We start from the raw sequence: 72089 nt of genomic DNA, 5'->3' as shown, positions 1-72089 counted from the left end.
TAAAGGGTGTAAGCGGCCAAACATTGGGAAGGATGGACATGTTTATGGACATTGTAATTCACCAGAATACTGCAGAAACATTAGTATCGAAGTAAAGAATCCTACAGAAGACTCATGGTTAGGTGGAAAAATTTGGGGAATTAGGTTTTGGGACACAGGGCCAGATAGGGGGAGTATGTTTAAAATAATAAAAGAAAGACTTCCTCATGATCCTTTGCCAATAGGACCAAACCTGGTCCTGAATCCACCCACTTTCTCTGAAGAAAAGGTTGCCCCCGTAATTGTCGTAACCCCTTCTCCAGACTTCCTTTCGGAAACAACTAATGACACTGTGACTGAATTCTCCTTATCCAGGGATCTAGAGTTGTCAGAATCCAAAGACCCCTTATGGAATCTAATGCAAGCCTCTTATCGTGCCCTTAATGAAAGCAAACCAAATTTAACTGAGGAATGCTGGTTATGTTATAATGTTAGACCACCATATTTTGAGGCAATTGGAAAACCAGGTAGGATTCGATGGTCTAATGGTTCAAACCCACGAGAATGCCCATGGGTTGACCAGAGGAACCATACGCAAGGAATTACTATTCAATTAGTAACAGGTCAAGGAAAATGTATAGGTACAGTTCCCGAAAAGTATCAGCCTTTGTGCAACTGAACAGTCACTAACACCAATATAGAGAAACACAAGAATCAAAATGACAAATGGGCTATCCCGACACCAGGAGCTAAATGGGTTTGTTCAGACATCGGAGTAACGCCTTGCCTATCCCTAAACGTGTTTAATCAATCTCAGTTTTGCGTACAGGTGATTATTGTTCCTCGTCTGATCTATCACACCTCTGAGGAGGTGTTACGCCACTTTGAAGGAGACCTGAATAGACAAAAACGAGAGCCAATTACAGTGGTAACCCTAGCTACACTGCTGATAGCGGGCGGAGTCGGAGCAGGTACAGGCATAGCCTCCCTAGTAAAAGGTCAGGAATTACAAAGTTTGCAGATGGCTGTAGATGAGGATTTAGCAAAAATAGAACAATCTATCCAAAATTTAGCCACTTCAGTAAAGTCTCTATCAGAAGTAGTGCTGCAAAATAGAAGAGGATTAGATCTATTGTTCTTAAAGGAAGGAGGGTTATGTGTAGCTCTCAATGAAGAATGTTGTTCTTTTGCTGACCATACAGGAGTAGTCCAGGACACCATGTCTGAACTCCGGAAAAGGTTAGATCAACGTAAGAAAGATCGTGAGGCGGGCAGGTCATGGTATGAAAACTGGTTTAATATCTCACCTTGGCTAACCACTTTGTTGTCTGCTTTAGCAGGACCACTTATTATGTTGATTCTGGGACTTATATTTGGGCCTTGTATATTACGCTATATTTTACACTTTATTAGAGAACGGTTTGACATAGCTAAACTGCTTATTGTAACTACGAGGTCTGGGGCAAAATATAAGAGTGTATCTATTAATGAGGATGAAGATTGTTGCGAATGCGTTATGCCACGTGAAAACTATGCCTATTGTAATTGTGAGGTATTACCTTGTGAGTGTTATGATAAATGTTGGGATTGTGGAAAAAGGTTTGTTCGCAGTGCCGAGAATGAAAGCAGCGTCTAATAAACAATAATAGGATAAAAAGAAAAAGGGGGGATTGTAAGAAACTATGGACTAGGGTATTGTTTATTAAGATTTATGTTAAGCCCAATGTAAAGATTAGGCAACAAAAGATAAGATAACCGCCAGGTGTCCAGGATGCCGCTTGTGAAAGATAAGATAACCGCCAGGTGTCCAGGATGCCGCTTGTGCATATGAATGAAGGGTCAACACCTCCACTACTTCATGAACACGAAAGTAAAAAAAGTATAAAAAGGGACTGTTTGAACTGCTCAGTACGGCAGTTGGCGAAGCGCAGACTCCCCTGCCGTCCAGCGCTGTCTTTGCTCATATTCTACTTGCTGTAATTAATAAAAAATTTTAATTGGATTATGATCCATTGTGGTCTCAATTTATAACAGAATGTATAATAAGTTTTTTATTGGACAATCAGCTTCAGATATAAGAAAAAAGTTACAGAAAATAGAAGAGGTAGGAGGAATGACTAAATGACAGAGAGAGAGACAGAGAGACAGAGACAGAGACAGAGAGACAGAGACAGACAGAGAGAGACACAGACAGACAGAGCCAGACAGCGAGACAGACAGCGAGACAGACAACGTGAGACAGACAGCGACAGCGCGACAGGGAGAGAGACAGAGACAGAGAGACAGACAGAGAGAGAGACTGACCAACCGGCCGAGAGACCGTTAGTTCTGACTCAGCGTAGGCGGAGCCAGGAGTGAAGGCGGATAAACCCTCAAAGGTACAAAAGTAGGCTCCAGGGATCATGGTGAACAGAGTGTGGCATGGAAGTTCGTGCAGGGAAGGCATGCAGGATGGGGGCTGTCCCCCTAATGGCTCAAAGAGGTGAGCTCCGGTAGTGGTCATTGCCACCCCAGAAGAAACCTAGCCATGGTTTCGACTCGGCCAAAAGCCAGCGCCAGAAAGCATGTGGTGACCCAGATGGAGCTCACATGTAAACATGCAGCTGCCCAGGTCACGGGCTGCTGGGAGTGCCTGAGCCTGTCACTGCTACTGGAGGACAGCAGAGATAACACCTGTGTGAGGTGGGACCAGGTAGATGATCAGCTCAGCCTGCTGGCAGAGCTCAAAGAGGAAGTGGAAAGGTTAAGGAGTATCAGAGAGTGTGAGAGGGAGATAGACTGGTGGAGCCACTCCCCCACAAGAAGCAGAGGCTCCCCTACGTACTACAACAGGCAAATGGAGGGGTCCTAAGTGACAGGGAGGAATGGAAACAGGTAAAAGAGGGAACTGGGGTTGTTTAGCCTGGAGAGGCTCAGGAGGGATCTTATTGCTCTCCAAGTTGCACCAGGGGAGGTTTAGATTGGATATTAGGAAAAATGTCTTCACTGAAAGGGTGGTCAAGCATTGGAACAGGCTGCCTGGGGAAGGTGGTGGAATCACCATCCCTAGAAGTGTTTAGAAAAACATGTAGATGTGTTGCTAAGGGACATGGTTTAGTGGTGGCCTTGGCAGTCCTGGGTTAACGGTTGGACTTGATGATCCTAAAAGTCTTTTCCAACCTAAATGATTCTATGATTCTAATAACAATGTATATTTTACAGTATTGGATTTGAAAAGATGCCTTCTTTTGCATACCCCTGGAGGAGGAGAGTCAAAACCTTTTTGCATTTGAGCGGGAAAACCCAGTGATGGGATGAAAAGTTCAACTCTGCTGCACTGTGTTACCCCAGGGATTCAAGAATAACTCTACTTTGGTAATGTATTGGCCAAAGAACTGGAAGATTGGCAAGGTAAGATTTCTTCAATTACCTTGCTTCATTATGTAGATGATATTCTACTGGGAGCCATGACAAAACAGGAATGTCAAGCAGCCACTATTAGCTTACTTAATTTCTTGGGACTTGCTGGGTACAGAGTATCACAGAAAAAAGCACAAATTGTTCAGCTAACTGTAGAATATCTGGGTTTTGAGACTTTGCAGAGTGAGATAAGATTGGGAGCAGAATGAAAAGAGGCAATATGCTGCATAGCCCCTCTGAAATCAAAGAAAGCATTAAGAGTTTTTTAGGAATGGCTGGGTGGTGATGCCTGTGGATGCCAAATTTCAGTTTAATTGCTAAACCATTATATGCTGCTATCAAAGGACCTGAAGAAATTCTTGAATGGACTCCTGAATGTCATAAAAGCTTTGACACTATAAAATTTGAACTTATGAGGGCCCCCACTCTGGGACTGCCGACTTGAGTAAGCCTTTCACTTTATATGTATATGAAAAACATGTGCCCATAGTAGTTCTAACTCAAACTCTTGGAGACTGGAAAAGGCCGGTGGCATACTTCTCTAAGCAACTAGATGAAGTGAGCAAGGGATGGCCAGCATGCCTCAGAACAGTGGCAGCAACAGTCTTATTAATTACAGAAGCTTGAAAATTGTCTTTGGGATAACCCATTATTGGTTTTGTGCCTCATGCCGTTTTGGCAGTATTGGAACAGAAGGGCCATCATTGGTTGTCCCCAGATTGATTCAATATCAGGCATCCTTGATTGAACAAGATGATGTCAATTTGAAGGTGACTTCCATCCTGAATCCTGCAACCCTACTCCCTGTTAATGAAAACAATGAATTGGAACATGACTGTGTACATGTCATAGAACAGGTGTACTCCAGGCGACCAGACCTGAAAGATATACCCTTAGAGGATCTGGACTGGGAGTTGTTCACTGATGTAAGCAGCTTTATGGACAACAGGTAGCAAAAAGCAGGATATGCTGTGGTAACTTTGAAAGATAAAATAGAAATTAAGCCGTTACCTGTCAATACATCAGCTCAGAACGCTGAAATTATTGCATTGACTTGAGCCATAGAACTGTCTGAAGATAAATGAGTAAATACTTATATGGATTCAAAATATGCATTTGGGGTAATGCATGCTCATGGGGCCATTTGGAAAGAACGAGGGCTTTTATTCTCACAAAGAACTGCTATCAAACATGGGAAAGAAATTTTAAGACCTGCATGCAGCTCAAAACCAAAAAGAAGTATCTGTGATTGATTGCAAGGCTCACTTGCAATCACTTCAAAGGAAAAACAGATGTAATTAAGGGGAATCAAAGAACAGATGAAGCTGCAAAAGAAATAACTCTATCAAATTCTATAATAAAAGCCTTGATTCCTATTGAGATTTTAGTATTAAGACAGCCTCCAAATTACTCTGAAAGGGATGATAAATTGGCAAAACTTCTGAATTGTACAAAAACTAAAAATGGATGGTAGACAATAGACACTATATAGATTATAGCTACTACTCCATTAATGAGGGAATTAATAAAGAAAACTCACCAGGAAACCCATATGGGAGCCAAAGCAATAGTGGCAAGCATAAGACGTTATGCTGTAGGGCTGAGAATGCATCAGTTTGCTAATATTATCATGAAACAATGCCTGATTTGTTGCAGAATAATCCAAAAATGCAGAAAAGACTCCCTCCAGTATAAGGGATGAAAATAAGTTGACCTCGTAGAGAAACAAGGCTGAATTGGCAGAACTGTTAGTGTACAGATAAGCTGCCAAATTTAGCGGTGAAACTGCAAGCATGTGAACAGCTCGTAATGAGCAGCTGCTTTGCTACACATAGACAAATTCCCAGGTGCTTTGCTGCACGTAGGCACATTCCAGGGCAGAACTTTGTGTCATGGTTTAACCCCAGCCAGCAACCAAGCAACACACATCCGCTTGCTCACTCCCCCCCACCCGGAGGGGTGGGGAGGAGAATCAGAAAGGAATGTGAAACTCGAGGGTTAAGATATGAACAATTTAATAATTTAAACAGAATAAAAAGGTAAGAACAACAATAATAACAATAACAGTAATAATAATAGTTATAATGGAAAGGTGGGGGAAAAGGATAAAATCCAAAGGAAAAGGGAGAAAGGAAAACAAGCGATGCACAGTACAACTGCTCACCACCTGCTGACCAATGCCCAGGAGTCCCTGAGCAACGATCACCCCAGCTAACTCCCCAAGTTTATATACCAAGCATGACATCCCATGGTATGGAATATCTCTTTGGCTGGTTCAGGTCAGCTGACCTTGCTGCATCCCTTCCCAGTCTCTTGTGCCCCTCCAGACTCTGGCTGGCAGGGCCCAAGGAACTGGAAAGTCCTTGACTTAGTATAAACATCACCCAGCAACAACTAAAAACATCAGTGTGTTATCAACACTGTTCTCACATCAGAGCCAAAACACAGCACTGTACTAACTACTAAGAAGAAAATTAATTCCATCCCAGCCGAAACCAGGACACTTGGGTAGATAAGCAACTGTATATAACCGGCACTTAAGTATGCAATAAAAGATCTCACTTCTTCACTGACTTGGGGTCCATGCCTTCATATGCCACAAATGGCACCCGAACAAGGTCTTGAGGGATAAAAACTACAACTCTGGTGGCATAGCCCAATTTATGACTGGGAAGATGATAGGATATTTATCCCTTAAATCCTTCCAGAGCCAAATGAAACGGTAAACTGTTTGCCAAACACCAGCTTATGTAATCATGTTCAATGGGAATTATCAAGTAATTAAGATCTTGGCCCATGAGCTGAACACACCGTGTACATCCTTTGGTGATGATTTCTGATACTAGTTCAATCTGAGTGCTTACTGTCCTCCGTGGTTGTACAGATAAAAATAACCACTCTAAGACATGTAGTGGATCCTGCCAGCACTCATTCCATTGGCCCAACAATCCCATGGGATGATAGTTAGCAATGACAACATATAAACTTATTGGAGTTTCTAAGTCTACATGGTGTACCCTTTTTTGTTGCAGACCATTGGCCACCCTCTCTAGGGCTAAGCTGGCTTCCTTAGTGATCGGGGAGACATTAAATCAGTGTCACCCTTCAACAGATCAAAGAGTTGTTTCAATTGGTCTGTTGTAAGGCCCAAGTATGGCCTTACCCAATTTATGGTCCCTAATAATTTTTGCAAATCATTTAGGGTTCTGACATTTATTCAGAGCTGGATAGACTGTGGCTCAAACGTTTGATCTAGCACTTTAACTCCCAAGTATTTCCACGGGGCTTGTTGTTGAATCTTTTCTGGTGCTATACATAGCCCAAAGGTGGCCAACGACTGCTACAAAAGTGGATACACTTGCTGAAGTTCAGCCTTATTTGCAGCTGATACAAGAATATCATCCATATAATGATAACAATACACTTGTGGAAATTGTTCCTGTACAGGTGACAAAGCCTTTGCTACGTACCATTGACATATAGTAGGACTGTGTTTCATACCCTGCAGCAACACCGTCCATTGGTATCGCTTACAAGGAGCCATATTGTTTCTGCTAGGTATTGAAAAAGCAAATTTACATTTATCAGCTTCATGTAAAGGAATACTGAAAAAAACAATCTTTTAAATCAATTGCCAAAATTTGCCTGATTTTTTTTTTATCACAAACACAGGGGTATTCCAAGGACTATGGGAAGGTTCTAGGTGTCCTTGTGCTAATTGATTTTTGACTAATTGTTGGAGGGCTACACATTTTTCCTCAGAAAGGGGCCACTGTTCCACCCAAACAGGGGTATCTGTCTTCCAAGTCAAAGGCAGAGTAGGTCTTTGTACGCCCTCCATCACAGCGGCCCCTATTAAAAATCCTTCTGGGTACCAATGAGGACTCCCCATTGTTCCAAAATGTCCTGTCACCACAAATTCATAGGGACATCAAGCAGGTAGGGATGGATTGTTGGTGTCTGGCCCTCAGGGTTTCAAACTTGCACCATATACCAACTTTGGACACTGTGTCACACCACCCACTCCCACCAATATGGAACCTGCCAAAGAGACAGGCCAAGAGCGAGGCCAGATGTGCACAGATATAATAGTTACATCTGCTCCCATGTCAATCATTCCAGTCACCCGTATTGCGGAAGGGGTCCCTTTGGCAAAGGTGATTTTACAGGTTAGAGTTGGTCAAGCATTTTGTACGTTCCGAGACCAGAAAATTTCTGGTGTTCCTGTTGAACCAAACCCTTCTTTGTCCCAGACTTTGTCATGGGCATAATTAACTTGTGCCCGGAAAAGAATTAATTGTGCGATCCAGCCACCTTCAGGAATTGACACGGGGGAGGAGTCCACACTATTGCTTGAATTTGACCCATATAATCAGCATGAATGACTCCTGGTATGACAAACAAACCTTGTAATGTTACACTAGACCAGGGGTCCTCAAACTACGGCCCACGGGCCGGATACGGCCCCCCCAGGGTCCTCAATTTACAGACCCCCCCGCCCCCCCCATCTCCTCTGCTGGGCAAGCTCAGTCGGCAGCCTCTGCACTGCGAGGTCCAGCCAACTCGGGTGAATCACCAGAGCCCCAGCGCGGCAAAGTCCCTTCAGTCCCTTCTGGCCACCCTGTCCGGACTGCGCGGCCGGGCTGAGGAGGGGGGCGGTGGCATCAGCGAGGGGGGCAGCTCCCCCGTCTCTCCCTCCCTCCAGCTCCCAGGCAGGACAAGCAAGCCAGCACCAGTGGGAAGCGCGCGCACCATCACGTCAAAAAAAAGAACAATTGACTTCGAGTGCGGGGTGTTCCAAGAAAGTGGACTTCTGATTATTTTTTCACGGAGTACAAAGAGCGAGCTGTTTGTCTGATATGCCAGAATTCAGTGTCTGTGTCAAAGGAATACAATTTGCGTCGACACTACGAAACTCAACATAAAGGTAAATATGATTCTTTGGTCGGACAAGTGAGAAAAGATAAAATATTAAGACTGAAACATGGATTGACAACTCAGCAAAATACGTTTGTGAAGCAAAGGCAGCTCAATATGTCATCACTTCGAGCAAGCTATCAAGTTGCCAAGCTCGTAGCGCGCACTGGCAGAGCATTCACAGAGGGAGAATTTGTTAAAGAATGCCTTCTTTCTGTGGCCAAAGAGATGTGTCCAGAGAAGGCGGATTTATTTAGTACAGTGAGGCTTTCAGGACCTGCAATTACACGAAGGACTGAAGAAATGGGGGAAAATTTGAATCTGCAGTTGCAAAACTCCTCAAAAAAACTTTGCTGTTTCTCATTGGCACTCGACGAAAGCAATGATGTTCGTGATTCTGCACAACTTCTAATTTTCATTCGTGGGACAAATGATCGTTTCGAAGTCACAGAGGAGCTTGCTGCACTGAAAAGCACCAAAGGAACAACTACAGGAGAGGATATCCATGAGAAAGTTTGCCAAACTATGAACGATTTGGAGCTGGACTGGGGTAAACTATTCAGTGTGACACCTGGTGGTGCTCCTAGCGTGGTGGGGTCCATGAAAGGAGTGGTTGCACACATTAACAAAGAGATGGACAAACGCAGCCATTCACATCCAATAGCCATACACCGCATCATCCACCAACAAGCCCTGTGTTGTAAATCACTGAAGCTGGACTCTGTCATGAAAATTGTGCTTTCTTGTGTTAACTGCATTAGAGCTCACGCACTAAACCACAGACAGTATCAGGAATTTCTGTCTGAGCTAAATGTTGCCTATGAAGATATTCTGTACCACACAGAAGTCTGTTGCAGAGTGGCTGTGTGATCACGGCCATGACTCCTTTAAAGATCTTTGTGAAACAAAGTTAGCGTAAGTTAGCTGAAGCAGGCCTTGCAGCTATGCTGAGGCATGCTGATAAGGAAGCTGAGAAAAACACTGACCTTGTGCCTAATGTTGTAAATAACTTTGAGGAATTCGCGTAGACAAGAGAGGAAAAAAAAATATGTAGCTAGCTATCCGCAGAAACCGCAAGTAGGAGGACGTATGAAAATGTAACCCTTTAGAGCTTAGCCAATCAGCAGATGACTAGTAGGCATAATTAACTGGAACTGTATATAAGACATAATCGCGCCGTAATAAATCGAAGCTTGCTTTATCACTCATATTGAGTCGGCCGCGTGCTTCCCCTCGCTCGTCAGAAGTCCATTGGCTGAGTCGAGGGAGAGTTTTGAAACGATTTTATGAGTTACTTCCACAGGTTTATGATTTTGTGCTTTCTAAAAACAAAGAAATACCAGAGCTCAAAGATGCAGAACGGAAATGGCACCTTGCGTTTCTGACAGATGTAACAGAGCTACTCAACAATTTCAGTGTCCAGCTTCAAGGAAAGGGGAAGCTCATCTGTGATATGTATTCACATGTGAAAGCATTTCAAGTCAAATTAGACCTGCTCATTAACCAAGTAAAGGAGGAAAACTTCTGCCATCTCCCCACAACTCAAAACCTGTCTGCAGAAAAACCAGCAGCTGCATTCCCAAACAAAACGTGTATGGATGTACTAGAAATGTTGCAAAAGGAGTTTCAAATTAGATTTAAAGAGCTTCATCTCCATGAACAGGACATGCAGCTTTTCTGGAACCCATTTTCTGTTGACATTGAAACTGTTGATCCGATTTACCAAATGGAATTGGCCGAGCTACAGACTTGTGACTCGCTGAAAGATGCATTCAAATCAAGCAGCCTTACTAATTTCTATGCGTCTCTCCCCTCAGAGACATCTCATAATCTCAGGAACCATGCACTCCAAATTGCAACCATCTTTGGCAGCACCTATGTCTGTGAGCAGACTTTTTCCCAAATGAAACATCTGAAATCTCCAGTCAGATCCAGACTAACTGATGAACACTTGCATCACTTGCTACGACTGGCAGTGACAAATATGGAACCTAACATTGACCATCTCATTAGCCAAAAGCAGGCCCATAGTTCACATTGAAATATTATTTGGTTTTGTTGCTTACAATTGTTCTTCATTATAAATATTGCATTCTTTTCCCTGTTTTTGTGCACTACTACAAATAAAATATGTGCAGTGTGCATAGGAATTTGTTCTTTTTTTTCCAAACTATAGTCCGGCCCCGACAATGTCTGAGGGACAGTGAACCGGCCCCCTGTTTAAAAAGTTTGGGGACTTCTGACCTGGACAATCCACAGTCATCCACGGATCCCGATGAAGTCCGATGAACATGACCCATGTGGCGGAGATTGGTACAGAGTGCACCATCAGCATATGCCAACTCATTGGCAGTAATGGGTTGGTCAGACACTGCACCACCAACAGTGGATGAAGTGCTTCATCATCTCTGAGACTATGACGACAGCATCTCTACCTCCATCATCTCAGCTGTAGAGAGACTGGTCCAGCAGTTTGACAAGAATATGTCCTGCTCTCCACCAATACAGACTCGCACCTCAGCTATCAACCATAGATGCCCTTCTATTTGTAGGGGAGAATATAGAAAATACACACTACAGGGTACTCTGTGGTTTTACCTGCGATACCACGGAGAGGACATGAAGAGGTGGGATAGAAAATCTACCTCAGCCCTGGAGGCACGAGTGCGTGAACTACAAGTAAACCCAATCGCAAATAAGGAGTCTTCCAGGAAGGTTGCTGCTCCAGTCTCCAGTGGGCAGTTTCCCAGACAGAGTGATAGGGCTGACTTTACTCTTGATCCTGTGAAAAGGAATTCTAACCCATTCTGGCAACACATAAGTGAACGGAACCACTCCACGCTACATCCGTTTTGCACCGCTTACTGTCCTAGTGGGGAGTCCCATGACCAGGATTAGAGGGACCCTGCCTCCAGCCAGGTGGAAGAAAGGGATAACAGGGTTTGCTGGACTGTGTGGATGCATTGGCCTGGCACATCAGACCCACAGGAATATAAAGCTCTAGTAGATACAGGTGCACAGTGTACTTTAATGCCATCAAGCTATGAGGGGGCAGAACCAATTAGTTTTTCTGGAGTGACAGGGGATTCCAGCAGCTAACTGTACTGGAGGCTGAAATAAGCTTGTCCGGGAATGAGTGGCAGAAACATCCCATTGTGACTGGCCCAGAGGCTTTGTGCATCCTTAGCAGAGACCTGGCTGTGTCCCCTCCCAATTCCTTGTGCCCCTCCAGCCTTCTTGCTGGCAGGGCCTAAGAAACTGAAAAGTCCTTGATTTAGTATAAACATTACCCAGCAACAACTAAAAACATCAGTGTCCTATCAACATTGTTCTCACATCATAGCCAAAACACAGCACTGCACCAGCTACTAAGAAAATTAACTCCATCCCAACCGAAACCAAGACAGGCAGCAAGCTGCACAAAGGTGGGAGAGGAAGGGGAGATTACCCAAGCACAAGATGTGCCATTCACCACCACTGCTGTATAACTACCTTTTAATAAATCCCAGCTGGTAGCTGCATTTAACATTGATGTTTTTGGCAGCTGCCATTTGCTGTTCCTTTCAGACTGTAGACACTGTCTGTCTTAATGAGCTGATTTTTTTTTTCTGAAGATAGATTTATGTTCTCAAATGCATTTAATAGAAATAAGCTCAATGGGCCAAACCTGGGGTAGGGAAACATGAGCTCGTTAGCGTGCCAGCGAGTTGGGAGAGCTTTGTGATGGCTCTGCATCCCAGCTGGGGCTGTGACCATGTATACTGCAGGCAAGGGGCAGCCACACGGGTAAGGCAGATCTGGGTGCTCCTGGAGCAAACACATCTCAACCTGCAGACTCAGATCTCCTTCACAATGCAAAGTGCAGAGGCTTATTCCTGTGGTGGCTAGATCCCCTGGCCACTCCAGAAATACTCGGGAGAAGCTGCCTTATTTATGGAGTCATGCATACCATATTTCAGATATTTCCTTCTGTGCATTCTCCCATCTGTAAAATTAACCCCAAGCTGGCTGTCCTGATGTCCAGACCACTTTAGCCCAGGTTCATGCACTGCTCAGGCTGGAGTGACTGACTCTTGCCCAGAGTTGCCCTTTGAGCAGCAAGCAGAGAAACCATGCACTATTACACCAGAAGTGCTGGTGCTGGGCCTGGAGGAGCACTGGATCTGCCATGCTGAGCAGTTCCCCAGCTGCCTCACACCCACAGGGCACCTGTGATCTCTATCCAGCTGACCATGTGCAAGGCGTGCATGCTAGCATTTGGTTTGCATGATGCAGTCACAAAGAGAGACTGGTGGAAATTGCTAATCTGGGCAAATTCCTCGACTTTTTAAGCAGGACTGTCTGGTCTCTGTCCTCCCTCACTGCAAACCCAACATGCTAGGTGTCCTCAGGGAGCTGCTGGCCTGGCTGCCATCACCAGCCTGCTGCTTGCCAGGGCAGGGTGATACTTTGCTGCTTTTATCTTCCATGAGAAGTAACTTAAGTGCTCTGGAGCGCAAGCAGATGCCGGGAGCTCCCCAACTCCATATGCCACCATCACAGTACATGACAGAGCACTTCACAGTACAGCCTCTTCATCACCTGAGCCTATGGCTGTATCCTTGGGCACTCTCCTTGCACCCTTCTTCCTTGCAAGCCTGCCTTTTTTAGCCTGAGCTTTGGTCTTTTTCACTGCCACAAGAGCAGCACAGCATGGTGTCAGCAGGCAGAGCTGGCAGGTGGTGGTTGCTGTGACCTGACTTGTGACCATGCTGGAGACCCCTTGCCAGCACCCTGCTGTCACAGGGAGCAACACACCCAGTACTCAGGCTGAGGGCGGTCAGGAGAGCATCTGCATCCTCCTATTCCTCCTATTCCTCCTCCATCCTACAGACCCCTCTGCAGAGCAACCCGAACACGTAATATCCTCCCAGTGCTTGCATCCAGGCCCTGCTGGGTGCCACGTCCCCCCAGCTGGGGCAGCACAGGATGGTTACTGCCCAGTAGGTGCTGCTGTAGAAGTCAGAGGTGTAAGAGGGCTTCCCCAGAGACTCGTGGGCTGTGGGGAAGTGTCCCTTCTTAAAATTACAGGTCTCAGTGGGAGGTTGAGAGAGAGAGGAGTGATACTGCTCTACCAGCAGCTGCCTCTCCTGGGAGGCAAATCTTCAGGCCCTGCCAGCAGGGGCTTGTGCCTGCCCAGCTGCCTACCTAACTCCTGCCCTTGGCAGCTGCCCGCTTTGCATCATTTACCTGGCATCACCTTCCTTGAAGCATCCACATGTCAGCACCCGGCTGAGATGTGACTGGTGGTGACACCCCCCCACACACACACACAGAGCTTTGCTGTGAAATGAAGAGGACCCACCGCTGACCTAGATAAAGCTCAGCTTTCACAACACAGTTCAGAGCTCAGCTATCAAACCCATGGTGATTTAATATCTAGGGATAAACTGAGCCTTTTTCTAGGATGAAGGGCAGCTCCTGTGGTTACTGGTGTTACTTCAGCAACCAGTTTCCCAAATGCCAATGAAGTTGGGCAAGAATAATGAAAATCAGGAACATATGGCAGAGGAGCAATTGCCTCTGGTTATTGCATCTTGGCTTTAGGAAGGAATCATTAAGATCCTGTCTGCCTTCACTGTTACCATCTGCTCTTGTTCACATCCCTCTGCTTGCCCTGTCCGTGTGCTCCCATAGGGAGTTCCCACTCTCCTTCCCATTTTATGGCTGGAGATGTCCTTTCCCTGACACATGTGGACCTGTGCAGTCCTCTATGGTGCATAATGGTAGGCACCAACAAGCAGGAGAGCTCCAGCATCCTTGGGTGAGTGTTGGGCAGAAATGCATTGACGTGGGAAGATTGTCCTTCACTTCCCCCTCAACCTGTTAGAGATCAAGCCAAGCACTTGCTACTCACACAGAGCTGGCAATGGGCATCCTCCTGCAGCCAAAAAAGCTCCTCCTGGAAGGAGACCCCATGCAGAGGAGCTGTGCAAGGAGATGTTCCCAGCTCTCCTGTTCATTTACCAGGGCCCAAGAGCTGGCTCTGGCATGGGTCCTGCTGTGATTGCTCAGGTGCAAAGCCCTGGCTCAGCCACAGAAGCTGCAGCCATCAGCCCTGAGCCAGTGGCCAGCATGAGAAGAGATGCTTCTCCTGGTGCCTGCTACTGCTCTGCCACCAGAGGCTTTTCTGGGGAGGGGGATGGAACATCCTCCCATCTACCCCCAAAACAGCAAATCGCATCCTCTTCCCCTTCCTTTGCAGGGTGTTTGGGGGGAGGGGGAGAACGGGAGGGCTGGGACCCTCCAGGACCCGGCTTGCGAGCTCTTTGCATGCTGGGTAGGGACAAGCCTGTGCCAGCCCCCCCCCCCCCGACTGGGAAGCTCGAGGCTATACCCCTGACAACCCCTCCCTCCCCCGAAGCATTGCTCAGCAGTTTTCTCCCTTGCCGAAAGCCTGGAGGCGATCCTGCACACATGTATACCACAGCTGTCTGAGTTATTTAAGGACACAAGGATTTTCTCGCTGCATTCCCAATGTCATGTGGCTCGCTAATGAAGGCCGACTTGGGGCTGCTGTGGCACCCACCATCCTGGCTGCTGCCAGGGGCTGGGGTACAATGGGGTGACACCCATGAAACTGGCTCTTGGCTTTGCAATGGGGACCGGCGATGGGGACCAGCCCCACCGGGACCTCGGCTTCCAGGAAAGCTCGGTGCTGTGACACGTCACTTTTTGGGGGCTGTTGGGGGGGGCGCGGGGCACCAGCTGTGCTATAGAGAACCCCCAGGACTGGATAGAGCTGCCAGGCTCTGGAGGGCGACAGTTGATGAACTGCACTGGCAGCCGATGCTCTCACCTGGATTTTCGGCTTCCCGAGGTTGGACAGTGAGGCTGGAGAAGGGATGGGGCTAAATTTAGCCTGTCCCATTGCTGCGAGTGGCCGGACGCTTGCTGATGGTGCCTCCTGGGGCGCCCAGGAGATGGGGAGGGGAGTCCTTCCCCCCATGAGACTGGAGCACCCCTCTCCTGCACGGCTCCTGCAGCCCAATTTGGCCAGCACCGGTACAGACCTGGGCTTGCACTGGTATCAATCACGCTGTTCATGGGCATCATCCAAACAGAGCCAGGCAGTTTAACCTGGGAAGCAGCCGTTGGGGGGACAGGGTGCAGTGGCGTGTGGCTGGCAGGGATGCTTTTGGGTGGCAGCCCCATCTGACAGTGTCCTCTCTCTTCTCCCCACAGGCCTTATGTGACCGCACCGTGAACATTCCCACCATCGAGGGGCGGGTGATCCCATTGCCCTGCAATGACATCATCAAGCCGGGGACAGTGAAGAGACTGGGCGGGGAGGGGCTGCCCTTCCCCAAGCCCCCAGACAACGAGGAGACTTGATCGTGGAGTTCAAAATCCGCTTCCCAGACAGAATAGCTCCCCAGATGAGACAGATCCTCAAGCAGCACCTCCCATGCTCCTAGAACCCGGGAACTCTCCTCTAAGCAGCAATACTCCAAATGCACATACCACAGCATCTAGCCTGCATGGAGCAGAGGTGCTAGAGCACTTTCAAATGCAAACAACCCACACACACTTTCCCAAAATTCCCATCCAATACCCTCCCCACCCCCCACCCCCATGCCTCTTGGCCCATTTACTACTCTGGCAGTAGGGAGGCTCCTGCCCTGCCCACCACGGCTTTCCTGGCTGCCAAAATTTTTGGTTTTCCCCAGAGGTCCAGCTTTTCTGCCTTGCACAAGCAGCATGGGCCCTTTGCCTGAGGGGGTGTAGCACATTAAGGCTTTTTATGCAACCTGCTTTTCAGGCCACTTTTCCCATGAGAAGCTGGACTTGTCAGGGTTCAGCGCAATGTAAATAGGACTCTGCAGGATCTCGCATCCCCACTGTTAGTTTTCTCTTCCCCTCTCCGATACTTGCTGCTGTTTGGGATCCCAGCTGTACTGCAGTGCTGAGGAGACTGTCCCATGTACATAGGGCAGAGGGATTGCTCCTGGCCACAGTGGCCCCACCCCTGGAACCAGACTGTTTCTAACCTGAGTCCAACCACAGTCCACTCTCCTGTGCCAAGCCTACAGCCAAGCCTCAGCTGTGCCAAATGATGGAGTGCAAAGCACTTGGGCAGTCCTGCCCCTGCCCAGGGCTGGTGCCCACGGGCAGCTGGGCAGCACCTGCTTGCACCTGCACAGCCCCAGCCAGCAGGAGGGGGGAAAGCCCAGGGTGGAGCTTTCTTGTTCAGATGTTTTGAGTTTGCATTGCTGCTTTTTTCTATTATTATTTTCATATATATATAGAGAGAGCTCATTAGATAAACTCCATAAGGGTTTTTCTCTGTTTTGAAGTTCCTGGAGTGGTGCACCGTATGTTTATGTACCACAAGCCTGAATGCAAAAGCAGAGCCAAGCATGAGCAGAGCTGTTTTCTCACTAGCATTTGTGTTCAAGTTTCAGGATTTTACTAGGAAGAGAAATGCACATGTATATATTTTTCTGCATGGACAATTCATTCAGGAGGTATTTCTGGGCGTTAGGATGAAACTGGGAGGTGCATGAGACAATCTGGGTTTGTTTTTAAATGCTGTATTTTTTTAAAACCTTTGGATTTCCATCAGGAGGATTTTTATACTTCTTGCCTTTCATTGTCCACTCTGCCTCATGCCAATTTTTTTTCCCAGCAAGGGCTCCTACGGCATGGGAGGCATATTTAACTTGTACAGCTTCTCTTCCACTACAGCCCTGCTGAGAAAAACCTCTGTCAAAATACCACCCACCACCCCCTCTCCAAAACCCTTTTTTTTTTAAAGAGGAATCACTAACTTGAAACAGGGGGTCCTTTAGAGTGAGGGGGCAAATGTGGGGCATCCATTGGGGCTAGGTGTACAGCTGTAGATTGTATCATACGTGGTGGAGAGGCCAGCCAGTGCCATGGCTCTGACACCAGGGGAGGAGACCTGTTAGGCACTGCTTAATTTATTGCCCAGTTTGACAGGTATGTCACCGATTCCCTTTGCTGGTCCCTGTGGTGTTCAATATAGAGAAACCTGGCGGACACTGCTGGAGTGAGAGGACAGGTCAGCATGCAGATGCAAGCGGCTGTTTTTCTCAGTTTCAGTGAGGCCTGAATGCTTTATAGTGGTTTTTTTGTATCTTTTTTATGTCAGTATTAAGAGAAAAAATAAATAATTTTTAAAAATATACCTCCTTGGGGTGTGTTGCAAGGGGAGATGCTGGGGCTGTGCTTGCCCTGGCCTGGGTGCAGGCAGCAGGACCAGTAAAGGGTCTCACCCTCACCAGCACCAGGGGAATTCCATCGGGGCTCTGCCTCCCCATGGGGCTCTCAGGACACAGGCAGCAGGAGCGGGGCCCAGCCGAGGAAGGTCTGTGAATGGTGGGGTGGTACAGCTGGAGATGGGACAATGAAGGGGGGGCTCATTGCTACTATCCCCCATCCTGCATGCACCATGGTTGGGCTGCTCAGCATATAAACCTGGGGGAGTCAGCCATGTCCTGCCACTCGCTGCTCGGGGACTGGCTCAGCATCAGTCAGTATTGTGCATCACATTGTTTCCCCCCCTCCCCCTTTGCCTTTCATTCCTCTCCCCTTCTGCCTCTTTTCCTTTACAACTGTTACTGTTTTTTATTTTATTTCAATTCTTAAATTGTTCTTATCTCAACTCTCAATTTTACATTCCTTTCCAATTCTCCTCTCCATCCCTCTGAGGAGCGGAGGAGTGAGCGAGCAGCCGTGCATTACTTTAGTTTCTGGCTGGGGTTAAATGACAACAGCAATTTTTTTTATTATTATTATTACTGTGGGATATTTTTTTTAATACAGGCTAACATTGTACTCTTTGCTAAAGCTGCTGATTCTGCCACAAACTAGAACAGAGATTTCTCAGAAATTAAGTCAGTTCCCCTCCTCGTTAATTCACTGTCTGCCTCCCAAGTGATTCCCCACAGAAAAAGTCTGACGTACAGCTACACTGTTCTGATTGAGGAATGAAGAAGCAGAGTCCACTGAACACTGGATTTTTTTCCTGTACAACACGGTCTGATGTGGACTTTGGTCCACAGAGGATAGTGAGTTAACCGTAGAGATCATCGTCATTGTCTTCACTGTACACGTTGCCCCCGCTGCCACCTCCTGTGCCTTGGCTCGGACCAGCACCACCCTGGTTACCTGATGGGAACCTGCATGCAGTGGTGCAGAAGGGGAGAGAAGAGACACTGTTCAAAATACTCCTCATAGCTCAGCATGATCTCCTCCCTCCATACCAATACCCTGGTGCCAAGTACGACAGGGAGGAGAAAGGGGATGAAGCCTTACGGCAGGTCACACATAAGGCTTATATGGCTGATAGATGTTGCTCATGTTAAAGGAAAAGAAGGTTGATGGGACTTCAGGAGCACTAAACAGAGCAGCTACAACTGAGCTGCAGCACAGCCTACGCCTGCCACATACTCAGCTGGCTACCGTACACACTGGGGAGAATGGAAAAATGTGGATGAGGGAATTTTTTTTATCCAGAATCCAGCAGAAAGCTGCCTCAGTGCTCTGTTCTGGGGCTGGCTGAGCCACACCACCCTTGTCCCACTCCCCCACAGTTACCTGAAACTGCCAAAGCCACGGCTCTGCTGTAGAGTCTGCGCAAACATCTCGTATTTCCTGATGTCATTGTCACTGACAGAGCGTCGAGCAAAGCGCATGGCCTCCTCAAAGTGATCCCTGCGTATCTCAGGAACTGGGTCATCCTCCTCCACTTCCTGTAGCAGGACAGAGGGCCCAGGTGAGCTGCATGCACAAGCTCCACGGCCCAACAACCACCCACAGCCTCCCTCCAGCCAGTATGCTCCAATACCTGCCCAAGTAGGGGCTGGAGAGGGACACTGGTAGACTTAGTCACAGCTGCAGCAGGGGCCTTCTGAGCAATGCTGACAATAAGGCACCCCAGGAGGGCCTTGTTCTCCCACAAAATGAGAACAAAGAGCTCCAAGCTCCATACTCTGTGATGAGAGCCCAATCATCCCCATCCAAGGATTATGGAGAGGAATGCATCCTGCCTCACCCACGGGATGAGGTGGGCTGCCTGTCTCACGAGTGGGGAAAGCTCAGGAGTGCCCTACTCACCATGGCGGAAGGATTGGTCTGCCTCTCTCGTTCTCGCCTGATCTCACTCTCAATAGACTCACGGATGGCCAGTTTGCAGGCACGCTGGCAAATTTCTGTCAGGTCAGCCCCCGAAAAGCCATTGGTCATCTTAGCTAGGAAATCCAGGTCGACATCCTAGTGAAAACAAACAAACCAACCAACCAAGAGAGGCCTGTCCTTTACACCCTCAGGTGACAAAGAGGTGTCTTTAGATCCCATGGTATCAAGGTACTGCCTTAAAACTTGGGCCAATTTTTGAAGAGATGAGCCTTTAAGGTTCTCGTTTTTGGGAAAAGTTAACCACATATAAAGGCAGGCCACACTCCCCACACAACCAGCAAGACCCTGCGAAGCAGCTGTTAATCACAGAATAGTTTGGGTTGGAAGGGACCTTAAAGCTCATCTAGTTCCAACCCCCCTGCCATGGGCAGCAACATCTTCCATTAGACCAGATTGCTCAAAGCCACATCCAACCTGGCCTTGTGTGTTCAAGTCCAGGGAGGGGGCATCCACAACTTCTCTGGGCAACCTGTGCCAGTGTCTCACCACCCTCACAGTAAAGAATTTCTTCCTAATATCTCATCTAAATCTACCCTCTTTCAGTTTAAAGCCATTACCCCTTGGTCCTATCACTACATGCCCTTGTAAGGAGTCTCTCCCCATCTTTCCTGTAGGCCCCCTTATAGTGGCCTTCCAGTACTTCAAGTCCTCCTTGGAACCTTCTCTTCTCCAGGCTAAATAACCCCAGCTCTCTCAGCCTGTCCTCATGTGGGAGGTGCTCCAGCCCTCTGATCATCTTCACGGCCCTCCTCTGGACTTGCTCCAACAGGTCCATATCCTTCTTACTTTGGGGGCCCCAGAGCTGAACACAGTACTCCAGGTGGGGTCTCACAAGAGCAGAGTAGATGGGGAGAGTACCTCTGCACTGTTCACCCTCAAGAAGAGGAAGGTTGACTTGTGGATTTAGGATATGATTTGTTCAGGTCTCAACATGAGGAGTCAAATGAAACAGTCAGACTGGAAATGGAGATGGGGCACAGGCAGACCAAGACAACCAACCTCCTCCTCCCCCTCAACTGAGGGAGTAGTACTGCAACCTCCTTTGAAGCTTTCCTTCCCAACAGCACCTAAAAAGGTAAGCTTGGCATAAAATAGCTTGAGCTCTCACTTCACATCTGCTTTTCTCTGATTAGCTATCAGTTGCATTATTGCCTGCTCCTCAGGCAAGGGACATCGCTCTTGCCTATGAGAGTTCAGCAACAATTAACTGCAATAGTTCCTCTTCAATTTCCATTTCCCACCCCTGTTTTCTACATTTACTTTTCTTTCAGAGTACAAGAATTTTTTCCACCTTGCCATAACATGCCTTCCTATTCCCACACTGTGGGCAGAACTCTACTATGCGATAAAGACCTGCTGTGCTTACACACCAACACCTAGCTTTCTTGATACCTAGTCTCAGAGCTCAAGCCTCCCCCTACCTCTTCATTTCCATCCTTCAGGAACTGAAGGCTTCCCAGCTCTGTACTGTGTGGAGCAGTTACCAGCCCTCTGCTCTATTACCAGCTTGCGAGGAACATGTGCAGCACACAGCAAACCCAAGTCAGACACAGTCAGGGTGCGGATCCTACCTTGGCAACTGGTGATTTCCTCAGGTTGGCCTTAAGAATAGCAACCCGGGACTTCTCATCAGGCAGGGGGATGTAGATGAGTTGATCCAGGCGGCCAGGGCGCAAGATGGCTGGGTCAATGATGTCTGGCCTGTTGGTGGCACCAATGATGAAGACGTTTTTCTTGGTGGACATGCCATCCATCTCTGTCAGGATCTGGTTGATGACACGATCTGCAGCACCACCACCATCTCCGATATTCCCACCTCGAGCCTTTGCAATGGAGTCTAGCTCATCAAAAAAGAGCACACAAGGGGCTGCTTGGCGGGCCTGCAAAAAGTAAATGGGAACAATTACTCCATGTTAATACCACCAGGTGAGCGATATGTAAGGGTTAAAAGAATAAAAGACTGGTCAACTTTGTGAGCTGACAGGGGTTCACTAACCTTTGTACATGTGCTAACATATGTAAAAGGTAGGGTAATACCTAGTTGCTACATAATTGTGGTCTGGAAGTTTAGACTAGGGGATGTAAAACCATAAGGGTATGTCATAAATAACCTTGGACAATGGTAAACAAGCACTGCAAAGGAAGATAAAAGTTTTCTTTAGCTAGAGAACAGGATGGTGTGTTCCAGAACACTAGGATAAGAAGTTTTAAAATCAGTAGAAATGAACTGCGCATGTACAAGAGACCCCAGGTTGAAAGTTTATGTGGACAAAGACTTTGAGCCTTCATCAGAAGGCCCTCTGAGAAGACCCTCAAGGTGGCAGTACGTGTGCATGAGGAGGTGGAAAAATATGTAAAACATTTCGGGGAAACAGTTTGAATATGTATTAGTTTTCCAGGAAATGTTAATGCATATATATATATATGCATATTAGATTGTAGCATAAAAATAGTGAGAACTGGAGCTGGGGGTACATACTAGGAGGAGCGATCCCCTATGCACCCGGCACCGCAAATAAAGAAATACCTGCTTAACGACTCTGTCATTATTGAGTTTTATCTTGGAATCCTGGCCCAGCCTCACCTAGCCTCCTGCCTCAGCAAGGAGTGTTAGAAAGCAAGGGGGCTCAGAAACTCCAATTTTTGATATCGTGAGAAGCACACCGATTTCACACTAAGCCTACCCTACAATTAAAGCAGCTTAGAGGAGTGCCAGAGCACTGCTGCCACAACAAAAACCTTGGAGGAGCTGCTCCAGAACAGACTCTTGCCACGCAAACCCTCAATTAAATTCTCCTGAACAACAAGCTATATTTCCCCAAAGCTAGGAGCATTGTGAACCAAGCAGAAGGGTGGTAACTCCAATGCCTAGAGGGAAAGCTGGAGTCAATTTTCCTGGACCAGAATTCTCCCTGCAAGATCTGGGGATGTCAATTGGTTTAGGCACTCAATTATCAGTAGGCGAGATACATCAAATGGTTCAGCTACCTAAAGGGTAATTATAAGGAAAAGGGAGCCAGATCCTTCTTCAAGATGCAGAGCGAAAGGATAAGAGACCACAAGCACAAATGGCTGCAAAGAAAATTCCAGTTAGAAAAAGAATAAATTTTCTTCACAATGAGAGTGCTCAAGCACTAGCACAAGGCCCAGAGAGGTCAGGGATTCTCCATCCTTAGCATATGTTCAAAACATGAGGCCCTGAGCAACCTGATTGAATTTCCAAGTTATCTCCCTGCTCTGGACAAATGGTCAGACCAGATGGTCTGAGGTTCCCTCTCAACCTAAATTTTTCTCTCTCTCTCTCCTTCCAACTTTGCCCTTTCAGCACCTTCCCTGACCACAGGGGTGATGATTCCTAAGATGATCCATGCAGATACCTCCTGGGACAAGAGGTCACACTATCTATGGGGCAACTGGGCAGGAGGAGTGAGTTTCTTTCTAAGCCATATGTATCACAGGACAAAAATAGAATAGAGTATTTCAGTTGGAAAGGACCTACAATGATCATCTAGTCCAACTGCAGAAAAAGAACCACCCATAGCATGTTTTGAAAATCTGTAGGTGACAACTTACTTTGACACCTCATTAGCTTTCAGGGATGCAAAGAATATCTATGCCATGCTAATACTAGCCTCACTAAGACACTGGGGCATTTATCATGCTATAACAGAAAGCCATTTAAATAGCTATGCTGCCAAAGAGAATTAATTCCTCAATATCAGGAAAGCAGCCTCTGCATTCAGTGCAAGTGCGGAAAACACAAAACAAACAAGAACCAGGCCAGTAAGACAGGTGCAGTAGAGAATGTTTTAGGGCTATCTCAGCACAAACATAGCATGAGGAATAGAAGATACGCTTACCTTATCAAAGATCTCACGCACATTGGCTTCAGACTCACCAAACCACATGGTGAGCAATTCTGGCCCCTTGATGGAAATGAAGTTTGCCTGGCATTCGTTGGCAATGGCTTTGGCAAGCAGTGTCTTACCACAACCAGGTGGCCCATAGAACAGAACCCCTTTTGATGGGGTCATGCCAAATTTTAGGAACTTGTCTGGGTGCTCCACAGGATACTGAAGAAGAATAAAGCAAACAAACAAAAATTTCTCGTGATGAGCCAGAACAGGTCTGTACCTTAGAATCACAGAATGGTTTGGGTTGGAAGGGACCTTCAAATATCATCTAGGCCAACCTCCCTGCTATAGGCAGGGACATCTTTCACTAGATCAGTTTTGTTTCTGCTCCTACCAGAAACACTACCTCTATTTCTGGTGGGTTAAACACAAGGTTCTGCCTGCTCAGTGCCACTGGAGTTTTTAAATGGGCACTGGTTTGAAAAGCACCACAGCTAAGTTGTAAAGATGCCTTAAACAGACTATTTCCACTTATGAACTAAGTACCAGTTCAGATAGTTTTCCAGCACACTTAACCCCAGCTTCACTCTGCCCTGCAGAAGCAAAAGGGAACTGCTCATTATCTAACCTGTTTGCCCCACCCTCCAGAGACAGGCAAGATGTCTGATGTATTTATCCTCCACAACAAGGTCAGTGATTGTGAATGAATCTACTTTTCAATCTTAATTTTTTTGGCATTAAAACAGACGGGGTGTTTCTACAGTGCCAACTGAAAACAAGGACATATCAAACCCAAACCACCCCAATGCAGGCAGGCACCAGAAGTTTCCACAGACCATTCATGACTTTGTTCCAGCCTCTCCCTTCATTGAAGGCTTCACAACTACTTCTCACCTGTCCCTGTACTAACACTGATGAAAAGCCCTTCAGAGGCTTTCCACGTAACAGGATTCTCAGAAGTGGTCCACACTGCTGGTCTCCACTTAAGAGAAGCAGAACTGCTGCTGTTTCCACATGTAGCCCAACACCCACCTAAGATGTCACTGTAGACTCAGCTAAGGAAAGCCTGATGCTGCTTCCCAGAACCTTCCTCTCCCTAAGTTTACCAAGATGGAACAGCATGGTATTTTCAGTCCATTACAATAAAATACCACAAAAACTCTGCATTTACACTGTTCACAGCCTAAACAGGCATGTGAAGAGGTTCTGGATTTTATTACAATTATTTTTCAAGCTGACTAGGCAAAAATCCATTGGAAACTCTTACCTGTACAAGTTCCTGGAGTTCTCTCTTTACATCTTCTAGACCACCAATATCTTCCCAGGTAACTTGTGGCACCTCCACTACAGTCTCCCGAAGAGCAGACGGGTTGCTCTGGCTCAGAGCCCACTATTGTTAGAAGAAACAGCATTATGCAAATCCGAACATGTTATGCTTTCATGCTTCAGATAAGCAATTAGACATTGCACCCAGAAGAAAGAGGGGCACTCCTGCATTACCCTGAAGTCATCCATGGTCACAGCCAGTGAGTTCATCACTTCAGCATCGATGGTTTCATCTTCTAGGTCTATGAGATCCATCTTCTTTCTGATAGCCTGAAGAGCAGCTTCTGAGCAAAGAGCAGCCAAGTCAGCACCAACATGGCCATGGGTCTCATTTGCCACCTGAAAGCAGAGTACTGAGTATGACTCACAGTGATACAAGCAAGCACTCTGCAAGGGCAATGCATGCTCTGGTCACTCAGAGGTACAACAAGACTCTGGAGGACAGGAACATCACTGCTCTGCTGCAAATTCAAGACAAGTGCTATCATATATTTAATAGGCAAAGACACTGCTGTTCCACCTCCTACTTGAGATCAAAGCTGCAACTGGAATTCAGATTATGTACAGAAAGATAACCCCAAGGACTACAGTTCTTCATTCAGGACAGAGATTACAGTAACCATCCAGTATCACCACAATGTTCACCCAGCTCTGTGAGTACTGTTTCAGGCTTGTTTTATTTTTAGAGAGAATGCCACAGCAAGCAAACCCAGGACGACAGTGACAAGGCAATTTCAGACTGGACTGATGATACACATTTGCTTTACTTAGCTATACCATGCTTCACTAGCAAGTGAGGATTTTTGGTCACTGGTAAACTGGTTAGAAGGAAGCTCAGAGATCACACATTCACCCAGTTTCACACTGTCCTAAACAAGCAGAGACAAGCTTTCCTAATAGCATGCTACTCACCTGTTCCAGATCCACATCATCCGCCAGTTTCATATTTTTTGTGTGGATCTGCAGGATCTCCAGGCGTCCGGTGGCATCTGGGATACCAATATCTACCTCTCTGTCAAAACGACCTGGGAAGTACAAAACATATATTGAGCTGCTGATTCTGCAAACTAAAGGAGCTGCAGTCGCTGCCTTCCTCTGACAGAGGAATATGATGACGAGCCACAAACACATATGATTTCAGAAAATGCCAGAGCTTTGGGTTTCTCTGCAGCATCTACCAGCGCAGTAGCAGAGTCAGATCAGAGGAGGAAGAAAAGCTTTAGCCATTTAGGGCAAGTGAGACTACTATATTAACTAGAGTTCAAGACTAAACACAGAGGTTTTCTGTTTTTTCTGATCCTCATTTATAGGAAAACATCCTTCCCCTAACCAACACATCATGAGATGTTTTTATTTATTCCTATCTTTGTGTCCTCAGCACAGGAGTCTACAAATACTGAGAGATTTAATTTTTCAGAACTTTCATAGCAGTACCCAAGTGGTGAAAAACATGAAGTGCCCCAATATCTGGGGGAGGGGGGCAGGAAACCTATGTATTTCTGCAATATTAACAAAGGTACATATACTTATCATTTTCCTCTAGCCATAGCTGCGCATTCATATGCCTCACTCCACATTTAAGAGGCTGCAAACTTAACTTTACCAACTGGTCATACAACAGACATTCATTCACACTGCAAAGTTTCAAAAACCTAAGTCTCAAAAACTACCAGGCTTCTCATCAATAAAAGAAATTGGACAATTCAGAGCCTTCTGCAAACTGAAGTATGAACAACCCCTTAAGTGTTTAGTTCTGAAATAGCCACACCTAATTGATGAACTGAAAAAGCGTGCTACCCTCAAGTATTTCATTATTTCTACAAATTCTAACCTAATAAAGCACAGAAAACAATACCAAAGGTTGGAAGCCTAAAAATTAATTTCAAACAAGTAGCTGGAGACAAATCAATACTTTTGTAACACACAGGTGTTAATATTAAATTTCTGCTCAGTCTTTCCATAACAAAGTATCTGATACACACACACAAAAAAGATGGCAATTATGGTTACCAAATCGCCTGAGTGCTGGGTCAATGCTGTTAGGTCTGTTGGTAGCTGCCATAACTATCACATGTGCTCTCTGTTTCAGTCCGTCCATAAGAGTCAACAACTGAGATACTATGCGACGTTCCACCTCTCCATGTGTCTATGGAGAGAGAGAAAGTAATGATTAGACCAAAAGGTCTAATATACAGCAGAGGAGCTAGTGCTGCACCAAAGCAGACAGATACAACAGACAAGCTGTTAAGAAACATCATTAACGATATCAGATTCTTCCAATATCCATATCTGACATCCAATTACATTCAAGTGTTAAGTTAACCACTGCTTTACCCTGTAGTCAAATGCAGAGATTCACACCAGCTGCTACCAAAACAGATGTACTCTTTACCTTCTACAGGCTTTCTTTACCTTCTCTCTCTTGGGAGCAATGGCATCCAGTTCATCAATGAAGATGATAGCAGGAGCATTCTTCTCTGCTTCTTCAAAGGCTTTCCTCAGGTTGCTCTCAGACTCGCCAGCCAGCTTGCTCATGATCTCAGGACCTGAAAAAAGTAACAGCACTGCAGCACTCAGAAGAGAGGTAGCTAGCCCCAAGGCATGCAGCTGAATTTCTTTAGTACAACATTCACATGGGAGTATCTATATTTCAAACCAAAGCAAATAGTGTCAACCAAGTTCACTAAATTTTCAGGCAAGAACAGCATGCAGAATGACTTTCTATCATTATTCTGGTTTTTTCTTTTTTTTTTATTTCCAGTTTACTGTAACAGAATGCAGCGCTAGTCAATGAGCTACCTTTAGCTACCTCTTTCCTTACCCTATTTCACACATGGTAAATTACTCTGTAATGTACCACCACACAGTTAATATCAGTACTAGCTTGCAAGAGAAGCAATCAAATTATATGGTGATGAATTATCAGGGTAGGAAAAGAAAAAGCTGTAAGATATCAAAGCTGTCTTTCATAGAATCATTTAGGTTGGAAAAGACCTTTAGAGATCAAGTCCAACCGTTAACCCAGGGCTGCCAAGACCACCACTAAACCATGTCCCTAAGTACCACACCTAAGTGTTTTTTAAACACCTCCAGGGACGGGGATTCCACCACCTCCCCGGGCAGCCTGTTCCAATGCTTGACCACCCTTTCAGTGAAGACATTTTTCCTAATACCCAATCTAAACCTCCCCTGGCATAACTTGAGGCCGTTACCTCTTGTCCTGCCACTTGTTATCTGGGAGAAGAGACTGACCCCCACCTGCCTACAACCTCCTTTCAGGTAGCTGTAGAGAACAATTAAGGTCCCCCCTGAGCCTCCTCCTCTCCAGGCTAAACAACCCCAGTTCCCTCAGCTGCTCCTCATGAGACTTGTTCTCTAGACCCTTCACCAGCTTCGTTGCCCTTCTCTGGGCACGCTCCAGCACCTCTACATCCCTCTTGAAGTGAGGGGCCCAAAACTGAACACAGTATTCAAGGTGGGGCCTCACCAGTGCCCAGAACAGGCGGACAATCACTTCCCTTGTCCTGATGGCCACACTGTTTCTGATAGCATGCTGGTGTGTACTGGCCTCCTTGTCCACCTGGGCACACTGCTGGCTCATGTTCAGCCAGGTGTCAATCAGCACCCCCAGGTCCTTTTCCACAAGGCAGCTTTCCAGCCACCCTTCCCCAAGCCTGTAGCATTGCGTGGGGTTGTTGTGACCCCAGTGCAGGACCCAGCACTTCTCCTTGTTAAACCTCATACAATTGGCCTTGGTGCATTGATCCAGCGAGTCCAGATCCCTCTGCAGAGCCTTCCTACACTCAAGCAGATCAACACTCTCCCCCCAACTTGGTATCGTCTGCAAACTTCCTGAGGGTGCACTCAATCCCCTTGTCCAGATCGGTGATAAAGATGTTAAACAGAACTGGCCCAATACTGAGCCCTGGGGAACACCACTTGTGACCAGACGCCAGCTGGATGTAACTCCATTTACTACCACTCTTTGGGCTCGGCCAGCCAGCCAGCTTTTAACCCAGCGTAGAGTACAGCTGTCCAAGCCATGAGCAGCCAGTTTCTCCAGCAGAATGCTATGGAAGACAGCATCAAAGGCTTTACTAAGGTCCAGGTAGACAACATCCACAGCCTTTCCCTCATCCACTAGGCAGGTCATCTTGTGGTGGAAGGAGATCAGGTTTGTCAAGCAGGACCTGCCTTTCATAAACCCATGCTGTCTGGGCCTGTTCCCCTAGTTGTCCTGCACGTGCCACGTGATGGCACTCAGGATGATCTGCTCCATAACCTTCCCCAGCACTGAGGTCAGGCTGATGGGCCTGTAGTTCCCCGGATCCTCCTTCCTGCCCTTCTTGTAGATGGGCGTCACATTGGCTAACCTCCAGTCTGCTGGTACCTCCCCAGTTAGCCAGAACTGTCGATAAATGATGGAGAACGGCTTGGTGAGCTCCTCTGCCAGCTCCCTCAGTACCCTCAGGTGGATCCCATCCAGCCCCATAGACTTGTGCATGTCGAAGTGGAGCAGCAGGTCAGTAACTGTTTCCTCCTGGACTGTGGAGACTTCATTCTGCTCCTCCTCCTCCCTGTCTTCCAGCTCGGGGGGCTGAGTACCCAGAGGGCAACTGGTCTTGCTATTAAAGACTGAGGCAAAGGAAGCATTAAGTCCCTCAGCCTTTTCCTCATCCTTTGTGGCAATGTTCCCCACTGCATCCAATAAAGGATCCTTGGCCCTCCTTTTGTTTCTAATGTATTAGTAAACACATTTTTTGCTATCTTTTATGGTAATGGCCAGCCCGAGTTCTAGCTGGGCTTTCACCTCTCTAATCTTCACCCTGCATAAACTCGCAACATCCTTAGAGTCCTCCAGTGTTGCCTGCCCCTTCTTCCAAAGGTGGTAAACTCTCCTTTTTTCCCCTGAGTTTCAGCAAACCCTCTCTGTTCAGCCAAGCCAGTCTTCTCCCCCACCAGCTCGTCTTTTGGCACATGGGGACAGACTGCTCCTGTGCATTTGAGTACCTTCTTGAAGAAGGTCCAGCCTTCATGGACCCCTTGGCCCTTCAGGACTGTCTCCTAAGGGATTCTGTCAACCAGGCTCTTAAACAGGCCAAATTCTGCCCTCCAGAAGTCCAAGGTAACAGTTCTGCTGACCCCCTCTCCTTCTCTTAGAATTGAAAACTCTGTCATCTCACAATCACTATGCCCAAGATATCCTCTGACCACCACATTACCCACCAGTCCTTCCCTGTTTGTAACCAGGAGATCCAGCATGGCATCTCCCCTACTTGGCTCACTGAACAGCTTGCATTACACAGGTATTACCTCTGTAAGATCCTATAAATGAGTTTAAAAAAAAACAAACACACAAAACAACCCACCACCAAAAAAACAACACCAAAACCACCCCAAAAACCCCAAACCCATTTCCTCTCAAAGAATAAATAAGTGAGGAAAGAAAGAAAGAAAAAAAACCTCTTTAAGCACATCAATCCCAGACGGAAGGACAGCATTCCCCTGAGATCTCCTACAATTGCTGAACGCTAATGCAGTTCACAGATTTATTCTGTTTTTACAGATTTTTTCCATCATGCTGATGGGAGTGGTAATGAAAATGTGCTTCTAAGAGATCCAAGAAAAGAAACCTGAGCCTCAGGAGTGCAAAGCTGCTAGCTGACTGAAGTGCATCAGCTGCAGAGCCACTGGTGCAGGCAGGTACTAAGTGTTTCATTACAAGTAACTCACCAATTAATACCAGGTCTATCTACAACACTGCCTGTAACTCCATGTTTGGGACTCGCAGACAGAATGCATCGCCAATTCTGACAATGTTATTTTTATTATGCAATAAAAGTACAAGTGTCTAAAGAAATATCTGGCTCATTAGCATACAGTGACATCTTCCATACACTTAGGAAGTATATGACAAGGGTGACGTGGTTAAACAGTCCTTTTACATCTGATGTCTTGAGATACAACGCAAATCACTTCCCTACAGCTGCTCACTGCTATGCACTCCTTTGCTTTCACCTTCATGGGTCTAAGTAATTCAAATCAGAAAAGCAGCACTCCTTAAGTACAAATGTTCAGTTATTCCAGCACCGACTGTAAAATGGGACAGAAAAACAGTGAGGAAAATTCAGAATCTGCTCCTTACTGGACATAAACCAGTATCTATCTCAGCTGCTACAGGTAAAGAGTAATCAATAGGAGGTTGTGGGACTTAGCTACAAGTGACAAGGTACTCATTATAGCTTTCAGAACAGTTCTTCCCAATTAATGTTATGTGAAACAGAATAGGTCTTGTGCTTTACTTGAGGGGAAAAAAAAAGGAATCCACAGCAGACCAGCTTATTTTCTGAATGGAACATACTGGCAGCAACAAAAACAAGTGTCCTGCACCCATATACATAAAATAATCTCACCACCTCACTTCCAGCTCTGCCCTCACCAACAAATGAACACTCAGCCAGACAGACTCCAAGTCCCTGCATCACAAAGCTTTCCAATCAGCCTGCTACAAAACAGCCAAGCTTAAGGGAAGTGCCATTACAGACGTTTCCACACAAATGGCCTCTAAGTGTCCCCAGAGGCACACTTCAAAGAGGTAAGGAAGGATGTCAGGGAGACAACATGGCTCTATAAGCCCTATTAATACCATTCATTATCATGAGATGGACAATGAACACACAGCAGATCTGGGGCCAAAGCAGCCACAAAACTTACCATTGATCAGGAAGAAGAAAGCCCCTGTTTCATTGGCCACTGCTCGGGCAATCAGTGTTTTACCAGTGCCAGGAGGACCATACAGCAGAATCCCACGTGGAGGCTGAGGACAAATGCAAGGGATTTAAGTGGTGAGCTAGTATCTGAATGCTTAAGTAACTTCACACTGAAGTTGTAAGCATTTGATAAAACTGGTCTGAAATTGTGATGCAAACTCATGCTGAATAGTGAATGCTGTACCACTTATGTAAAGGATGACGCACCTATGTTTAGTTAGAAGTCGGGAAATGTCCAAGGACCCTTATTGCCACATGACGGATGCACAGACTGCTAAGTCCTTGGGTTGGTTATCTTTAAAAAGGGACATTTGGTCTTAGATTCCTGTTGTACATGCAACGTGGCGAAGATGGAGACTTTAAACATGGCCGCTGAGGAATAGAGTCTGCGTAGAGACAACTCCTCAAGGACATTGCGCAGGCACGAGATATTTAAATCAATTCTCAGAGTTGTAATGAATATGTAAACAATTTCTTGGAAAACTAATGAATAGGTATGAGTTGCTTGTATAAAGAGGGGACTGAAAAATCCCCTCGGTGTGCATGACTGTCTTCCAGCTTGGGGGGCTGAGTACCCAGAGGGTAACTGGTCTTGCTATTAAAGACTGAGGCAAAGGAAGCATTAAGTCCCTCAGCCTTTTCCTCATCCTTTGTGGCAATGTTCCCCACTGCATCCAGTAAAGGATGCAGATTATCCTTGACCCTCCTTTTGCTTCTAATGTATTTGTAAAAACAGGTTTTGTTATCTTTTACAGCAGTGGCCAGCTTAAATTCTAGCTGGACTTTTGCTTTTCTAATTTTCTCCCTGTATAACCTAATAATGGCATCCTTGGAGTCCTCCAGAGTTACCTGCCCCTTCTGCCAAAGGTGGTAAATTTTCTTTTTTTTCCCCTGAGTTCCCGCCAAAGCTCTCTGTTCAGCCAGGCTGGTCTTCTTCCCCACCGGCTTGTCTTTCAGCACATGGGGACTGACTGTTTCTTTGCCTTTAAGACTACCTTTCTGAAGAACGTTCAGCCTTCCTGGAGCCCTTGGCCCTTCAGGACTGCCTCCCAAGGGACTCTGTCGACCAGGCTCTTAAACAGGCCAGTCTGCCCTCCAGAAGACCAAAATAGAGGTTCTGCTGATCCCCCCTCCTTACTTCTCCAAGGATCGAAAACTCTATCATTTCATGATTGTTATACCCAAAACGGCAGGATGGAGGGTGTGGGGGGGTCGAGCACACTGCCACATGGTTGTGATACAGGCTGGTACATTTCATCTAAGACAAATTCAACTGCCCTAATTGGAAGTGGCAGCCCAAACAAATGCAGGTGAATTGAACTGATATCTCTGTGTATTATGGAGAGTGTCATATACAGATACCAGCTCATTCAGACCTAGCTTAGGTGTTCAGTTTCCTTAAACCTGATGTTACACTGCACAGTGTACACATTATAGAAATGCCTATATAAAAATTGTATTAGTGAAGTCATTCAGAGGAGGAATGTTTTTAGCTAGATTGGTGCAACATCTCTGTAGTGGACTGCAGATACAATACAACAAAGAAAAGTGATGCAAGGTAAAATCTTGGTGGATTCAGCAGACACTGAAAGGAAGGGCTTAAGCTGAGAAGGATTTTTCTCCACAAATTTTATAAGCAAGAATTCAGAAAATATCTTTTAAAATAAAATATAGGGGCTGGAAATGAAATAAACTGTTCAAAACGGAAACAAAATGCATGATATATGACACTAATATGGAAGTGTAGACAGGTATAAACTAGATCTGTCTGAGAGAAATTTGAATAGCGTAGAGAAAAAAGAATGCTGTCCTTCATTTAGATTGATAAAATGGGTATTTACATACCATGAAATTTCATTATGCAGAATGAACCATGCTATTATTCTTGGTATATTCCACATTTAAAATACTGTATACATCACTTTCCCAAAAGGAGTGTTTATTTTAAGTCCAAAGACTATTCCAGTTCTATCTTAACAAGCCAATCTTTTACATTAGGAGTATCTGGAGAAGCACTACCTCATGCCTACTTCTACAGTTCATGAGACTACAACTACAGAACTTTATTTATTAATCATCAGAAAAGTAAGTTCTGTTATCTGTATGGTAGAGTCCTATAAACATTCTTGATAGCACATACATCCTTAAAAAGGCATAAACATTTCCAAGATTTCTAAAGCTATATTAGGCTGACTTGTTTCAGTCTATGTAAGTGCTGCACCATAACAGCTGCAGACAATCACATAGTTGCCTTGAAACAGTCCTCCTGACTTGTATTCTGTTCAGAACCAAAATCTTTTTGGAATACGTTACCTAGACCCAAGCCTTAACTTACATGGAGTGATTTAGAAAATACAGAAGACACTGTATACACTATTTCACTGACATATGTAGGAGACTGGCATGGACCACACTGTCAACAGACTCTATCCAAATCCCTGTTTAGCTGGCAACAGGATTGACACAATGTAAATAAAAAAAAAAAAAAAAAAAGGATTTCTACCCATCTCTAATTCCTTGCTGTTTAAAAGAATATGTGACTAGGAAAAAAGTATAGGTTTCAGTTTTACATCCAGTCATACTTTGGCCTTCCATTTTTGTCTTGTAGAACAGTTGACAGCTATATAAAATCACAACTGCATAAAGTCAGTTTGCAAGACCAAAAGGAACCATCAATCATCCACATGTATATCTGACACAATAATACAGTATTTGCACTGAACTCATAGCATTCACTTAAGGTAAGGGATTTCTCTCTAAAAAGCTTCCAAATTACTTCAAACACCTAAAAGTGTCAAATAATCTATCACAACTATTTCCCCTCGGTGTGCATGACTTTGGTGGAGCAATCCCCCATGCACCCAGCGCTGCCGAATAAAGATAACCTCCGCTCGCCTGCATATTGCTGACTGATTCTTCAAATCATGCAACAGCTGCCATCCCAGCATTATCAACACACTTACCACTTTGCATGACACACAAACAAAAACCTTGCCAGTAACTGACAGTACTGATTCAAAGCATTCCTCTGCTTTGCAAGTTACCAGTACTTTAATCTGTGTCCGAAACACATAAGGAAATACTTTCCTAACACCAACTTTAAAAAAAAATTCAAAACAAAAACCACAAACCAAATTACTTATTCCCCTCCCAATACCTCATAAGCCTCCAACATTAAAAGTCATCCACAAGGGCAAGCCCACTCATCCACCTGGTACACATGGGGACTTACCTTCACCCCTATGGCCTTGAAGAGCGCGGGGTGTCGGAGGGGAAGTTCCACCATCTCTTTGATTTGAGCCAGCTGCTTCCGGCAGCCACCAATGTCATCATAGCCCACTTCATTCAGTGACTCTTCTTCATCCTATATAGAAGGAAATACATTAAAACATTTGAGTGAAAACAATAGTTCAACAATCTCCCCGAGTCTACAGAACCCAGGAATCCAGGTTTTTGCTCATTGCCATTTCTTTGCTGTCTTGAGATTCTCACTTTCAAGTCTTCCTGTTGTCTTCTACAATTGTTTCTTAGTTGTCTCTTCCCAGACATGCAAAGGGAAATGCCTGCATGTACCTAGACCTCACTGAAGCCCACTCTCCTGAGTGACAGTCTCTGCTGCCAGGACCCCTACAGACTCTAGTGCAAAACAAGTTGTGTGACCCTCTGATGTGGCTAACAAAGATAACAGACAACGAAGCCCAGTATAAAATATACTTATTCCTTAAGTGATATTTTTAAGGATGACATACCTTTACCATACAGTTCTCTGACATAGCGTTTTCTCTTGGGATTGACTCTAACAGAGAATGTTAAGATCCAGATATGCAGATAAGACCAACTGTAACCAACTCTTTCAGTATAGTTCTACAGCATCCATTCATTTGGCTGTCCAAATCTACTGGCCTTAGTTATCTGTAACATTAGGCCACACTAAAATAATAAAATAACACAGCCTGGAATCTCAGAGGGGCTCAGTCCAAGCCCCACAAACAGGAGCTACTACTTCAAGCAGATTGCTCAGGGTCTGGCCCAATCAAGTAGTGAAGGTCTTCAGTTCTGGAGATTCCTGCCATCTCCAGGCCTTGCTCCAGGGTTTGGGGAAACCTTTTTCCTAATTATCTACTGGGAATTTCCCTTGATCCAGCTTGTGCCATTGTCTCTAGTCCTATCCCTGGACACAGCTCTTAGAGCCTGGTTATCCACCCCTTCCCATCAGGCAGTTGCCAGTAAGCCTGCCTCTTTGCCTTCCCTTCTCCATGCTGCATCAACCCACTCTCCCAGCTGCTCCTCATTCATTCCGACCTCCAGTTCTTCATCATTTTGGTGGCCTTGGCTGAACTTGCTCCTACCTGTCTCTGCTGTGTACCAAAGAGCCCAAACTGGACTCATCCAGTGCCCAGACATAGTCTCACAAATGTCAAATAGGAGGTGAATTTTTCAGAAGGCAGCTAACTACAAACCAGCACTCACCCTGATTTGCAGGTAGTAAAAAGGCACTTATTTTGTGAAGTATACAACCACCTTAGCTCATTTCTCTTGAGATTTCCTACTCTGTAACAGTAAGGTGGCCAAGACCTGACAGACAATCCACTCGGGCTGCCTCAAGCTTGGGACACTCAAGGCTAGACACCAATTGCTTTATTTTCACATGGCATGAAATTTAGCAACATTGTAAGCCCTCCCTGCTATGGATCAAGGGAACTTTGGAATTGAAAGATGCATCTAAGCCCAGCATGAGATATCTGGGAGCAGATGCAAACCCAGATGCTGCCAAAGTATGGCATCTCATCAGCAAACCTAAGCATTGGTGCTATCTCAGCATCTGAAGGAGGATACTGGAAGCCTATTTCTCTACCTTCAGCAGCAGCTCATCTCCTGAAATTAGAGATTTTAATCATTACATCCAATACACAAAATGCCAAAAACAGGAACTGCAAACACTGCTGCTCTCAAGGATTGTCACCGAAACAGATTTCAGACAGAGGGGATTCAGTAGAACCACATGGCAGGATTCTGCTCACCTCTCGTTTGATGGGCTCTCCTTCACAATGGATCACTGTGTCTGGAGCCACTATGCAGTAAGGACTTGGATCTGTCTCCACCACTTTGAACTCCACTGCACGCATCCCTCCACGCACCAGGAAGATGTCACCTGTAAAACCCCATATTACAGTAGTCTGCTGCAACAGGTGTCTGCAAAATATCAGCCTTTTTACACCAGCAGCCCCAGATGACAAGAAAGTGGGTTACATAGGCATACACTGCTGGCATTTTTAACACTGCTCTGTATTTCAAACTCAAGAGCTGTATGTATTGCGACTACCCGAGCACCATTTAGATCTGTAGCAGTTTAAGTACTCAAATTACGCAACAAACAACAGAAAAGAATACTCTACCTAAATAGAAAACACAAAGGCAAGGAATCACATTTCTTCTCCATTCAGTTTCAATTCAACATTTCTAAAACAGGCAAGAAGCCCCAACTTAAGAACAATTCATTTTAAAGTTATTATAACTAGTTGTCTCCAGAAGCAGAATAACTTCAACTTGTGTTTATACTACATTAGGACCTATTTGTTCCAGCAGAAGTGCTACTAGCACAACTCTAAAAGTATATTTGTTTTTTATGCACTCTCCCAGTTATTAATTAAATTACTTTGAAATAGTCAGGGTGCCAGTTAGTATATCCAACCAATTCATTAATATGCAGGCAACTCCCCAATCCCATCAAGTGGTAGCAACTTGGGGGGGGGGGGGGGGGAAACACATTAAACTGAGTTTTACCCGAGAGCCTTTTCTGATGCTCTCTCATCCCATGTAGAGGGGAGAAAAAAAAAAAAAAAAAAACAAAAAACCAACCAAACAAAAAACCCAGGACAATTATCAAGCTGGTCTGCCAGCCAGCAACAGATATCACCTTTTCTTCTGAAGATTAGGAAATTAAATCATCGCCAGCAAAATCTTACTCTACAGATGTCAGTCTAATGCAGGGGTCCTCAAACTTTTTAACCAGCACCAGCGCTGATGAAGGGGCAGGCAGTCATCTGCGGCTGCTTGGTTTCCCCCCCCAACCCCCGGCGGGGGGATTCTGTAAATGCCGGGGGCCGTATCTGGCCCGCGGGCTGTAGTTTGAGGACCCCTGGTCTAATGCTTCATGGAGATCTGTGCAAGTTTCTAGAACTTCTCTTTATTCAGTCTCAGGAGTAGCTCACACTGTCTGCCATCAGGACTTCAATAACAGGTGCTATTACCTTTCCTGATGGGTCTGTATGCTTCCAGGAAGTACGGCTTGAGATAGACCTCAAACAGATTCCCTGTGATCCCTTCTACTGTGTCATCAATTGGCAACACATGAATACGTTTGCCATATTTCACATCTGGGCAAGGCTGAATGCTGCAACAGAAGAAAACTCCAGTTAGTCATATCATCCCAGACTTACACCCAAGTCTGGAAAAGGCAGTGATGTCCCTTCCCAGGCCAGTACAAATGCCAGAAAGGACCCTCCAAAGCCCTGGCGAGACTTCCCACCAGCATAAGAATGCTGACAAGGCAAAAATAATGCCCATCATAGAACTAGTTTTCACAACGCATGCTTTCCTTCACTCCTCTCAGCCCAATCCAAAACTGCTGGGGAGTTTCATACTTTCTTCTTACCCCCTGCTCTTCTGTAGCCCCCCCTTGCCATGCCCAAGGTACACTCAAAAGTTACTAATATAGCCTAAAGACCTGCAAGAGTCATGAGCTAACTTTTGTTTCAACAAGGAGCTACTGCTGAACCAACTGTAAGGGAAAGGGAGCTAGGGGGAGCACTGTTCCTTCCCCTCTCTCTCTCATAACTTACTACATAGAATAGAGCTCCTGTTGCTGATAACCCTGATTCTGAGCAAAGGCTCTCACAGTACCAACCAAGGGTAACCATGTGTCTGTCAATCCCCCTTTGCGGAGACTGACATTTAGGTTAATGTCTGAAGGCCCCTTTCCCCTTTTTAAATAAACATTTTGGCTATTATTTTACAGTGTAGGCCAACAGCCTATTGTAGTGACACCTCAGAGCATCAAGCTGTAGCAGAGAGGCAGAAAACTCAAACTGGCTTTGCCAGCTAAGAAAAGCCTATATGGAACTGCAGCTGAGCATGCAACTTAATACACTACTTTGTTCAAGAGTCTTAATAGATTCTTTTACCACAGGCTTTACAGAGAGGATATAGCAGAAGGGTAAAGGAAAAGACAGACCACACCAGAAGGAAAACAGTTGACAGACTACAAGCAGGAAGCGATTAGCTCATGAATCTGGATTTCGGCAGAAACCAGGCCACAGAAAGTAACACAATAAGTACTTAAAGATCAGCAAGAAAAATTTTGAGGGCAAGAAGTGTGAAAAGTCTCTGACCCTTGCAACAAAGGTAAGGCAATTGGTAACATCTGAAAGGCTGAGAACCACTACAGCTGTGCTCTCCCCATCTCTGCTGGGACTGTATCTGAACTGTCAAACTAAAAATTACTCCAACAGTAACCTCACATCAAGTTAACGTAAGGATTCACCTTTATTTTACATCCATAGACCGGCTCAAAGCACTGTTCTGTTCCAACTACAGTTGTATTTAAAACTTGCATTTTCTAGTGGTAGAAAGATGTGAACAGACTTGTTCCTCTCTACAAAGTTCACATGAAACATTTTGCATTTAAAGATTATTCCAGATATCACCCCTGGAAGTCTAGTGTCAGAAATCAGGCTCCAATTTTCACAGAACATGCATGATATTGCAGATTAGGAAGATGCTCAGGAAGAAGAGCTGTCAGCCCTCATATATTTAAGCCTGCAAATCAGCATTTTTATGTTTAAGAAATGCTCACGTGTTTTTTCTCCCCACTCCCATCACAGAATGGAACCTGCCTCCTGTAAGTGAAGATGTATACTTCAATACTTTCCCCACTACCTTCTACAAGCATTGCACAAAACTCTTGCAACACTGTTAAAGCATTCCTAATTTTTAACTATTTTGTAACAAAAATTGGAATGTAACAACTTTCAAGGATTTTTAATCTTGCTATTTAACTGCTTCACATTTGTCACTCATTTCTAGCAAGTTTTAACTTCTGTTTGTCATAGGGCAGCTCAGTGCTTGAGCTAACCATACTATGAGATCAATTACAATGTTGCTTACTGCTTTCCACAGTTTACTTTGTAGACATTAAAAATTTAGACAAGAAAAACTTGTGAATTCGTCTGACAATGTGAATTTGGGAAGATGACTGTGACAACAGCGGGATAATTGAACTACTTAATGACAGGATCTGGGCTAGTGAAAGTCCTGAAGCGATTTCAGTAATCTTTAGCATAATTTTTTTAGTATTAATCCAAATATGCATACAGCCAGAAACACATACAAAAGTAAACAGAGATCCCTAATATGACACACACTTGAAAATATTTGTGATCTCCTCTGGAAGATATAAGAATACTTCCTGAAGACCCCCTGCCTCTGCTACAGACTGAATCAATTCAGAGCCAGCACACAAATTTAGGCAACCCAGGGATATACAACAGTTAGCAAAGTAGTCCTCACCTGATCACATCACCCAGGCGCACTCTCAGGTTGTTGCGAACAACTCTATTCATGCGAATCTTCTCATCTGAGCAGGTATCGTCTGACAGAACAATGCAGACTGCTTCTCTCCTTTTCTTTCCTTTTAGCAGAACAGTGTCTCCTCTGAACAGTTGCAATTCATCCATTTTTGCCTGTAAACAATAACAGCATTAGGACAAGCTTTCGACAAAACAAAAATTGAAGGAGAGTTATTGAATTTGAAGAATTACATCTTGGAAGCAATATACTAGATCTGCAAAGACAGAAGTTCCCACAACACCCAGTCAAGAGCTAACCCTGAAGCCAGACTAAGGACACAAGCTCAACTGAATCATAAAAGTTGAGAATCAAAATATATTTTATCATGGAAGAGCGTTAGAAAACAAGACAACCTACCTCCCCCATCTTGGTTTCAGCTGGGATGGAGTTAATTTTCTTCTTAGTAGCTGGTGCAGTGCTGTGGTTTGGCTTTGGTGTGAGAACAATGTTGATAGGACACTGATGTTTTTAGTTGTTGCTGGGTAATGTTTATACTTTGTCAAGGACTTTTCAGTTTCTTGGGTCTTGCCAGCAAGAAGGCTGGAGGGGCACTGGAAATTGGGAGGGGACACAGCCAGGACAGCTGACCTGAACCAGCCAAAGGGATACGCCATACCATAGAACATCATGCTGAGTATATAAACTGGGGGAAGAAGGGGGAAGAAGAAGGAAGGGGGGGGGGAGGGCATTCAGAGTGATGGCATTTGTCTTCCCAAGTAACCATTATGTTTGATGGAGCCCTGCTCTCCTGGAGATGGCTGAACACCTGCTTGCCAATGAGAAACGGTGAATGAATTCCTTGTTTTGCTTTGCTTATGTGCACAGCTTTTGCTTTCCCTATTAAACAGTCTTTATATCAACCCATGAATTTTCTCACTTTTACCCTTCCGATTCTCTCCCCCATCCCGCTGGGGGGAGGGGAATGAGCAAGTGGCTGTGTGGTGCTTAGTTGCTGGCTGGGATTAAGCCACAACACTCCCTCACTTGTAACTGCTGCAGCTTCTGATAAAAATACTTAGGTTCGTGTTGCAAAGCTACATTTCAAGTTAATAGCAACCGCTTGTGTATTACCAGATTAAATGCTTTGCTTTTATAGATTACGCACCTGGGAGAGTGACACAACACTGTTGTCTTCATTGATGGCTTCATCAACAATTAACCGATTGGGCCTGTTCTTCTGCTTCAGAATAGCAGTTGATAAGTCATCTACTTTGGAACTGGCAAAAAAAACATAAGTCAATGAGTCCAAGTGATATTGCTATCACCTTTCCAGCCACCTCTGTTTTGTTCTCCATTTTCTATGAGTTTCATTGTTGTCTTGTCTTTTAAACACTATACTTGTTTAAGACAAAGGAGAATATTATTCTGAGGCACCAGTTTCAGGAGTTCAATGCAGAATGTGTTCTGTCACTATATATAATTACTTTACTAGCCTCAAATGGAAATAGCTATGGAACTATATATGAAAAAGTGACCAGTGAGATGTTGCTAATTGCAAGATGTTTTGCCTAAAAGAATTAGTCAGACTCATCTGAAATCACATGTAACCACTGCCACCAAAACAAAAGTTCAAGTCTATTTGGCATCAAATCCCAGATAAATAGGGGAATTAAAGGACAATGCTGCAGCTCCCCTGACAGGAAGAATTGTAAGAGTTCCAGGGGTCCTCAAACTTTTTAACCAGGGGGCCAGCGCTGATGAAGGGGCAGGTAGTCATCTGCGGCTGCTTGGTTCCCCCCCCCAACCCCCGGTGGGGGGGTTCTGTAAATACCGGGGGCCGGATTGAGGACCCTGGGGGGGTCCGTATCTGGCCCGCGGGCTGTAGTTCGAGGACCCCTGGGTTAGCCTTTCAAGGCTCATTAGTTAAACCTAACAAGCCAGTAGAAATATTCAAGTGCTCATGAAAGATGGGTGGTTTTTTGTTGGGTTTGGGTTTTTTGGGGGGTTTTTTTGTTTGTTTTTTTTAATATAAGCACCTTTCCATAATACCTACACAGGAGTCACTGCAGCTCTAGCCTACTACACCACAAGAAATATGACAGATAATTTGTTTGCCTTGACAAAACTGAGCACAACAAACAGCAAGGAAATGGGAGAAAGTAGCATTAAGTGATTTCCTTCAAAATCAAATACAGCAAATAATTCGCATTATGAAAGAAATATGAACTTGAACCAACCAGTTCCCAAGGAGCTCTTAGAAGTTGTACATTCGCCAGCCACAACAGCAGTAGACTGTTTTAACTTCCCTTGGTGGGCGCATCCGACTACTCTCTCAAAGCAGCCCAGATGTGCCAGTGACTAAGGTCAGAACAGAAAACTCTGCAGAGTTTGGTTTGATTCACACCAAAAAGAAAAAAGTCTTCTTTTGTCCTGAGCAAGCAGCAAGCACCAGCAAAGAGTAGGAAGCTTTGTGGACAACAGTGTTGGCCATACACTCTGGCTCCGTTTCACTATTTTAGGGACAAAATAACCAGAAGAAATCAAACCTTGAGTGGAAGCGGCAGAGCAAGCAGCTACACAGTACAAACACAAACTGGCAGCAGTGTGTCACTTGGCATGCTCAATGCACTTTTAAAAATACATCAGAGGTGACATACCTAAAGTGTGATGTTACCTGAGATGCCCCCAACCCTCAAGATAAAGATTTTTCCCAAGACAGACTATGCAGTATTGGCTCCTTTCTCTGACACATAAAAGGGGGAACACTTCCAAGCAAGCCTATGAGGACAGCTAGCTTGTTTCCAAAAGGTTCTTAAGCTTCGTATGAAAGGCAATATTATTTTAAGTGAACAAAAGGAGGAGTGGTAAAAACATATCTTTCCAGAACTGCCAGCATTGGGAAAGTCACCTTTTTCCTCACTTCATTAAAGAGTGCAAGAGGTAAGAAATTGACATCAATCCCTTTCAATGACTATGTGAGATGTTACAGATCCATTCTCTAAACCTAAAAAGACACAAGAAAGCTCCTACTTGGATGTATCCAGCAGCCTCATTAATTCCATCTTCAACCTAAAGTGTGGTCTTGGTAAAGTCCTAAAAGGTCTGGTATTTCCAGGAAAACTGAGAACGCAATACATTGTCAGACCAGACAGGATCTTGTGATTAAAACAGTGGATAAAAACAACCACCTACTTGTAAGGACTTGGCCTCATCATTAGTTCCTGTGTTGCAGAATGGCTGTGTGATCATGGCCATGACTCCCTTAAAGATCTTTGTGAAACAAAGTTAGCGTAAGTTAGCTGAAGCAGGCCTTGCAGCTATGCTGAGGCATGCTGATAAGGAAGCTGAGAAAAACACTGACCTTGTGCCTAATGTTGTAAATAACTTTGAGGAATTCGCGTAGACAAGAGAGGAAAAAAAAAAATATGTAGCTAGCTATCCGCAGAAACCGCAAGTAGGAGGACGTATGAAAATGTAACCCTTTAGAGCTTAGCCAATCAGCAGATGACTAGTAGGCATAATTAACTGGAACTGTATATAAGACATAATCGCGCCGTAATAAATCGAAGCTTGCTTTATCACTCATATTGAGTCGGCTGCTTGCTTTCCCTCGCTCGTCAAAGTGGCGCCCGAACAAGGGACCCCTAACCTTGTTCTTCACCGGACAGCGAGGATGGAGAAGCACTGGTAGCAGCGACCAGAGAGCAGAAGATCGGCTGATGCTGGCATCGTACCCGATCCGTGCTTGAGCCCAGGATAATTCAAGAAGGGGTTCGCCGTCCGTGAGCTGCTACCCAAGGGAAAAGGCTGCAACAAAGAGGACTTTAACGAGTGCACAATGGAAAAAGAGGTAGCGCTAGCGCTTTTACAATGCTTTTTAGAAAAGCGGGGGAGTAGGCCCTTTAAAAGATCTGGCCCGGTTAATTGCATTAGGTAAAGCAAAAGGATATTTTGCAGATCCTGAGCATATGTTTGAAGTAGAAGAATGGCGTAATTATGGGGATTGTTTATGGGATTTAGTAATAGATGATGATAAGGCAGCAAAAAAATTGATGAAATCATGGCATGAAGTAACTAATTGTATAAAAAGATATCAAGCAGAAAAGCGCCTTGCTGCAGCAGTAACAAGCCGACTTGCAAGCGCAGATCCTAATGCAGGAAAAATTATGCCATGTGAGAATTACATTCCAATACCCCCTTTATCACAAACAGTGCTCTCTGTACCACCTATAGAGCCCACTGCACCACCTCCAGACCCTTCGTGTCCTCCGCCACCCCCTCCGGTGAAGTAGCCTCGCCCCCCCCCCCCCCCCCCCCCCCCGGCGCAGTAGCCTCGGGGGGGCCAGAGGGCGGGGACACATCTGACGAAAGTGCTGCTGAGGAAGAAAATAGCAGTGGGCAGACAATACAAAATTCTAAAAAAAAAAAAAAAAGGAACAAAAAAAATACAGTAAACAAACTGGTGCGTTCTACGCACATTGATTGTCAAAAAATAGCACAAGAAGCAGCTGCTCAGGGAATATTTGATATTGCTGAGCAAGTCAACCCCCCACAAGCTTTCCCTGTAACGTATCAGATGAATGCCGCTAACCAAAGACAGGGAACCTGGGAGGCTTTGATTGGAAAATATTAAGTCAGTTACGTAGTACAGTGAATGAGTCAGGCCTCCACAGTGAGCCCACCAGATATACCTAACTTTATGAAAGGGCCGTTATTGTGCCAGTGTATTCTGGAGAATAGTAACAGTTACACCAAAGGCATTTTAGTAACCCTGCCCTTAGATTCTTCTGTAGAAACAATGCTAGAGCGAATGAGTTGGGTGCCAGTAGGTCAGCAAGCCTTGCTAGTGGAAGCAATCCAAGCAGTAGGGAGAGATTTAGTGCAAGCCCAAAGTCAGGCTTTTGCAGCGCTTGCGCCTCTGTGCCCCCCTGGGGCTACCGCGCCCCCAAAGCCAGCGACCACCACGCGCCGAGACTTCCCCTGCTATCGATGCGGGAAGCCAGGACATACCCGTGACCGATGTCGACAACGTCAACTGTGGTGCCAAAAGGGACCACACAGCACCAATGTCTGTCGGCAGATGGGAAACCGAGCGCGAGGAGCCGCAGCGCGTCGACCCCAATCGCGACTCCTGTCACCTTCACGACACCCCCTCCAGGAGACATGACCAACTCTTATCGGCAGACACCGTGTTACAACCCGCCACCCGAAGGAGCCTCGGCCTGGACCTGGCAACAGCAGTAGATACAACATTAATTGACAACTGACCACAAAACATCGCAACTCGTGTCCGAGGACCTCTGATAATTAATGGACAAAGTTATGGTGCTCTATTATTAGGGCGGTCTTCTGGTAGTTTGAAAGGGCTGTTGTAAAGTGTGTTGCTTATAGTAATAATTGTTATCATTGCACTCGTATGTTTAAGCTGTGCTCTCTCTTGTATTCAAAAATTACTCAAGCGTGTAACTGCACAAGTTTTGCTTGCGCAAAGAGAAAAAGGGGGAAATGTTGCAGAATGGCTGTGTGATCACGGCCATGACTCCCTTAAAGATCTTTGTGAAACAAAGTTAGCGTAAGTTAGCTGAAGCAGGCCTTGCAGCTATACTGAGGCATGCTGATAAGGAAGCTGAGAAAAACACTGACCTTGTGCCTAATGTTGTAAATAACTTTGAGGAATTTGCGTAGACAAGAGAGGAAAAAAAAAATATGTAGCTAGCTATCCGCAGAAACCGCAAGTAGGAGGACGTATGAAAATGTAACCCTTTAGAGCTTAGCCAATCAGCAGATGACTAGTAGGCATAATTAACTGGAACTGTATATAAGACATAATCGCGCCGTAATAAATCGAAGCTTGCTTTATCACTCATATTGAGTCGGCTGCTTGCTTCCCCTCGCTCGTCATTCCTGGACACTGGAAATTAATTTAGCAGGTAGATTTTAAAACTTAAGCTAAGGGACACCAGAAAGAAACAATTTAGCCTGTTCAAAGTGTAAATGTAAATCATACTCCTCTACACGAGATGTGGATCCAAAGGCGTTTTGATAAGAAACTGCTGCCAGACTTTGGCTACATAACCTGTTACTGAAACTGAGTGGCTGTCCCTCAGGATGCAGAGATTGCTGTGCAGCCTAAAAAAAAAGTCTGGGATACGAGATAAAAATAAATGGAAAAGGAACTGGGCAGCAAGTGGAAGCTTTTGGACCAAAACTTTCAATAAACCAAAAGCTGTATAAATCTGGAAAGAAAGTTCAAATACCTTCCAACACACAGCAATGCTGAACAGCACAGCAAGTAGTCCACTTAGTTCTGCTGAATGTGAGAAAAAAAAAGTTTTAGTACTCAAGAACTGAATCTGCAGTTCCCCAAGAAGCAAGAGCTGGATCAATGTTGTCAGTACACTATCGTACTTAAAGTGATTGAAAAGCTTAGAGGCATTAAAAATGGAATAAAGGTCTCCAAGAAACAGCATGCATACATCTAAATGCATGGGGTTCTGCAAACAAACAAAGGTGTTAAGAAATTACGTGACAGCTACACAGAAGAGTGATGTTATTTCTCCTACAGACAAGGGTAAGGACTTTGACAGACAAGCACTACCCATTTTCCAGTAGCAATTCAGATTATTATGACCACTGTTTGCCCTCATTGCATCTCTCCTGGGGGTTCCTCATGCTGAAACTAAGATAACAGAGCAAAATATGTCTGTGCACCTCAACCACACTCAAACAATCCCTGCCATCTATGCATCAGGAAAGGAAAGCCTGAACTGAAAATACTAAGCAGGAAAGCCTAAGGCACAGGTTGGGGTTCTCTCCTGCCAACTTTCCTATGTGTGCTGGCAAAATTCAGTGAAGGGCAGAACAGAGAGCTAACATAGGTAATTTTTAAAGCTCCTCAATGAGTTTCCTATCAGGGAGGACTTGGTGCAAATCCTCTAGGTCATCTCCCTTACTCATCCCTTTCATCAGCTCCCTCGCCCACTTTCCCTCTCACTCCTCAACAAAGAGATAAACTGAACAAAAAATGTAGCTTTAGAGCAGTTTTGGAATTAAAAGGAAATACAAAGCCTGCATCAAAAGCCTGCCCTTAGACAGAGGCCAGAATCGAGGACATAATGGCACAGCTAATGGCCAAACTTGCATATAAAGCGCAACATCAGCAAAATTGAAGTAAACATGCCCTAAAGACCAACAATAATGGGTTCCCAGTTTCCATCCTTAGCCCCCTTTTCTCTCTCAGTAAAGAAGTCCGATAGCTCCATTTGACAGAGGGAAGAGGTTGGGAGGGACATTTTACAACTTTTACCACTTCATTTTTCTCTGTGTCAGAGCTTCCCTAGTTCAGCATGGTGATAATGCCTAGAGGCTATGCATTGTGGTGGACAGCAGGAGTAGGCTGGAAACTAGGACCATGCATGGCAATCAGTTAGCTGAGGGGAATGTGCTCGAGCTTGTCTAGACAACAATTAACATGATGAGGCATGTTTGCAGAGCACGGGGGAGTGGGAGACGGATGGCGCCAAGGAAAGGTAACACCTTGTGGTTAATTGCTGGTAGTTAACCACCAATCAGGGATTGCCTAGTATGCAATGCTTAGCTTCAAGAACCAATCTGTTTAAAACGCGCAGCTTCTGAAAGTGTATAAAAACTCATGCTTCTGTACAATAAATTGACATTTGCTTGCATCAAGCTGCGTCCCGTCTCTTCATTCGCCGCAGTGGACAGTATGAAGAATGAGCGCAGAAAGTAATTACTAATTCTTCTGAAAACAACTACCAATCTCCGAAGCTCCACATAAAGTAGGGAACTAAACTGTTCCTGCAAGTCTGTGCTAAATATACAATGAAAAGTCACCAACTCAAAATGATTTCAGCTTCGTTAACAAGTGAACACAGTCATGCTTTTTGTATGGTGGTGTACTTTTTTATCAATACCCTCATGAACTTGCTTCCTAGATAAAACCTGTCAGTGCTTTCTTACCAGCCCTGGACCTCAGCATCCATGTTACAGACTGAACTACTTTCCCCAGCTAAGCATCAAAAAAAATCCATACAACATTTTATCCATTGAAGCTAATGAGCAAAATATCTGATGATTGCAGCCACTTACTTGTGGATAACTGGCTAGCTGAAAAAGGTCTCATAGACATAGTCCAGCTGGCTGGACAAAAATGCACATCGCTCTCAGCTTATCTGAAGTAAAGCAAAAATACACTGTCTTTGGCTGTTCTTGTTACACAATAACAGGAAGATTTCGGTGGGAAAAGAATGTTGCAGGTGGGAACAGATAACTACAGAAGAGAAACTAGGGGCGGGCTTGGTATTTAGGCAACTAACCAGTAATGAGCTTAACTTTTGTAATATGTATGAGCTAATTATAACAAGGCATAAAAGGTGACTGTAAGAGACAATAAAGGAAGTCTGCTGATCACTCATATTGAGCGACTGTGTCTTCCCTCCGTCGCGACAAATGGTGCCTGAACAGGGACCCTAGAGAGGGCTGAACCTGCGAGCCACGGTTCGACGGAGATTCGGGTACCGGTCCTGAAAGCAGCGCAGGAGGCGGAAGGGCACAGTCCCCGCGCCCGGGAGCACCTACAGAGGGTCCCGCCGGCCACGCGTCGCCGAAGTCTCGCAAAGGCTGCAACAGCGCTGACGACGGTATGGAGAGACAAGCGACGTACGATTCGCTCAAATGCTTTTTAGAAAGCGGAGCGTTCGGGACATAGATTGTAAAAAGGCATTACCCGGGTTATTAACGTATGGGATACCATCCGGGACCCCCGCGGCAGCGGCGAGCGGCGGCGTGCGGCCCGGCAGGCCCCTTCCCGGCCGCGGTTTCTCTCCAAGGCGGCACCCACCCCCCTCCGATCGGCGCCATGGCGATGCAAGCGGCCAAGCGAGCTGACATCTGGCTGCCCCCAGAGGTCAATCGGGTCCTTTATATTCGGAACCTGCCGTATGAAATCACAGCGGAGGAAATGTATGATATCTTTGGGAAATACGGACCTATTCGACAAATCAGAGTTGGAAACTCTCCTGAAACAAGAGGAACAGCTTAAGCTTCTCAAGGAAAAATACGGAATTGATTACAAACCCACCAAAAAAAAAAAAAAAAAAAAAAAAAGCTTCAGATGTCCCCTACAAGAAATGGGTTTCTGCCTTGAACTAGCAAACATCTCTGTGCTTAAAGAGAAGCCTTTTTGCCTTGATGGAGATAATTTATTCTGTATTCTGTATTTATGCTGTATTCTGAATGTGGAAATTGGTTGGGACTAGGAGGCTGGCTTAAAGGCATTTTGCAAACGGGATTATTATTTTTGATCATTATTGTAATAATAGTTTTTTGATCAAAACCAGCCAAAATTATTTGTAAGCATTAGGCATATCTGGAAGAGAATGCCTTTATTTGAATCAGCACTTAAGGTGTAGTTTAGTCTGAGGCTGTGGTTTTATCTGCTTCTGGTGAATTTTTGAAGTGATGAAATCAGAGATACAAGGTATACTAAGAGTTATGAGGTAATAAGGTAATCTAAGTAAGGGTGCTGTCTTTTATGTCTACAAGTGCAATATGCTTTTATGTAGCAGAGAGAAACTTTGACAATAATGTTGCTTGAGTGAGATGTGCATGTGACAACTTGGGAAAAGGGATATCACAACTGGAGTGCAACAGTGTTTCTATGTCTGGCAGAGTGAAATCTTTCAAGACCTGAGTTTAGACAGTCTAAAATAAATTGTTAGTATTCAGAAAACCCATCTTAAGCCTCTTTTGCTTACATAGTGTTATGGAAGTCAACTGCTATTGTAGAGAATTAATGATTTTTTAATACATATTAACAAATACTACTATTTTAACTTGAGGCAGTTGAGTGAGAAATACCCACGTGTAGCATTTGAGGGAATGTCAGCATAAATCGCACTTACAGTAAGACTGCATTTTTAATTACTGTACTCGTTAAGATTCGATGATGCCATAAGGCTAAGGCCTTTTATCACGGATTGGTTCTGAACTAAAAGGTGTGTGCACATGTAGATATGCACATTTGTGTTATTTTCCTTAATTGGCTACAAAATAATATAATTAGGTTGGGGACTAGATCTTGGGAATTTACCTATTATACTTCTGTTTGTTAAGGAACGTGCATAACATACAGCACCCATGTAGGCTTGGCTTGTGGCATAGTTGTCAAATTTAGCATAGACATTCAGACAGATAAGCAACGTACTCTTCTTGTGTGTATCACCTACAAGCCATTATGGCTTAGTGTGTAAATCTGTACGTAACTATTGAAAAATCCACTTATGAATGTATATAGCTTAGAACTAATTTTTTCCCTTTGTTAATTCTTTGATATCAATGAGGTATTCTTCAGAAAATGTATGGACTGGTTGGTTGCATAAGGGCAGTTGTTATTTGGACAGAAAATTGTTAATGGTCAGGGATTTTCCACTAAAATATTTGCAAATATTCCTAGTCAAACATCAGTTTGGTTTCTTTTTGGGTTTTGAGCTTGCATTAGTCCATGTTCAGAACTTTAAAATTACCTTTGAATTTTTTAAACTTTTTATATCACTGGAACAGAAAGAGCATCTAAATTAAAGCTTCAAGCTAACTTTATTTTTCAAGTATTTCTGGAATTATACTTCTGAACTGAGATTTTATAAGTTGGCTGTGTATTTTCCTGTGTTAAAACGCTGTTATTGAAAATGGTCAACCAAGCCTATGTCGCCCAAAATAAAAATGGGGGAATTGTGGATAACTGGCTAGCTGAAAAGGGTCTCATAGACATAGTCCAGCTGGCTGGACAAAAATGCACATCGCTCTCAGCTTATCTGAAGTGAAGCAAAAATACACTGTCTTTGGCTGTCCTTGTTACACAATATCAGGAAGATTTTGGTGGGAAAAGAATGTTGCAGGTGGGAACAGAAAACTACAGAAGAGAAACTAGGGGTGGGCTTGGTATTTAGGCAACTAACCAATAATGAGCTTAACTTTTGTAATATGTATGAGCTAGTTATAAAAAGGCATAAAAGGTGACTGTAAGGCACAATAAACGAAGTCTGCTGATCACTCATATTGAGTGACTGCGTCTTCCCTCCGTCGCGACACTGGAACAGCACATGACACAGCAGTGCGTTCATACCCACACTCAAGATGCCAAGTTCTCAAAAACTGATTCAGACAGATATGGACACGGAAATGAGACTCTCTTCAGAAACCACACTATTAGCTCTTGCAATGCTACTCTTGGTGTTAAAGCTCAATTCAGCAAGATGGCTGCTAACAATATTGACCCAAAAATTGCAGCTAAAAAGTAACTGTTTTCCAGTTGCAAAGTAACTTTTATTGATTCCTGTGTGGCGAGAACTTTGCAAGAGTAGAAATTTCTTTTTTTAAAGACACTGTTCACCTCACTCAGACTCAAAATATACCTTTGAGACCATCACTTCCATCACAAACTTCTACCACGGACACTAAATTCTTGACACACCTTGCCGGAACTAAGTAGGAGTAAATAGGTCTAAATTGCAGGAGTTGCAAAAGAAAAAGAGAAGATAAACCACGGACGCTAAAGGGACTAAAAAGTGCCTCTGACAAGGGCAACAAGTCACTTAAAGTATTCTTGGATTTGGGAAATTATCTTTAGGTTCTATCTTTAGTCCTCTCAAGGGGCAATGAAGTGGCTTGCACACGTGGGCCGGGAGACCAGTATTACTCAACTAATTTTTGAGAGGCGTAAAAGATGACCCTCAGCCTGGCACTGAAAACAGATTGAGGCAAGACACCAGAGACAAAAATATAGCCGATTGCCTTGGCTGCCACAGAGGCCAGCCCGGCACAACATATCTGCCTCTTCTAATGCCAAGTCACTTCTAGCCTTGATCCGAGGGCCGCTGCGGACCTGCGGGGGAGGAGGCCGGGACATGCCTCTCCTCCCTCACTGCCCCGCCAGCCGCTCCACCGCTTTCCCCGACGCTCGCGGGACCTGGAAGACAAAGCCCTTCCCGGCTGTGGCCTAGCCCAGGCGGGACGGCCCCGGGCGGGGGCACGGCCAAGGCCCAGCGGGAAGCCTAGCTTGGTCAGGCCTCGGCCCCCTATGACTCGACACTTCCCGGGGAGGCCCATCCGGGCGGGGAGGGAAGAGGAGCGGCGGCGCACGGGGCCCTCCTGAGGGCACGCGCCTGGTCTGGCGCGTGCGAGGAGCGGCCCATCCCCCTCCCAGCTCCACTTCCACCTCCTCAGAGCCTGCATGACACAGCGGGATCGGGGGCCGGATCGGACCCGCCGCCGGGTCCGGCCAGGGCAGTGCCGCACCGCACGGAGGAGTAGTAAGGAGAGGTAGGCCGGGCTCAGCACCGCCGGGCCAAGGCCGCGGCCTGCTAGCGGGTGGCCCACACTTACTCGGATCCTGAGGCCATGGCGCTGAGGAGGAAAGGGGCGAGGGTAGGCGGCCGGCGACGACTCCTCAAGGCGTGCGACAACGAATCTCAGACAATCTCGCGACGATGGCAGCAGGTCAACACACTTCGCGCTGACTGAACCTCAGAACCGACTCATCGGCAGGAAAAGCTCCGCCCCGCGTTGCCTCACCAGCTTAGCAACAGCATGCGCTGATCAATCGGAAATTCTGCCCAGCCACCGCCTAAGCCAATCGGGAAGGCGGAAGCGAGGAAAAAAAAGAACGAGCGCTCTTGTTCCGCTCGCTCTTGCTCCTTCCCCCTCTTCTTCTCCTCGCATAACACCCATCAGCCAATCACAGCACCACCCCTGCCGTGGCTGTTATACAGGGCAACATGGGTCGGGCAGCCAATGGCGAAAATCCAGGCGGAAACGCTCACCATGACGGCCATCCGGGCTAGTCTCGCCTCGCGATTGGCTAGCGCCCGAGGAAAGGGAACCGTGTGGGGAGGATTGCAGTCAATCAGGAGGAATGGGAGGCGGGTACTCGGGGAGCAGCCGGAGTGCGCTAAGCATACCCGGCCTCAGCCGGCGGGTCCGCGCACGAGCAGTGGGGCAAATTGGCCCCGTTGGGGGTGGTCTCTGGGGCAGCCTCGGTGAGTCTTTGAAAGGACGCGTTCCAGAGGCTTCATTTCCCCCCGGGTAAAAGTGTATGGCGGGGTTCGGCCCGGCCCTTCCTCTCCATCCAAAGGTACCTGCGGGCCTCCTTTCTCTGATTTTTTTTTTTTTTTTTGCAAGTTTTCTTTCCCTGATTGATTTATTTTTTTTTTTGGAAGGGCTGGACTACCCCACCAGGCCCTGCTGCAGGACTTATGCTCCCGACCGCTCATCTCAGCGCAGACACTGCCCCATCAGGGGTTTGAAGCCCTAGCTCTCCTTGAACCACCTGAAATACCCCCCCCACAGCTCTTCACCACCACCGGCCACGCCTCTGTGACCTGCTGCCTGCCAAGCACTGCTTCCCAGTCTGTTTGGGCACTCACATCCCCACATCCCTGATACAATACTGTAGTTGCTTCATGAACCTTTGTTCTAGTGTATAAACACCCTCACTTTTAGTTGTAGGTCAGCTGTGTCCTTGGGGCCAGCTATTGTTTAGGCTTTGTAATTCTTGTATGTAGGCACTAACCATCTAAGGAATTGTTTATCTTAGTCAAGGAATGTGTGAAGTGATGAGAGAGAGTCTGCAGCAGAAAAACCAGGCCGAGCTGGTTCTGTGGTTTGTGAAGGAGTGCCAAGTAAGTGATATGTGCAAGAACTTGGGGGGTCATGGGGCAAACAACGGGATGAAGAGGAAGTAATGCCCACCAGACCCTCAGGACGACCACCTGGAGGCATAAGTGCCAAGGAGTAAAAGGACATTATAATATTAATGAAAGTCCCTGGAAGGCTCATACATATGCAGATAATTCCTGGAAATGTAATGAATATGCATAGCTATGTGACATAAAATGGGACCTGTGAAATAGTTCGGCATGCACATTAGGTGGAGCAATCCCCCATGCATCTGGCACTGCAATAAATAATGCCTGCTTCTTAATGCTACATTGGTGTTAAGGAGTTTTATTCCCAATTTTCGGTGACATCCCCACCTGAGTGATATTTCCTTAGGGCCAGAAACATTGCTGGAGCCAAGTGGCATTGCACTTGCAGCCCTGGCTCTGCTCACATCAGGGGGGAATCGTGTGTCAGATGCCTGTTCTCAACCATCTGGTGCTGGCAGGTACTCCCTTGTTTTCTCATAGGTGACTATTAATAATTTAATTACCTGGTGCTCTGTTCCAAGGAGTCAACTAGTACTTGATCCCTGCCTCCTCTCCTGCCCTTCTATTTTTTTAAAGCCCAAGCAGTGAGGTGGGACTGAAGAAGAGCAGCCATGGGGCTCTCCCAACCCAGAGGAGTCTGGCTCTGCTGAATTTAACCTCTTCCAGTAAGGCATTGTCCCCCAACATCTGGGTTTTCAATCCCCTCTGTTCATCCCTTGCTCTCCAAGATATTTTTTCTGAAGGAACTGCAGGGCAAAGCCCACCCAAGGCCCCTTTGGCATTCAGAGGAGACCATAGCAGCTCCTATCTCATGCTTCTGAGCTTTGTCACGTCCTGTTTCCTCTCCCTCAACTCACCCTTTGCCTTGCAGTTTCCAACCATTTCTTCCCTCTTGTGGGAGGCAAGGCTTGCCAAAAGCTTGGCTAATGTGCTTGTGGGACCTTCCTCACCCAAAATTAGCTGCACCAAACACCAGGCAGGAGCAGGTGCCCCTTCACCCCTGCTCAGTGTCACACAAAGGAGCCCAGAGACACCTAGTGCAGTTAGCACAGACACCACCATCCCCCCCCAAGGGACACAGGGGACACACAGGCACGGGTCTCAACACTGCCACCTTTCCTGGCTAGTGCAGGGCAGTAGAAGTCAGACCTAGAGCTGCATGCTTCAGCCAAAACCACTTCTCTGGGCTCCAAACTACCGTGACCGAGTAAAGCACCAGTATACAAAGCACAGGTAGGACAGATCATCTGACAAACCCTTTGCTTTATGAGACCATCTGGCTCTGACACCAGCTCCCTGGTGCTCCAGGGAGCACAGAGCTGCCCCCACTGCATACAGCAGCATAACCAATGCCAACTTCAAAGGAACGAGGATATCTCTGCCCTCGATCTCCCACAAACCCAGGGCACAGCCCACAAGCTCACAGCAGCTCCAGGCAGCATCAAGACCATGACTGCAAAGGTTCACTCTGGAAAAAGGACACAGTAAAACTTAAACTAAATAAAAGCCTTGGCTCTATTAGAAAAGGAGAACTATTCTGTTTCAGTCCTTTGGGAATCCAGCTTTATCCAAGAGTAATTTTGAGTCTTGGAGGAGTCCTTAAAGGCCTCATGCCAGCCTGGTGCAGGGAGACTTCAGCAGGTGGGGATGAGGAGACTGACTGGGTTAGCTCAAGGGGTCCAGGCTTGTAGTCCCAAGGTAATTCTGTATGCTTCTGGCAAGAGATTCACTGTGTGGGAAGGTCGCCTGCTTCAGACACAAAACCAGGTACGAAGAGAAGGGCCTGAAGGAGAAGGAAATGTTGCAGCATTAAGGACTGCAGCATTCCCTTGCTATGGTCTGACTAGGAAGTTCACTCTCCATGTGCTGCGCAGAGCCCCCAGCTTCTGCCTTCCCATTTGCCATCACAGAACCAGGCTTTGGCTCTGTGTCAGCTCTTTTGAGCCCCGGGGGAGTCCTGCATAGCCACAGCTTGTGGTCTCTCAGAGCAGACATGGAGGGAAGCTCCTCAGACACATTTGAGCTGTGGGTGCAGTCTAGCAGTTGCTGAGCTAAACTGTCCACACAGTTTGAAACATGGGCTATGCTGCTGGAGCTCTCTCATGTGTCCAGCTGAGATCCCACCCATCCCTCTACACACCTTCCCTGCCCTTCCTGCTGCCCATCCTCCCCAGCAGGGCTCTGGGAGAACTTCTGCCAGTGAGCAGCTGCCTCCAGCTTTCAGTTCAGTTTCCACAGGGCCTGTACCAGGTAGGAGGCAGCAGCTGGGTCACCTGCAAGACTCGAAGGGGGATTCAGTCCTTAGCAGAGGAAGAGCAGGTCCCCAGCGCTGCTGTGGATTGCAGAGTGTTGCAAAAGAAGCTTAGAAGCCAGATGAGGGAGGTGAGCATGAGGAGAGGTGGCATAATGGGGAGGAGACCATCCCAGCTGTGTCACAGGCTCTAACTCTGGGGCTGGCAGCTAAGGTAGATGGCATCAGTCTGTGGCACAGCCAACCACATCTCTGTTTGGACATGGGTTGGGGTTTTCCTTGCAGTCAGGTCTGCACCCCTGAAGGGAGGGATCCTTGGTCAGGACTGGGACCAGAAGGTTTGGCAATTCCTAGTGAAGCTCATGCCCCTACAGTGTGTCAGCACAGCTGGAGCACTGAACAGGGGAGACTGGCCCAAGTGCCCAGGGGTCACCGCTGGGAGCAGCACTAGCTATGCCTGGGCTGTGCTCAGGATACAGACAGCTCCCTGCTCCACTCCCCTCTCCCCTGACAGGCCTCCATACTTGGCCTCTGGACTGCTAGGTACAGACACATGGCTTCCTGCGATGAAGCAAGACTCCATCTCTCTAGCACCTCTGTTCTAGGAAAGCAGACCCTTTCCAAGAGAAAGCTGGCTATACCAGGCTTGGGTTTGGGCAGGAAGAAGAGAAACCTCCAAGCTGTCTCAAGGCACAGGTTATGGGCAGGATTCTGATATACCCCTCTGACAATAGTTTTGATCTGCTTCTCCAGAGCAGTGGGTTGACCAGGCCCCAGAAGAGCATCTCAAGTATGTAACATTGATAGCAGCCCTACTGTAATCCTTGGCATTCAAATAAGCGTGGACTAAAACATGAGACCTTTCTGCTGAAGGCAGCAAAGTAACCCAGGAAAAATTTGTGGAAATCCTCTCTGTTCCTGTTACAGATTTACGTGCACCAGCCACCATAACAGGGTCTGACCCTAGGATCCTACTGATTAATGTAGGTTTCCAATTCCTCTTTTATTAGTTCTCAGGTTACAGCTCAAGCTGGGTGCCTCTGGAGAGGGATCCATACCCCAGATCACACCCCTCAATTATACCTGTACCACCCAGCACTTGATCCCCAAGTCCAATCACTTAATTCTGGTCGGTGATCTCTTGATTTCTTATTGGTTTTCTTTGTTGCTGGGCTGGCCTTCTGAAGTTACCTCATTCTCTTGGAAATGTTTCCTTGCTCCTTATTGTTGACGCGGAAGGCTCAGACACAACTTATACGACCAATGTGATCAAGTTAGTGCCACTTTATTAAGGGATACACAGCAATGTATACACTAGCACAAAGCGCACACATTGCTTCTAGATTGCTAATAGGCTAAAGCTGCTTGTCTATTCACTCTCCTGCACTCTATGATTGGTCACGGCGTGGTATCCATGCTCCTCACCTACATTCTGTTTCGACATTCTATTTTCTTATTTTTCAGTCCAACTCCTTCATCTCTTTCCCACGTACAGTTCCTTAATAGTCCAAATTTCTTATCTCTCTGCCAGTACACAGTTTCTATGTCTTCCTTGGCCTTGCATATGTCCTTCACAACAGCTGCAGCTTGTTACAGCTTTGGCCTGCTCAGCCTGCTATTACAACAAAGTTACTTGGTCTGGATTGCTCATAATATGCCCATTTTCTTCCAGCCACTCCACACTTTATCTTCTTCATTCTGCTCACGTCTGCTGGATTCAGCTAGTTCTGTGTTAGCAGCATTAGTTTTATCAAAAAGTTTACTCTCAGTTAGCTCTTGCAGCCTAAGGCTTCAACTATTTAGTTACTAAGCTACTAATGCTAAATGAGACTATTCAGAGAGAATACAGTTAATCAAACTCCTTCTGTAACAGACCTCCATTTTTTTGGGGCATCCCTGCCCATCTGTAGTTGGCCTTGTATGAGGACTCTTCGATACCCTTGTATAGATTTCATAAGCATATTCTGTAAACAATCCCAAATACAAGTAAAAGCACAGCAGGCTATCAGAAGCATAATAACCACAGGTAAAAGACTTTTTAGCAGTGAACTAAATAAACTACTAAACCATGATGATAATCCCCACCCAGAGAGCAAGTTTTGTAACCAGTCGCTTTTGGGGGGGGGGTTGTATGCACTTTGGGCTCCTTTGTGGGTAGTTAGGCTGACTACATGATGAGCCAACACAAAGGAATTGTGTTCCTTATAACTAAGAGTAGGGGGTATTAGAAAAAGCAGTAAAGTACTGTACTAACACAGTTTTGAGAATAACGTTCACAGAATGGGGTTGTTGACATATGATTGAGCCCATTTTGGCGATGGTTTGCCTGATGTTTTCAATCAAATGTATAAAAGAAAAAGAACCAAAACACCTATACAAAGAAATGTTAATACCAAACTAGGGTAAACCACTCTACTGTCTTAAGAAGGTATAGAAGATAACCCAATAATAAAACACTGAGTCTCATGGCTAACTTCTTTATTGGGTGTTTGGTGCCACCTGCATGCACAGCATCAGTTTATCTATCCAGTTGCGCTTTTTTTGTTTATATTTCCCCAGCCCCAACCTCAATGATGGTTTCCCCAATGACCTTTATAACAGTTATCAATACAACACCCAGGATGACATTGGCCACAATTATTGCAGGATAACCAAACCAACCGTGCTGATGCCATCTCAAACCTTCCCCTCTTGGAACTGAGCCTGGAGTGGTTGCCACTCTATAAGGATGGTGAATATACCAAATAGGACACTGTCCTTGATTTATGGTCTCTGATGGTCCACTTGGCCAAGCAGCGGGTGACTCTCTGGTCCAGGTGGTTCTAGAAAGAAAACAAAACCAACATGGTTCTGGGATTCCTTCAGCCTTTGTATGCTTGAACAGTCCCAGTTTCAATCTCCAAGGTTGGGGTCCTGCGGGGTCAATGGTGGTCCATCTAATTGATGTTCTTTAGGCAGTTGTTTAACATGAGAGTGGTGAATCCAGTTAACCTTTTCTACAACCTTTACAGCAAAGAAAGAAGTTAATAACACAGTATACAGACCCTCCCATTTAGGGTCCAACTTTGTTTTGCAAGAGTGGACATTTATCATGACTGCATCTCCAGACCAGATATCATGCACTTTCATTCCAGCTGGTATTGGTTGAAAACATCTGGCTTGTGCCCTATTTTCTTGTAGATGTTTTTGAATTCCCAATACGAATTTGATAACTCATATCCATCTAAGAGGTTGGTCCTAGTGGGGACAAAGGTTCCAGGTACAGCTAAGTGCCTGCTGTGGGAAAATAACGGAAGATTGGTGAGGAGGATTGTAAACATACTCAAGTTACCTGCAGCTAGGTGTAGAAAAGCACATATATCATACTAATTGTTGTGTGTTTGACAAGTAGAGTATCTGTGTTTAGATAACATAGGCCTGTGATAGACTTAGAGGCACCCTATCAAACACACTTGGGATTCCTGCCCTGCTGTAGGGAAGATCAAAGCACAGTGGTAAACTATGCCTGCATGAATCAGCAGCTTTGGCAATCCTTTAGGAAGAACTGAGCTCCACAGTGCCTGTGTCCCCACTTGTGTGCCTCTGCCTGGGTGCTGCTTTAGGGATCCCCTGGTTGGTGAGTTAAAAATAAATTTAGTCTTTGCATTTCATCTGTGGTTTTGTGGTTGTTCCTATGTCCTGCCTGTGCTGGCTCACACACCTGTCAAACACTATTTCTGCTGGTGACAACTGTAGAGGTTGGTGAAGGATATTTCTAATATCCCATAGCACTATTCCTAAAACTTCAGGTAATTTCAAACCTGCCTGACAACAAATTAAAGCAATTTTATTTTTAAGAGTTCTAGTAATTCTTTTCACCTGTCCTGAGGACTGCAGATGATATGGAACATGTAGCTGTCATTGTATTCCTAAACTTTTATAGTTATTGTTTAGCATTCCCACTGAAAAATGAGAACCCCTATCAGATTCTATGGTTTCAGGTATTCCATATCTGGGAATGATTTCCTGCAAGAGTGTTTTGACCACTCCTGCAGCATCAGCTTTCCTGGTGGGAAAAGCTTCTACCCATTCTGAGAGTTGATCCATGATTACCAGCAGGTGTTTAAGTCCACTCACAGAAGGCATATCAGCATAATCAATTTGCAGTCTTTGGAATGGGAAGTATGCCCATGATCATTCTCCAACCTCCTGTTTGGGTTTTGCATCAGAAAACTTCCAACATGTGGGGCATGAACTCACAATCCTTGCCATAAGTATTCTGGGAGCTGCCCGCATTTTCTCAGTCTGGTTAACAACTGCTATTATCCCTCCATGTGTTTTATCATGAAACCACTTAGCCAAAGTCATTAAATATTTTTCTTGGTAAAATGGGTTTTCCCCCCAATAGTCCAAATTCCAGTTTCATCTTTCATAGCCTCCCAACTTTCCCATTGAATCCATTCTTCCTGAGTAACCCCTGCATATATTTGGTCTGGATTATCGATATCTGGCCAGTTATCAGCAGAGGGAGTTGTTATGGTGGTATACTCGTATAGGTTGGCAGGCAGCAGCTTTAGCTGCTTTATCTGCCAATTCATTATTTCTTTCAATTTTGCTGGCCTGCCAAGGTAAGGAACCCTTGTTCTTCCCATATCATACTTGTTGCATGACACACTCCAAAAGCATATTTAGAATCAGTATAAACAGTTACCTGCTGATTATGTCCCCACCAGGCTGCTCTTGCTAATGCAGTTAATTCAGCCCCTTGGGCACTCACTGAAGGTCATAGAAGTTCTGCTTCAAGTAACTCTTAAGTTTCTCACCACTGCATAGTCTGTGTGTTGTTTTCCATTCACATAGTATGAAGTGAAAAGGGTTAGATCAGAATTCTCTAGAGGTTGGTCTTGCAGATCTTCCCGTAGGCAGCTGAAATGAAACACTTCCTTAGCACAATCATGATGCAGCTCACCATCAGAGGGAGCAGGCAATAAAGTTGCTGGATTCAAAACATTACATCTTTTTAAAGTTATGTTATCCACATTTAAAATCCTTAATTCATAGCGATGCACTCTTTGTGGGGACAATGCATGTGTAGCATGTTACTTAAGAATCAGTTCTACTTCATGTGGGACATTCATGATTGTTGGGTGACCCAGAACTAATGGTCTGCTTCTTTCTATGATAGGTGCTGTTGTTGCTATCGCTTTAACACAGGAATTATTCCCTGCCACTACAGGATCCAGTTGAGCTGAGTAATAAGCCACAGGGCAGCAATGTGAACCTAGCTTCTGAGTAAGAACTGCTAGCTACTCCTTTGTTCTCATGCACAAATAATTCAAAGGACTTGGAGTAATCTGGCAATCCCAATGCCAGAGCAGAAGCTAAAACTCCTTTTATAGCTTGGAAAGCCTTTTCTCTCTCTGGACCTCAGCATATAGGTTCTACTTGCTCTGCCTTGGTAACTTTTGTCAGTGGCTGGCTTAACTCCCCTAGCCCCAGTATCCAGTGTCTGCAGTATTCTACTGCGCCTAAAAATCCTCACAATCATTTTCTTTGTTACTGGTCAAAGTATTTCTACAATAGCCTAGACCCATTCTGGGTCTACTAATCCTTGCCCTTCCTTTAATATGAATCCTAAATATTTTACTTCCTGCTGACACAACCGAAGCTTAGATGCACAGTGACCTTTTTCTACTAAAGCAGTACGTAGACAAATAGTATCTGTAGACAGCTTTATAGCAAGTGCTGGAGGCCACGATGCCTGTGAAGGACCTTGAAGGCTGAAGAAGAAAGTAAGTAAGATAAGGTTGGCTGAACACCCGGAAGAAAAACGGGATATGAAGCGAGGCTGGAGTGGATGCGTGATGCCACGTCGGCGGCTGGCTGAGAACATGAAACTCACAGAGATAAGAAGGAAGAGAGAGAGAAAAATGCAAGAAGTTCAGTGTGTTTGTAGCTTAGTAATGAACTGTTGCAGAATGGCTGTGTGATCATGGCCATGACTCCCTTAAAGATCTTTGTGAAACAAAGTTAGCGTAAGTTAGCTGAAGCAGGCCTTGCAGCTATGCTGAGGCATGCTGATAAGGAAGCTGAGAAAAACACTGACCTTGTGCCTAATGTTGTAAATAACTTTGAGGAATTTGCGTAGACAAGAGAGGAAAAAAAAAAAATATGTAGCTAGCTATCCGCAGAAACCGCAAGTAGGAGGACGTATGAAAATGTAACCCTTTAGAGCTTAGCCAATCAGCAGATGACTTGTAGGCATAATTAACTGGAACTGTATATAAGACATAATCGCGCCGTAATAAATCGAAGCTTGCTTTATCACTCACATTGAGTCGGCTGCTTGCTTTCCCTCGCTCGTCGCAAGTGGCGCCCGAACAAGGGACCCCTAACCTTGTTCTTCACCGGACAGCGAGGACGGAGAAGCACTGGTAGCAGCGACCAGAGAGCAGAAGATCGGCTGATGCTGGCATCGTACCCGATCCATGCTTGAGCCCAGGATAATTCAAGAAGGGGTTCGCCGTCCGTGAGCTGCTACCCAAGGGAAAAGGCTGCAACAAAGAGGACTTTAACGAGTGCACAATGGAAAAAGAGGTAGCGCTAGCACTTTTACAATGCTTTTTAGAAAAGCGGGGAGTAGGCCCTTTAAAAGATCTGGCCGGATTAATTACTATGGGTAAAGCAAAAGGATATTTTGCAGATCCTGAGCATATGTTTGAAGTAGAAGAATGGCGTAATTATGGGGATTGTTTATGGGATTTAGTAATAGATGATGATAAGGCAGCAAAAAAATTGATGAAATCATGGCATGAAGTAACTAATTGTATAAAAAGATATCAAGCAGAAAAGCGCCTTGCTGCAGCAGTAACAAGCCGACTTGCAAGCGCAGATCCTAATGCAGGAAAAATTATGCCATGTGAGAATTACATTCCAATACCCCCTTTATCACAAACAGTGCTCTCTGTACCACCTATAGAGCCCACTGCACCACCTCCAGACCCTTCGTGTCCTCCGCCACCCCCTCCGGTGAAGTAGCCTCGCCCCCCCCCCCCCCCCCCCCCCCCCCCCCGGTGCAGTAGCCTCGGGGGGGCCAGAGGGCGGGGACACATCTGACGAAAGTGCTGCTGAGGAAGAAAATAGCAGTGGGCAGTCATTACAAAATTCAAAAAAAAAAAAAAAAAAAAAAAAAAAAAAAGGAATAAAAAAATACAGTAAACAAACTGGTGCGTTCTACGCACATTAATTGGCAAAAAATAGCACAAGAAGCAGCTGCTCAGGGAATATTTGATATTGCTGAGCAAGTCAACCCCCCACAAGCTTTCCCTGTAACGTATCAGATGAATGCCGCTAACCAAAGACAGGGAACCTGGGAGGCTTCGATTGGAAAATATTAAGTCAGTTACGTAGTACAGTGAATGAGTCAGGCCTCCACAGTGAGCCCACCAGATATACCTAACTTTATGAAAGGGCCGTTATTGTGCCAGTGTATTCTGGAGAATAGTAACAGTTACACCAAAGGCATTTTAGTAACCCTGCCCTTAGATTCTTCTGTAGAAACAATGCTAGAGCGAATGAGTTGGGTGCCAGTAGGTCAGCAAGCCTTGCTAGTGGAAGCAATCCAAGCAGTAGGGAGAGATTTAGTGCAAGCCCAAAGTCAGGCTTTTGCAGCGCTTGCGCCTCTGTGCCCCCCTGGGGCTACCGCGCCCCCAAAGCCAGCGACCACCACGCGCCGAGACTTCCCCTGCTATCGATGCGGGAAGCCAGGACATACCCGTGACCGATGTCGACAACGTCAACTGTGGTGCCAAAATTGTCAGCGAGGGACCCACAGCACCAACGTCTGTCGGCAGATGGGAAACGAGAAACTGAGCGCGAGGAGCCGCAGCGCGTCAACCCCAATCGCGACTCCTGTCACCTTCACGACACCCCCTCCAGAAGACATGACCAACTCTTATCGGCAGACACCGTGTTACAACCCGCCACCCGAAGGAGCCTCGGCCTGGACCTGACAACAGCAGTAGATACAACATTAATTGACAACCGACCACAAAAAATCGCAACTCGTGTCCGAGGACCTCTGATAATTAATGGACAAAGCTATGGTGCTCTATTATTAGGGCGGTCTCCTGGTAGTTTAAAAGGGCTGTTGTAAAGTGTGTTGCTTATAGTAATAATTGTTATCATTGCACTCGTATGTTTAAGCTGTGCTCTCTCTTGTATTCAGAAATTACTCGAGCGTGTAACTGCACAAGTTTTGCTTGCGCAAAGAGAAAAAGGGGGAAATGTTGCAGAATGGCTGTGTGATCATGGCCATGACTCCCTTAAAGATCTTTGTGAAACAAAGTTAGCGTAAGTTAGCTGAAGCAGGCCTTGCAGCTATACTGAGGCATGCTGATAAGGAAGCTGAGAAAAACACTGACCTTGTGCCTAATGTTGTAAATAACTTTGAGGAATTCGCGTAGACAAGAGAGGAAAAAAAAAAAAAATGTAGCTAGCTATCCGCAGAAACCGCAAGTAGGAGGACGTATGAAAATGTAACCCTTTAGAGCTTAGCCAATCAGCAGATGACTAGTAGGCATAATTAACTGGAACTGTATATAAGACATAATCGCGCCGTAATAAATCGAAGCTTGCTTTATCACTCATATTGAGTCGGCTGCGTGCTTCCCCTCGCTCATCACAACCCCACACACCAGTACAGGCTGGGGCTGACCTGCTGGAAGGCAGCTCTGCAGAGAAGCACCTGGGAGTTCTGGTGGACAGCAAGTTGACCATGAGCCACCAGTCCGCCCTTGTGGCCAAGAAGGCCAACGGGATCCTGGGGTGCATTAGGAGTGTGGCCAGCAGGTCAAGGGAGGTGATACTCTGCCCTGGTGAGGCTGCATCTGGAGTATATCTGTGTCCAGTTCTGGGCTCCCCAGTTCAAGAGAGACAGGGAACTACTGGAGAGGATCCAGCAGAGGGCTACGAAGATGATGAGGGGACTGGAGCATCTCCCGTATGTGGTAAGGCTGTGGGAGCTGGGCCTGTTTAGCCTGGGGCAGACTGAGAGGGGATCTTATCAATGTCTACAAATATCTTAAGGGCAAATGTCAAGAGGACAGGGCCAGGTTCTTTTCAGTGGTGCTCAGCAACAGGACAAGGGGCAATGGGCACAAACTGCAACACAGGAAATTCCATCTGAATACGAGAAAGAACTTCTTTACTTTGAGGGTGACAGAGCAGTGGAACAGGCTGCCCAGAGAGTCTGTGAAATCTCCTTCTCTGGAGACATTCAAAACCTGCCTGGACATGATTCTGTGCAACCTGCTCTAGGTGAACCTGCTTTAGCAGGGGGGTTGGACTAGATGATCTCCAGAGGTCCCTTCCAACCCTGACCATTCTGTGATTCTGTGATAAAAATCAGGATCGCATCTGCCACAAGCTCTGGGTGAATTCTCAGCTCTGTTCAGGTGAAGGACAGCGAGCAGCAGAGACCAGCAGCTGGGAAATGCTGTTCAATACTGCCAGTGCGCAGAAGGACAAGTGCAGCAAGCAGCTCCTGATGACTGCATGCAGGGTTCAACGGTCTTAACAGCACCAGTCATACATACCCAGGCTGCGTTCACCACATTGCCAGCAAGGTGGGAAGCAGGAACATCCAGCAAGTCTGAGCCTGCAGGAACATCTTGCTTGGGCAACACCTACTCCACAGAGCTGTCCCTATGGGCCAAGGGAAGGAGAGGATGAGGTTCCCCAGCTTCTTCACACAGCCCTGGTGAAGGACAAGAAAGCACTAATGATTGAATAGGTGCTAACCTTGGTGTAAGGCTGAAGCAGATGGGAAATGCAGCTCTCAGCTGTCAGCACACGCAGCGTGGTCTTGGGGTTGCTTGTTTCAGCTATGTTGGGTCACCTGGAAAAACAAGCACACAGATACATGTTCAGCTCAGCTAGGAAATACCATGCCCACACAAGATGACCTTACAAACCTTGGGCAGGCAGTAATTGCTCATCCAAGCCAAGCAAGTTTGTGGCATATGGACAGAACTGAGGGACCTCAAGCACCCCAGAACCTCAAAGATCCCACCATGTATTTTACCAGTGCTGAGGTCACTCCTCTAACTACAACCCTCCCTCTTAGGGTTCCAGTTATGACCCTTGTTTCCTGCATGACTCCAGGTGGATACACAGTTGGTTCCCCAGAGAGGGCTGCTATGGTTGCTACCACTGTCCCCCTTCCCTAGATTTCAGTGGGAAGTAATTTCTGCACCCTCAGCTTTGTTCTTCTCCACCCACTGCAGCTATACATTGCTCCACCACACAGGCTTTACCAGTACTCGAGTGGGTGCACTGGCATATGGTTTAGCTGCAAGAACAGGCTCTGGCTGTAGCCTCCACAGGCCACCCACTAAACCACCCCACAGGAACACAGAGCCAAGGCAAGAAGGGCCAAACTCCACTGCTGAGGAGACACTGCTCTGAACAATCCAAACAGACCGAGCCAAATCTGTAGCATTTCCCAGGCTACAGTGAAAGAGGAAAATGACACCTGCTTAATAGAAATCTCTGGGAGGTCTGCCAAAACCATCACAAAGACATTGTTTAAGACTCCTCCCCAGGCTCCTAGTGCTGTAATTACAGACTACTAGAGATTGCACTGTGTGGGGGCTAGGTCCTCATGCCCAGCAGGTCCTGAAAACCAGGACAATATCACTCCCCAAAACCAGGTCCAACATTCCCCCAGCCATAGGCATGATCAGCAAAAGCTGCTTAGGGGCAGTCCCCACTCTCCGTTTTGCCCTCCCACACAGGCTACCATCCTGCAGTACCACCAGCAGTGCAAGACAGCTCTGACCAGAGCTGCAGCAACAGCACAGAGCGAGCTGTGGGCAACTGATCAGCCATGTGGCCAGTCCTCCAGAAGCACAGCCTTTACATCATGATGGGGAGGCACCCCCACACTAGCTTATTGGTACACCAGTCCTTAAAACAACTGTGAAGGCATCCAGAATGTTTCTGCTTAATGTCACCTGCACCTACACAGCTAGCAGGTCAACCTGCACTGGTATCCCAGGAGAGGTCCCCCTGAAAGATCTACCAGCTGTGCCTGCTAGTCACCAGAACTATTTTTGGAGAACTTACAAGCAGAACAAGCCCCAATAAGTGTAGCATGTATATATGTAAATAAACATATATTTAAAACCCTCCACCAATTCCCTGCTCTACCACACTACCTTTCAGAGGAGGCTCTCAAAAGACTCTCAGCCTGAGCAGTGATAAGAATTGCTTCAGACATGGCTGAAGTACTGTTACAGATTTGCTAATGGTTAGAATTAATTAACTTTATTTGATTTTATAAAATCATTTTAATAGAAATATAGAGGAATAAGAAATATATTTTAATGAAACTTGTAGTTGCACAACAAAAGCTGCTATGAAATCCTCTGTACAGCCCTGTACCAAGGCCAAGAACTGAGAGCAACCAAATGAAACAACTTGTAGTTACCTGCCAAGAAATCATGAACTTTAATAATTGATACAAAGAAATTTTATGGAATAGGGACAATAAGTTAAGTGTAAATATATTTACTCAAAGAATGTAGGTATAGTAATTAGGTCATGTAACCGTAGTTTGAAAGAAATAATTAATGAAATAACTAATGAAAGGAGGAGTCTGTTTCTCTTTCTCTAACTTTCTCTAACAAGGGGCCTGTTTCTAAGTTATCTAGAGGGAGCGACTAAAAGAAATAATAAGAAGAAAGAGATGGTCGACAAGGACATAAATTAGCTCAGACTGATAAGAACACTGCAAACTTGCAAGACCATCACATTTCAGGCAAAGAGTGAGAAGTACACCATGAGGAAGACATATGGCCTTCCTCCCAAAGACCACTGCCCACGTCCCGGAGACCCCTGCCCACAATTCTTGGAAGAATTTGCGCAAGCGCGAAGGACTGATAAGCTAATTAACATATGAAGCGAGAGTATGTTAATGATTTTCGGGAAATGCTATGTTTATGCATGAATACTTAATGAATATGTATGAATAACTTCTATATGAGTTGTATGATTTTGAAGCTTGGTGTACGTTGATCGTGAGAGGACTCACTCACGCACCCCACCGTCAATAAAGAAGTGTCTGCTTATCTACATCGCATTGGTGTTGATAAATTTTTCATTCCGAGATTTCGGTAACAGTACTGCCACAGCACAGGAAGTGACAGTGATGCATCCAACAGGGACAGGTTAAAAATAATCCCCAGGAAGAATGCAATTGCCACAAGTGGATTGAGGCCAGGAGATCTGGATTATCGCCTCAGCTCTTGCATAAAGGACTTTGCATCTTTGCTCACTTCCAACAAGAATCATAGGGTTGACATCAGCCCTGGCCTGGGACACGGATTCATTACTAAAAAGCACTTCCAGCTGAACCACTAACTGCACTTTTTGCAGCACACAGGACTCCTTTGGAAGCTTCCAATCCAAGTATTGTTCTACCATCACACTGCTGAGCTGGGGGAGTTGTCCAGGCCACAACACAGGAGAGTATGACTATGAAACACTGTCCAGTCCTGAAAAATCTCTCTGAAATGCAGAGCACGCGAGCTCAGCTGCTCTTCATTCAGGATTCATAACCAGCTGAGGACACTGACAGAAACAGGGGGGAAAACATGTTAAATGGTAGCTAGACATTCACGAGGCCAAGTGGGACTACAAAAGAGAGGAGAAAAGGGAGGATGAAGATTTGCAAGGAAACTTCCCAGTCAAAGAAAATATTTTTTAAAGCAAACCTCAAACTCTGTGAGACCAAGTTCTTCTCTGGAAACATTCAAAGCCTGCCTGGACATGACTGTGTGCAACCTGATCTAGGTGAACTTGCTTTATCAAGGGTGTTACCGAAATCTCGGAATGAAGAACTTATCAACACTAATGTGATGTAGATAAGCAGACACTTCTTTATTGACGGCCGGGTGCGTGAGCGAGTCCTCTCACGATCAACACACGCCAGGTCTCAAAATCAGACACCATATATAGAACTTATTCATACATATTCATTAAGTATTCATGCATAACCATGATATTTCCTGTAAATCATTAACATATTCTCCTCCTATATCCGATTCTGCGCAGTAGAGCTTAGAAAGGTCTAGAAATGGGTCTGGGGTACGATTTGGGTAGGTGGTATATGAGTCGGTGGTTGCGATCTCCCCCTGCCGGAATTACCTTTTACTAAAGTTCACAATTTCTTGGCAGGTAACTACAAGCTGTTCCAGTCGACTCTCCCCGGTTTCCATTAATCTCATATTCTGACATTTCAATACACTTCTACATACAGAAGACTGGTCAAATACAAAGAAACCTTTCAAACCCTAAAGTTATTACCTAAGTTTTAACAATGGTTCTAGCCCCTTCTTCTAGCCTTGGTACAGGATGTACAGAAGATCTCATAGCAGCTTTTACTGTGCTTAAGTTTCATTAAAAATATTTCTTATCCTTCTATTTTTCAATTTTATAAAATGATTTTATAAAATCAATTAATCAAGCAAATAAAGTCAATCAATCTTATTAACAAATCGATAACAGGGGGGTTGGACTAGATGATCTCCAGAGGTCCCTTCCAACCCTGACCATTCTGTGATTCTGTGAAGTTCTTGAGAGGTTACAGTCACCTGCATCACTCACTCACGAGTAAAAACAAAATGTAAAAACAAAGGAAGAGAGCTGGGCAGAAAACAGGCTCCAGGGAGCAGAGCTGCCAGGCACTGCAGACAGAAGGAAGGTTCAGAAAGACAATGGCATTACCAGTATTTTGGGACCCACACAACCCACTGCCAGACTGGACTTGGCCATCTCTCAGTCAATCTTAATCACTGATAGCGCTGTGCATTTGCTCCCAACCAGAGTCTGAGGTCCCTTAGGGAATGACTGTAATGCGCTTTTGTTGGGATGCTCTTCAGTAACTCGCTCAGGGCTGTTTATACTTCCTGGAGTGATTGACAATGATTACATTGGTGAAATAAAAATTATGGCTTGGACCCCATCCCCTCCGTGTCATATTCAAAAGGGAGAAAAAATAGCTCAGCTTGTATTATTTTCAAATGTGGGTCCAAAAGGGAGAGGCAAAAGACAAGGTGGGTTTGGCATCACCAACCTTCCACATATTATGTGGGCACACCAAATTGCTCATGACCAACCATTATTAACATGTTATATAGAGGGAAGACATTTTTCAGGCCTAGTGGACACTGGCGCTGATGTTTTGGTAGTTTTGCAATCAGACTGGACGAAAGAGTGGCCTTCGAAAGACCCACATCAGCAACAGTAGGTGTTGGGGGAATACAGCTGCCTAAACAAAGCACCTGACCAGTTTTAGTGCTCAGCCCCAAAGGACAACGAGGACATATCACTCCATATGTCATGAAAGTCCCCTGCACCCTGTGGGGATGTTATTTGTTGAGCGAATGGGGGGGTTACCTTGAAGACAAATTTGTCCTAAGGACCACTGAGGTGCAGCCAACGATTAAACTCACCTGGAAAACAGATACACCAGTGTGGGTGGAACAGTGGCCCTTGCGCACAGAAAGGCTGCACAAATTGCATGAACTGGTGCAGGAGCAACTCAAAGCAGGCTGTATTGTACCCTCCACTAGCCCGTGGAATACTCCTGTCTTTGTAATACCAAAAAAAGAGTGGCAAGTGGCAACTTCTACATGACTTGCGAGCTATCAATGCAGTGATTGAGCCTATGGGAGCTTTACAACCCAGCATCCCCTCTCCTGCTATGCTGCCAGACTCCTGGTCACTTATAGTGATTGATCTTAAAGACAGTTTCTTCGCCATGCCATTACATCCTGACGATGCACCTCGGTTTGCATTTAGGGTACCAGCAATTAATCATCAGGAACCCACCATGCGTTTTCACTGGGCTGTGTTGCCACAAGGCATGTTAAACAGCCCCACCATGTGTCAAATGTTGTAGCGCAGGCTATCAGTCCTGTTCGCAAAAGGTACCCGCAGGTTTTCATCTACCACTATATGGATGACATTTTAGTATCGGCATCATCCTCCTCATTGGTCACTCAAGCCGTGATGGACCTAAGATGATCATTAAGCAACGCCAGCCTCTGTATAGCAGAGGAAAAGGTCCAAACTCAAGCGCTATGGAGATATCTTGGATGGAAAATTGAGACAGATATTCTTCCTCAACTTCTACACCTTGCTACAAATGTCAAGACCCTCAATGACCTGCAAAAGTTACTGGGTACCATCAACTGGGTGCGACCATATCTGGGAATAATTACAGAAGACCTGGCACCTTTTCTTAGCCTGTTAAAAGGAGACTCTAATTTGTTGTCGCCACGTACACTCACCTTCGAGGCCAAAAGGGCTTTGCAAACCATATCCAATAACATACAGGAGGATCAGAGTCATTGCATTATATTAACTTTGTCTGTTTTATTGGTTTTGATTTATAATGAATTTCAGCCTCATGCTCTTTTGTTTCAATGGGCAGCTGAACACCAGGATCCATTAAGGATTTTGGGGTGGATCGTTTTTCCTCACTCTTTTTACGAAACAGTGACAAATCTTATTGACATGTTGGTGCTCCTCATTCAAAAGGGTCAACATCGTCTGCAGGAACTTATGGCCCATGACCCAGCCACCATTTTTATACCCTTGGCCAAACAGGACTTTGATTTTTGGGTTAAGCAAAGCCTCTCACTGCAGTCTGCTCTGGCTGACTTTAGTGGAACCATTGCCTTTTCTATTCCTCGACATAAATTGCTTCACTCTTTAACTGATTTGCCCTTACAATTGAAAATGCATTTTTCTCATGTACCTATCCCAAATGCCCTGACTGTTTTCATCGATGGCTCAGGACCTTTGGGAAAGGCTGTTGTATCATGGAAAAATGAGCAAGGGTACTGGGACTCAGATGTTATCTTTGTTACTGGCTCTACACAAATAGTGGAGTTAGCTGCAGCTGTTCGTGCCTTCACATTGTTCAGACAACAACCTTTAAACCTAGTTGCAGATTCTTTATGTTGTAAGGATAGTGCATAGATTGGAATGTTCATTTTTAAAAATGGTTTCTAACCAAAAGTTGTTTTGTTGAAACATCTTTTGTTCCTAT

At 45.5% G+C, this 72089-nt stretch overlaps 1 protein-coding gene and 2 long non-coding RNA genes across 3 annotated transcripts; 1 reads left to right on the top strand and 2 right to left on the bottom strand.

Moving 5' to 3' along the window:
- Nucleotides 1–18060: 18060 nt before the first annotated feature.
- LOC119140830 (transitional endoplasmic reticulum ATPase-like) lies at nucleotides 18061–52758 on the bottom strand. Its single transcript, XM_037372466.1, has 17 exons — nucleotides 52418–52758; nucleotides 41181–41292; nucleotides 40016–40188; nucleotides 37699–37841; nucleotides 36469–36599; nucleotides 34680–34811; nucleotides 31392–31494; nucleotides 27090–27223; nucleotides 26688–26823; nucleotides 25590–25702; nucleotides 24852–25016; nucleotides 24619–24741; nucleotides 23358–23570; nucleotides 21069–21377; nucleotides 19417–19572; nucleotides 18898–19052; nucleotides 18061–18479 (listed from the first exon to the last, which is right to left on the bottom strand). The coding sequence occupies exons 1-17, from the start codon at nucleotides 52432–52434 to the stop codon at nucleotides 18374–18376; spliced, it is 2421 nt and encodes an 806-aa protein (XP_037228363.1). The 5' UTR covers nucleotides 52435–52758; the 3' UTR covers nucleotides 18061–18373.
- Nucleotides 43566–45374, top strand: LOC119140831. The gene is made up of 2 exons (XR_005101741.1): nucleotides 43566–43865; nucleotides 45096–45374. It is a non-coding gene; the product is annotated as an uncharacterized LOC119140831 (long non-coding RNA).
- Nucleotides 52759–58451: 5693 nt separating the features above from the next.
- LOC119140832 lies at nucleotides 58452–60889 on the bottom strand. Its single transcript, XR_005101742.1, has 2 exons — nucleotides 60681–60889; nucleotides 58452–58812 (listed from the first exon to the last, which is right to left on the bottom strand). It is a non-coding gene; the product is annotated as an uncharacterized LOC119140832 (long non-coding RNA).
- Between the last annotated feature and the right edge of the window lie 11200 nt (nucleotides 60890–72089).

The sequence above is a fragment of the Falco rusticolus genome, chromosome W (genome assembly GCF_015220075.1).
Source record: "Falco rusticolus isolate bFalRus1 chromosome W, bFalRus1.pri, whole genome shotgun sequence".
NCBI classification, from domain to species: domain Eukaryota; kingdom Metazoa; phylum Chordata; class Aves; order Falconiformes; family Falconidae; genus Falco; species Falco rusticolus.
The sequence above is the reverse complement of the archived record's forward strand: the minus strand, read 5'-3'. Positions and strand labels throughout refer to the sequence as shown.

What these genes read in the sequence shown, in the direction of transcription:
- LOC119140830 (XM_037372466.1), bottom strand. An exon ending in ATGATGTGGATCTGGAACAG is followed by an intron (nt 25,017 to 25,589) that starts GTGAGTAGCATG and finishes CTCTGCTTTCAG; the next exon opens with GTGGCAAATGAGACCCATGG. An exon ending in GGAAATCACCAGTTGCCAAG is followed by an intron (nt 19,573 to 21,068) that starts GTAGGATCCGCA and finishes TGTTTTCACTAG; the next exon opens with GATGTCGACCTGGATTTCCT.